General features: G+C 45.8%; 2 protein-coding genes across 8 annotated transcripts; both read right to left on the reverse strand.

The window, feature by feature from the left end:
* Positions 1 to 2,713: 2,713 nt before the first annotated feature.
* On the reverse strand, positions 2,714 to 17,250 carry LOC125520376 (cysteine-rich receptor-like protein kinase 26). 5 transcript variants are annotated; one of them, XM_048685298.1, is made up of 13 exons: positions 17,029 to 17,249; positions 16,810 to 16,885; positions 16,643 to 16,735; positions 16,144 to 16,402; positions 15,813 to 16,041; positions 15,583 to 15,733; positions 15,151 to 15,441; positions 14,802 to 15,060; positions 14,449 to 14,680; positions 14,221 to 14,371; positions 13,934 to 14,119; positions 3,411 to 3,531; positions 2,714 to 3,322 (listed from the first exon to the last, which is right to left on the reverse strand). In XM_048685298.1, exons 3-13 carry the CDS (start codon positions 16,703 to 16,705, stop codon positions 3,288 to 3,290), a joined length of 1,977 nt encoding a protein of 658 aa, XP_048541255.1. In that variant the 5' UTR covers positions 16,706 to 16,735; positions 16,810 to 16,885; positions 17,029 to 17,249; the 3' UTR covers positions 2,714 to 3,287. The 5 variants fall into 5 exon arrangements, with proteins under 5 accessions (XP_048541255.1, XP_048541252.1, XP_048541254.1 ...); XM_048685295.1 differs by having other exon boundaries at positions 15,813 to 16,402; positions 17,029 to 17,250; XM_048685297.1 differs by having other exon boundaries at positions 15,813 to 16,402; positions 16,559 to 16,735; positions 17,029 to 17,250.
* A 2,664-nt stretch (positions 17,251 to 19,914) lies between these two features.
* LOC125525298 (non-receptor tyrosine-protein kinase TYK2-like) lies at positions 19,915 to 29,929 on the reverse strand. 3 transcript variants are annotated; one of them, XM_048690296.1, is made up of 15 exons: positions 29,729 to 29,927; positions 29,542 to 29,620; positions 29,133 to 29,446; positions 27,387 to 27,645; positions 27,058 to 27,286; positions 26,835 to 26,985; positions 26,441 to 26,731; positions 25,783 to 26,047; positions 25,178 to 25,409; positions 24,948 to 25,098; positions 24,644 to 24,829; positions 24,378 to 24,539; positions 24,189 to 24,251; positions 22,548 to 22,722; positions 19,915 to 20,057 (listed from the first exon to the last, which is right to left on the reverse strand). In XM_048690296.1, exons 1-14 carry the CDS (start codon positions 29,732 to 29,734, stop codon positions 22,573 to 22,575), a joined length of 2,538 nt encoding a protein of 845 aa, XP_048546253.1. In that variant the 5' UTR covers positions 29,735 to 29,927; the 3' UTR covers positions 19,915 to 20,057; positions 22,548 to 22,572. The 3 variants fall into 3 exon arrangements, with proteins under 3 accessions (XP_048546253.1, XP_048546254.1, XP_048546252.1); XM_048690297.1 differs by lacking the exon at positions 19,915 to 20,057 and having other exon boundaries at positions 22,329 to 22,722; positions 24,378 to 24,533; positions 29,729 to 29,929; XM_048690295.1 differs by lacking the exon at positions 19,915 to 20,057 and having other exon boundaries at positions 22,332 to 22,722.
* Between the last annotated feature and the right edge of the window lie 42,160 nt (positions 29,930 to 72,089).

Genomic DNA, 72,089 nt, shown 5'->3' on the forward strand with positions numbered 1-72,089 from the left:
GTCACTCTCGTCAAACGCGCATTCATGGAATGTCGCGACAAGCAGCAACGTTAATCAACGGGCATGAGGAAGCTCCCAAACAGCCATAGTAGCATGGTGTGGTTCCCTCTTTCTCCTTAGAACATGAATACGATGATCAGAAGCTCCAGTAGGGTTGGAGACAAATAGTGGTGGAAAAAGGAAACTCAAACACACATAGGCAAAGATCACATATTCACATTCTGGAGGTGCCCAACACACCAAAACAAAAAGTGTCTTGTGGAACATACACAAATTACAAATTGAATGAAAGGTGGCTGGCACAAACAGTTACATTCAATTAAGGAGGGTGGAAACTATTAAGAACATCGGTCTCATTTGCAGCTAAATATGTACTGTAGCACACACACATCAGTTTGATTTTGTTTCATCTCTATATGAAGCCAAGCCTGGAGCCCCAGGATGAACGCAGGGGCCAACTTCACCGATGGGGGTGTTGTACCGAAGCGGGGCTCTGAATCTAAGAAATAACACACAAACGAAAAAATGTGGTCTGTCAAGAATTTGGAGACGGTGATGAGTGCGGCGAACGACATGTAGATGAACACGCGCCTACACCACTGGGCAGGCTCCGACGCCACCACCATGTTATGATCCTCGACGACGTCGGCCATGGATGCGTGCAGTGGCGATTCTATGTGTTGGCTGTGGGTCAGCTGACTTCACAACTTAAAAAAAACGAACTAAAGCACGGTACATTGTGAAGAGAAAAATTAAAACATTAGCAATTACCCCACACTGTAGATTCTTGGGGCAATCGTGTAAAAAGTACTAGCCAGTATGTACTTTCGTAGGATCTACAGCTGTAGAGATAAATTTAGGCGAAAAGTCATTTATTCCTTCAACTCGTGGTACGGTACCAAGCCAAATACTTCTTGTCGGGGATGGCTACGAAACCAACACGGACACAGGCACGCACGTCATGTTTGATTCCAACACCGACGAAATTGACTTAGGTATTGCCGTACGTATATTGGGATAAGTTGATCAGCCATCACAAGAGTCCCTAAGAATTAGCCACGCAGCCGTCGTCCAACTGTCAGATCCTAAAGGCTAGGACAAGGAGTAACGTGTACAAACAGTCAACATATACAGCATGCCTCAGCACCGACAGTCGAAATCACACGGGCCGGTCGGACACGACGAGACCGGAACATGGCCGACGTTCACCTGAATCTAGACGGCGGCGCCACGGCGGCACAGGCGGAGCCCGTCGAGTGCAGTAGGCGTGTGTTCATATGCTTGGTGGGTTGCCTCACCATCGCGCTCGGCATCATCCTAGCATGGATGTTCGTGTATGAGAAATCCCTTCGGCCATTGTCAACCGCGGCCAAGCTCTTCGTCGCGCTTCTGACCGGTGCCGTCTCCTTCTGCTTTGCCCGCTCTTTCGGCAAGTTTGCTCTTCTCCTCTTTGAGTGGTACCACGGCAATCCTGAGGGAGAGAGGCTTGTGGATAGCTTGATCCAATCCGATCGGCCCTTGATCCACATGTTGTAGACGCATAGTGTTTTGTTTTCTTTTTTGAGGTTTTGTAGATGCATAGCTTGATCATCTTTTCATCATTAATTTTCAAACACTGTGTTAATTAGCGTGTAGAATATATATACCCGTTATTAAAGTGTAATGATTTTTTATTTAATTCTTTGTATGTGTAATGAGACTGTTCCACATGTTGCACAAACGTATTTTTTGATGAACACCACGCTCATCTGCTCCACCTGTTGCCAACAATCACATCTCCTCCACCTGCTTCCTCGCCGCCTCCTACAATGCCTAGGGCGTCAGAATTTCACCATCACCTTTTTTTGCACCTACAAATCTGGATCTCGTACTAAATGGTAGTCCTCTCAGAGTCTCTCTCCATCACACGATATCTGGACGCAACAAGAGGACTCACTTCTCAGGTGGACACGACGGCAGGACAATTAAGCAAACACCTCTCAGGCAGCATAGCTAAGAACAGAACACACAAACACCAGTGATTTCCACCTCCCTTTTCAGTGGGGTTGCCGTCCTTGTTGCTATTTCCAGTAGCTAGCTACTCACCTTGTCAAGACAGTGGTGGGAGATCCACAAATGGGATCAGCCATTGCCGGCGCCAACCACCGTTTTCCCTCGACATCACCCATAAGCAATAGGGAAACGTTTATATACGGCGGGCCGGCTGAAACTTGCGCCGGTCGGCCCCCCACGTATACGCACTGTATATGGGACCCACGCACCGCTCAATCACCTCGAGCCTTATCCCTTCTCCTCGCATCGTCTTCCCACCACAAACATATCTCTCTCTCATCTTGCATGGCAATCCTCAATCGTCCCCTTGCCGCATCTCGATTCTTCCTCTCTACTCCTTCATCCAAACGCATCGCGCACCCCACTGGCTCGGCATGACGGCAAAACAATTAAGCAAACACCTCTCAGGCAGCATGCCTAAGAACAGAGCGCACATAAACACCAGCGATTTCCAGCTCCCCTTTCAGTGGGGTTGCCGTCCTATTTCCAGTAGCTAGCTACTCACCTCGTCAAGACACTGGTGGGAGTTCCACAAATGGGATCAGCCGCGCCATTGCCGGCGCCAACCGCTGTTTTCCCTCGACATCGCCCACAACCCCATGTCAGATCGCAGAACAGGTGAGCAAGTCGACCACAGGCACATTAGCCCTGGTCTATAACATCTGACCAGTGGCTCCGTTACACACTTTATTATAGATAAATGTTAGAGCAAAGAAATAAGCAGAGAGCAGGCTTAGATTAACTAACACTTCCTTCTTTCCCTATCTTTCTTCGATCCCAGAACAGCCCCAAAGTGCACCAAAATCCTCAGGGCTTAACAGTTAACAACGTTCCCCTGTAAACTAGATTGCTAGTTTAGGCTTTTGTTTTTCTTTCTCGGTCGTTTAAGCCTTGTCTTGGCGGTCCTTCCTGCAATAGTCAATGCATGTTTTTCGCACATGTGACACTTTGTTTCCTCCTAGACATTTACAAAAAACACTTCTCTACACTCAAAGTTCATGCCAACCATCAGACTATATGCATGGCACATGAACTTCTAAAAAAATACAGATACCCTAGGACTCTACTGGTTTTGAAGATGGCCATTTCCTTTGTTTGACAGCTGAAACTTGACATGAGAATCACCAACACCATTCGTGTAACAAATATATTCTCTCTGTTGACATGAGAATCACCAACACCATTCGTGCATATCTACATGAGCGAATTGACTATGTACTTCAAGGGATGTTGTTTTATGTTCTCCGCGTAATGCTTCGGCACCATGAATCTGCAGAATTTCAAGATTCACGCACATTAATTGAAGCCAACAGACTCACGCGTTCAAGCAATCCTGCCCGGCTACAGTGCGTCAATACCTGGACAGAATTGGAGCCATGCGAAAAATATGGCGATCCCTGCTGCGACTAAGAGGACCAGCCAGTGTTTGAAGTGAGTGGATAATAACAAGGACTTCAATGCAGTCAGCTTATTTGCCCACTGCATCCAGAAAGCAACTGTTAGATCATGTAGGGAGTCACACACACACACACACACACGCACGCACGCACGCACGCATGCACACACACACCATATGTTTCTTAGGTATGTAATTATTAAATGACACAGTCTATGATCTTCATTCCGAAAAATTGAACGGTGTTATTTTCAAAACAGACACTCAAAAAAGCCTATGACAAGGTGAATTGATCTGTTCTCCAACAGTCTCTCGGAAGGACGGTCTAATTGCTGGTATTTTATATTTAGTATGCGGTAATAATTGGTGTGCATTTAGCGCCCCCTAATAGCGTAGGAAAACAATCAAATGATAAGTGACAATAAGCTTTGGTTATGCAGAAAAAATATTGCATATGACAATAAAAAATTTCTAAGTCAATGCAGATATTTTACATGGCCTTGCTACAGAGGAAATTCTCACCAGTAGAAAATAGGGCTTTGGTTGATGCCTGGGTAAGGCCATTAATTCTGGTTCACTCACGAACCGGGACCGAACGGGGCATCAGTCCCGGTTCGTGAGGCCATGGCGCCGGCCGGGCCACAGGGGCCATTGGTCCCGGTTCGTCTGACCCCTTTGGTCTCGGTTCCAGACACGAACCGGGACCAATGGGCCTCGCTTCCCCACAACCTTTAGTCCCGGTTGGTGTCTGGAACCGGGACCAAATGTGGTCCTTTAGTCCCGGCTTTAGCCACCAACAGGGAATAAAGAGTGGCCTATATATACCCCCACCCCTGCCTGCGAGCAGAGCCACTGCTCTGTTTTTTGGCCGGCCGTGAGAGAGCTTTATGGTGCTCTAGCTCACCTTCTATGCAGATGAGGTGTTCGATGAAATGCCCAACCTAGACTTAAGCTTTCTCCTCTTGAAGCTCCTTGCCCAAACTCCATTTCTCTCAAGATTTGTCTAGGTTTGGCGGTATGTCATGTCCCGTCCCCGTCCTCGGCCGTCGTCGATCGTCCGCGCCAATCTCGTCGCTGGCACCACCGTGGTGAGCCTCTTGTTTTTATATTCTTTCTAAAAGAAAAAAGTTCTTACTTATATGATTTATATAGATAATTGTATAATTTTCTTACTTTTATTATTGTTTGTTATTATATAGTGCGATGGTTTTGATATCCGCCTCCGTCGGCCCTCGTCCTGTCTATGATTCATATGTGGTATATATATTATCTTTTATAACTATTTGGTTTATTTAGTGTTTATGACAATTATGCCGACCAACGTGACATAGATGTTTTATCTAGGAGGTATGTGAAACGGAAATTCCAACCGACCCTATTGTCGAGAGGTTAAATTTAGTTGAAGAAGAAAACAATTACTTGAAGAAAAATTTGAAAAGAATTGAGGAGGAGAAGATGAGATTGGAGTTGCATGTTGCGGATGTCGTCGATGATCACAAGATCAAGATGGATGCAATGCGCTTGAAGATTAGAAAGATTAGAAAATATGCCATTCATACCGAGGCTTTGTATCATTACGTCGTTGGATCAATTGTTACCTTAGTTGCGATTATGATCGCATTTATTGTTGCATTGAAATGTTTTACATAGTTTCAATGTATTGTTTAATTAGATGTGTTAGAATAAATCCGAGGCATACCATTGATCATCCGAGGACCAAACAATCACACGAGCACAACACCGAGATTTGTTAACGAGGTTCACCGATATGGCTACATCCCCGGGGCCTGACTATGGACGCTCCTCCCCATGACACCATCACAATACCGCACCCAGCCGCCCTGGACACCGGCACATGCCGCCGGCTCCCCCTGCGTTCCGGTGCTATTATGCTGGCATAGGTTACATCGTGTGTCTACCCCCACTATATATGAGAGGCCTAGAATACAAGTGTCCTACTTGGACACGACTCCATATCCTATCTAAACACAATACAACTACAAGTCCAACTGTAACCTACCTTGTACACTATATTCGACACACCTTCATCAAACTCCACCTTGGCGAATATACTCCACCACCCTGGATTTGTTCATGCGTCAAACTTTCATGTACATTGGACTTGAGCTTATCCCATGAGTACCGCTGCTACTCCAAAGACTCCATATGACTCCACCTGCAACTTGTAGTCCCTTCTTTTCTTGCCATGGTCAACACTTGAGCAAAATTAAGTTCTTTGTTACTCTAGTTTGTGCTCCAACTTCCAGAGTATTCATCCACGACATCACACACCGGTCACTGACCTGCGTGAAAGTGAACAACTCACATATTGGGTGTCACACATAAGAGTTACCTGAACTCAACATCACCGCTCTTTTCTTGACCGCCTGTCTGAAATTTGAAGGAATTTCACCATTGCTTGTAGTCATCCCGAGTCAAATTCGCAGTTGTCTCATCACATGTATGACCACCAGAGGCCTGGCCCGTCTCCATCCCCCGTGCATGCCGCACGCCTCGCCGCTATTACCGCGTTGAGCCTCCGCTGTCCCGGTCGAGTCTCAAGGGTCGCAAACCCACACCACTCAACACCCACTGCATAGTACCACCGATCATCGCCGACCGATGACGAGTTTCATGCTTCCATCAGACTACTAGGCTCCAGTCCAAACTGCATGTCACTCGCTTTTCCCAGCTGAATAGGCTTCGACTCTCTGTCGACTTACGCCGTAGCCCCTCAATCCAGCTCCACCTTCAACATGACTCCATGGTGGTTGTACGTGCCACCCCGCGCCCCGTTGACTCCAAGCTCCATGTGTACATCACCTTGAATCAACCCCGCGCCATAGTCCTGTCGAAGCCACACAAGCCTCGGGCCTACGCCACGTGTTTCCACGCCCAGAAGTCAGTCACCATCAGCATCACGCTCATATGTCATCGTCGCCGATCCCGCACCGTCTTCTGTACCAATCGACTCACGTCGATCCGTCAGACCGCCTAGTCCGACCCAGCCGAACTCATTCGACTGTACGACACACTCAAGGCTCTCAAACCGTCTTCCGTGAATTTTCATCCATCACATGACAATTCCACCTTAGCTGACACGACTTCCTGCAACTCCTTCAAGCATCTCTATCGCGCCAACTGAACTTTTCACGATGCAATAATACATGAAGCAAACCCGTTGTCACCTCCCAGTACTAATAGCAATTTAACCAAACAATTTTGGCCTTCACGTGGTGTAGCTCCAAGGCTCAATCTCCAATGCTGGTTGTTGCTTTCTCAATGTCCCTGCTAGCTTCAACGGATACGTATCCATGAATGTTTCTCCGCCGATTGGGTCTGCCATGTGTCATTTTTTTGTCAAACAAATCTCTTGACTCGATCGGATCTGCACTGCAGTCGTTCCATGCAGCGTGCCAATTGCCTAGCTAGCTTTTTCGTGCGTGGCCGCGTGTACCTGCCAGCCCCGCCTGGGCCAGCCCGTACTGTGTGCGCGCCTACTTCGCACGCGCTGCCTAGGGTTGTCGCTACGTCAGCTGCCAACCAACCGATCGCGATCCTTCCGCCGCGACGCTTCCAATATTCGCCGACGACCGCGGTACAAGATAACTTTCATAGAAAAACTTGCTTCTGATCCGAGCAGTAGCTTCGGCCGAAGACTGATTCTTCCGCACTCGACGAACTCAACGGCAATCTTCCTCTGAATCAATAATTCACAGCCTCCAAACAATCTAGCTCTGATACCACTTGTTAGAATAAATTTGAGGCATACCGTTGATCATCCGAGGACCAAACAATCACACGAGCACAACACCGAGATTTGTTAACGAGGTTCACCGATATGGCTACATCCCCGGGGCCTGACTATGGGCGCTCCTTCCCATGACACCGTCACAATACCGCACCCGGTCGCTCTGGACACCGGCACATGCCGCCAGCTTACCCTGCATTCCCGTGCTATTATGTTGGCATAGGTTACATCGTGTGTCTACCCCCGCTATATATGAGAGGCCTAGGATACAAGTGTCCTACTTGGACACGACTCCATATCCTATCTAAACACAATACAACTACAAGTCCAAATGTAACCTACCTAGTACACTATATTCGACACAACTCCAACAAGATGCTCTAAAGAGTTATTGTTGTTCAATGAGAACTATATATGTATGAACTTTATGTATTTATTTTTTCAGTAATAACATTTGATCACTACTGTACTTTGGTTTTAATGTGATGATAAACTTCTATTAATTTGGTCACTTCTCTATTCATGATATTCTGTAATGGTTTTTGACACACTTAATTATATATAATGCACGCAGATGAACCGGCAATGGATGTACGGTGACAGACGCACCTCCGAGTACATTAAGGGCATTCATAATTTTCTCGAAGTGGCTGAGGCAAACAAGTAGAATGGTTTTATGTATTGTCCAGCCCTAGATGTGGGAATACGAAGTCTTACTCTAACTGGAAAATCCTTCACACCCACCTGCTTGAGAAGGGTTTCATGCCACACCATAATGTTTGGACCAATCACGGAGAAAGATGAGTTATGATGGAAGACAATGAAAAAGAAGAGGCTGATGACAACTATGTGCCCCCTTAATACGGTGATGCTGCAACGGGGGAAGCTGAAGATTAAGAGGAACCAGACGATGTGCTCGATGATGATTTTTGCCGGGTCATTGTTGATGCAAAGTGACAATGCGAAAGTGAAAAGGAGAGTTGAAGTTCGATCACATGTTAGAGGATCACAAAAAAGGGTTGTACCCAAATTACGAAGATGGCAACACAAAGCTCGGTACCATCCTAGAATTGCTGCAGTAGAAGGCAGACAATGGTGTATCTGACAATGGATTTGAGAAGCTACTGAAAATCTGCCGCCGACGTCGTCAGGCTGCTCCACCTCACCGTCGCCGCCACCGCCGCCCTCGACGCAATCTGCCCCGACGCCGGTGACGCTTCCCCGCGCCCCTGCCCGCCCCGACGTGCCCTAGCTGACGCGCCCGTGCCCTCGCCCTCGCCACGCGCGTGCGTACCCCCCTGAGCCCGCCGTCCTCGTCGCCGCGCTCCCCCGCTCCACAGTGAGCCCCCCTTCCCAATGTCCCCTGCTCCCCGTCGCCGCTGCTCCATGTTCGCCGGCGGGCAGCACCATGCTCTGTTTTTTCATGCATATGTGTATATGTTCATGTATATATGTTTTTCATGTATATGTGTATACGTTCATGTATATGTTCATGTATGAGATGAGATAGATAGATAGATAAATTTTCATGTGTATATGTTCATGTATGAGATGTATATGTTCACTTTTGTATACAAACTTCGTTGTTTTTCATATGTACGAAAATGTAGAGTGAAAACGAAAACAAACGTATAAGAAAAAACAAAGGAAAAAAATGAAGAAGGAAAAGAAAACCGCCCGGCCCGGCCACCACCGCATTTTCCACCGAGTCCATGTCGCACCAAGCACCCGCGGCGAAGCAAGTATTTTTTGAAGGTAGTTTTTTTGTTAAATGAAAATTTGGGCATCGACTCTATCATCAAGTTGGCATCGGCTCTATCTATCAACAAGGCCAAGGGAGCACCCCGGCCCCCTATCATCGTGTTGGCATCGGCTCCCCGAGAGCTTTCCAACGGATCCAAAATCGTCTCAATCGGAGCTCTTGTGCTCAAGTAACTTCGACATGAGGGGGGACATCGATCAACCCCCTCTCACCCGGCCAACTCTCCGGACCGGGACTGAAAATGTATTATCAAGGCCACCCCAAACCCTAGAAGAGTTGTCGAGGCCACCCAATTTCACCAAGTTAAAAGAGCATTGTCGAGGCCACCCCAAACCCTAGAAGCATTGTCGAGGCCACCCCAAACCCTAGAAGCGTTATCAAGGCCACCCCAAACCCTAGAAGCGTCGTTGATCTATTGTTGCCGGCATAGGTCAATGGGGGAGAATGTATGGATAGTTTGATCTCATGCATAGCGTTTATTTTTTGCAAAGTGTCCTCTCCTATGAGAAAGAGTGTTGTCGATCTCCTACCCCCTCCCGCCCCTACCCGATAAACTCTCAAGACCACCCAAACCCTAGAAGAGAAAGAGCGTTGTTGGGGGATATAATCCGCGATGGAGGTGATGCCTTGTCGTTTCTCAACGACACCGATGGTCAGGAAGGAGATGATGAAGGCTCCGGTAATCCAACAATGGAGGAGGAAGGAGATCATGACGGCTCCGGTGACCGAATGGCGGAGGAAGAAGGAGATCATGATGACAGCTCCGGTGATCGAACGGAGGAGGGAGCTGTTGCAAAGTCCGGCGAGGTATATATATTAATTAAGCTTGTGTTGATTAATTGATGCATTAATTGTTTTGGTATGTACATATATTAACGCTTCTTTCTTCTTTTATAGCCCTCCGGATCGACCCAAACTTCCGTAAAGATACGAGGCCCGAAGAAAAGGTTGCGCCAGGATGAAAGGTTCACGATCACAGAAATCGCGGACGATGGCCAACCCAATTGAACCCAAGCGGACCAAATTAAGATGCATTTGTTGGTCAATGCGGAGCGATTGTTAGGGACAGCTTCCCGATCAGCGTCCAGCAATGGAATAAGAGTAAGGACGACCCTGAAGTTTCTTATGTCTAGGATAGACAGAAATATGATCTTTGGACCTCGCTGAAGGCAAATTTCACCCTACAGTCAAGGCGTGTGCTCTTAAAAAGATGGAAGGTCTATTCAGGAACTGGAAGAAAGAGTTGAGCACAAAGTTTGTCAATAAAGGGAATACTCCAGAATTCACCGGCCATTATGAGAAGATAAGAGATCACTGGCCCGCATTTGTGGCCTACAAGAATTCGAAGAAGGGTAAGAAATGGTCAGAGACAAACAAGAAAAATGCTGCAAAGAAGAAGAATCACCATCACACGGGTCAGGTGGCTACTACAAAGCCCGGCCGTTGTGGGACAAAGCTGAGCAAGACCTGCTTGCTAAAGGGGTCCAACCAGCAACATTGAACTGGCCAGACCATTCAAGGACTTGGTTCTTCGGGGTTGGGGGGACTTTGGACCTAGAAACAGGGGAGTGTCGTTGGACGGACGAGAAACTTGCAATACCCATCAAGAAGCTTCAGGATTATATCACCGCAGCGCAGGAAGGGACGTTCATTCAAGACAGAGAGAAGGACGAGCTGACCGAGGCCCTCATGAATCTTGAGCACCCTAGACAAACACGAGGCACACCAGGCTTCGTTCCGTGGGTGGTTGGGTTTCCCGACGCAGGCGGTTACAGAAGCTGAGAGAGAAAGAGGAAAGCGGAGCTGAGCAAAATGCAGAAGCTCAATGCAAGAATAGCGAAGCTAGAGGAACTTGCAGTTGCCGGCCAACCATCTCAGCGGCACAAACCTACTCCACCATCTCAGCGGAGAAGCAGCGTGGCTTCCACGGAGCTCGTTCAACCTGATTTCACGGCTCCTCGCTACCCCGTGGAAACTATCACGGAGGCCTAACATTGCGAGCTTATGATGAAATGGCAGAACCTGACTTTGAAGGCGGGTGTCGGCTCTGTTGCACCTCCTCAAGCTGACGGAACTTTTCACTGCCATCCGATTCCACATGGCTATACTGTTGTGACGGTGGATGAAATAATGGAGGGATTTGAGGAGCTAGAGTTTGACCACCCTACAGGTGAAGGGGAGAATCAGTTGGTTTATGCCTTGAGAAGTACATGTCTATGGAGGAAGGAGCACATCAAGCTTCCAAACTGGACGCCTCCTCCTCCTCCTCCTCCTCCTCCGGCAAGTGATCACGGCACTCCGCCTCCTTCGGCGTGTGAGGGCACTCCACCTCCTCCAACGTGTCGTAGCACTCCGCCTCCTCCGAAGTGTCAGCGGACTCCGCCGCGTCAGCAAAGGCGGAAGAGAGAAGCCGCCGCTCCGGCGGCTAGCAATACAAGCAGAGTCGGGAAGCAATTCAAATATGGTCCAAGTCTCAAGGCTCTCGAGAAGTTACCATATGAGAAGACCGAGAAGGAAAAAGAGGAAATCTGTGCTGCCCAAGTGAGGGACTTTCTGCAAAGAAACCTCCACCTCCGAAGGAGATGCTAGACCCGGTGAAATTGAAGCGCATTATTGATGCCGTGAAGTGACCACCACCGCCTTCACCGGATTCCAACTATGTCCGCTGTCTTAAAAAGACATATGAAGATGCGCGGCGGTCGAGAAGTACTTCCAGTGATGCAAGGTTAGCAGAACGAAGAAGTGGGAAAAATTCCCTAGCTCGGTGAACAGGCGAACCAATCGTGCCCCCTGCTCAAGGCGTCTAGCGATATCGTCGCTAATCATCTCAGGATACTGCCCGGTACCAATCCTGCTGATTACCTGAGCAATGATGTAGAGTTTCAAATAATGGAGGTGGACGAATTCAGATACCAGTATAGGAAGCCTCTCGTCAAACCTGGTCGTCCTCCTCTAACAACGATGACGCGGAGATTGCATGAATTGTACATGAAAACCTGCAGCGAGTCTGGGAAGGATAGTTTGATGTTGAGAATTAAAGAGGAGCACGACCTCGTTGGAACTGAGCTGTTGCCTGTTGAATTTGTGGAGTTATTCCAGTTATACAATCAATTGGCCCTCGACAAACAACTCGTGACTTGCTACTGTCTGTAAGTACTACTTCTGTAATTAAGTCTCTATATATAGCTCAGCTCTTTCATTGCATGTATACATAATTATCTTCACTATATTATGCAGATTATGACATCGGGTTCATTAACCCAAATACCATAAATGAATGGTCGGTTAAAAACAGAGTCACAAATACCGAGGACAACTTGCTACAATCGTTGCTTAAAAATTAAAACGAAGAGAAAATACTCTTTCCTTACAACTTCAAATGAGTGTTACTGTCTTGTGCATATTCGGTTTCCCTTACTCAAGGTTATAGTAATGTAATTGATGAGTTATATGCATGCATGAGAAGCTTCCACTTTATTCTGCTAGAGATTAAGCTTGACCCGGAAGTACTAACTGTCTTAGACTCGAGACGAAAAGACCCCCATGACTATGCGGACATGACTGAAATGCTCCAGAAGTAAGTTCAATCGATCATTATCGCACCATATCGGAAACTTTGGTCATTTCCTAATATCAAGTAATTATTTTCTTTGTCCGGCAGGGTTTGGAAAGAGTTCACCGGAATTGTTCCGGGACTACCGAGGGAGCTGTGATTTACACACCCGAAAGTAAGTACTACTAGCTAGTTCCGCGCATCTCTTATTGATTCTAGTTTCATCAATACCATTTATCATGCTTGATTATCAGTTTGATTGAACTCTATTTCTCATAAAGTGCTTGTGGCAGGAAGCCGGGAATGATTTTTGTGGATACTACGTTTGCGAGTTCATCTACAACGCGACCTCTCAGCGGGGCCACTCTGACAAACAATATCAAGTACGTAAACAATACTATTCACAATTTTATTTTATTAGCATCATTTATGTTGAGTTTCATTCATATATATGTATTGACCCCCTTCTTTAAATTATATCTGGCAGATGCAGGATGAACTCCTACCGCATGATCGCATACGAGCAATTCAAGAGGAATTGGCGGGATTCTTTCTTGACCACGTCATACATAAAGCCGGAGAATACCATGTGAAAATTGATATAGACTTTAGATGTTAGGGATTGTAAGAGATCTTATATTGTTGTTCGACCAATCTCTTGCAGAAAGAGAGGCCACTTCTCTCTGTATATGTTCATGACGATCTTGTGTACTTAATGGTTCCTTCACTTGCTTACTAGCTAGCGTGTTGAGTTCTCTCTATACGTATAGTAGCTAGTGTCGACCAAGCACAGAGATAAAGAGAGGTCACTTCTCTCTATTAGCTAGCTAACACAATATGATACCCCTAAATTAACCCTCCAAAACCCCTAACCCACCCCCTTTAAAAAAACCCAGCTCCTGCCAGCTACTGACGTGTGGATGCCTTTTGGTCACCAACCGGGACTAAAGGTCCTCCTGCCTGGGCGGCCCGAAGCGGCCACGTGGATCCCCTTCTGTCCCGGTTTGTAAGCGAACCGACACTAAAGGTTTTGGGCTTTAGTCCCGACTCTTTAGTCCCGGTTCTGGAACCGGGGCTAAAGGGCCTCTGGAACCGAGATAAATGGGCCGTTTTCTACTTTTGTCTACAGGGACCTGCTACGCGCTGGAAAATGTAGCTCGGGAGATCCTCAATAACACAGTCATGAAGAATATTGTATTTTGGCAAAACAAATACCAACAAAATCCTACATCTTTTTTTTCTAGAAAATTTGATATTATTAGGTTACTACTAGTTTCATTTAAAATTCCTACCAGCGCAAAGCGCATGTTTACTATTACATGTTATGGCAGGGAACATACGAATTAAAGTAGGATGATGAAAGTCATAAGGCCAGTCATGATGAAAAAGTGATGGTCCGTGGGTTTAGAGAATACGTACCTGACCTACTGGTGAACTTCTAGCAATACCAATGTTACTTAGTTCATTAACAATTGTCGCTATTGCAGGTCTTCGCTTTCGGTCGTCCTCCACACATTTTAACGCTATTTCGATGCATGTCCTCACTTCTTCAGTTACATGGGACGACATTGTTGCCTGAAGCCTCACTCTCCATTTTTCACGTACCTGCATAATTGAAACATAATACGAGAAGAGGCAACAGGGGTAAGGGGCAATAAAATATTTGTGGAATAATGTTTTCCATGATATCGTTTCCCTTTCCTTACATGTTTAATAAATTCTCTTGGAGGGGTGTGTGGGCAATTGAAGTAGCCCTCCTTTCCTGCCATTATTTGAATGATTATGACCCCGAGACTATATATGTCAAACTTCGGACTGATTTTTTGTTTGTCGATGTATTCCGGTGGCATGTATCCACTGCATTTCATCAAACAATTATTTTTCTAGAAGCTCGAGAAAGAAGTTCATTGATCATTTCTGGGTTATTAGTTTACCGTGTTCCTTTAATATCTCTGGATTCTGTCATATAGGTTTGTGTTGAATCAAAAAGTCTTGACAAACCAAAATCACCAATTTTTGCCTCCATGTCCTTATCCAACAAAATATTAGCAGGTTTTATGTCCAAATGGTAAATTGGATTATCAGCACTATGAAGGTAATGTAGACCCTCACAAATTCCTTTTATTATTTTATAACATTTGTTCCAATCAAGTATGCAAGGTTCAGCTGTGAATCATGTGTACGCATACAAGGGTGAGTAAATAAACCATGTCCCTCACCCTGTAGTACATTATGTACTAGAAATTTTAAATTCAATTTAATTAATGCAGGTGGAGCAGAATCATACCAGAAAGTTGATTGTCAAGGCTTCCACCCTGCTTGTGTTCAAAACAAATCGCTCTTTCTACTACACTAGCAGAAACATGTTTTCCTTCGTGCTCAACAAATATTTGTGATGTATGGTGGCAGTAGCCAACTAACCGTACAATATTTTTGTGTTGCACCCTCATTAGATTATTAACCTCATTCTTAAATTGCTCATCTTCAATCCATAACATTTGATGAAGTTTCTTAACAGCAATCTCTTCTCCATTGTCCAACAATCCCTGTTAAAAATCTCAATTTTTATGGCATGTCATTCTTGTAGTTAACGGCAAGGCTCATATGAAAGTTAGAGGATGAAGTAATAACCATACCTTGTAAACAATTCCATATCCACCATGACCAATTATATTCTTCTTGGAAAAACCATTTGTAATATGTTTTAAGAAATCAAATGCAAACTCCTCTGTCTTGTATAGCTCACCTATAGATGAGCACTCAACAATATCAATCTTATTCAGTCTTTGTATGATCTCATTTATAGTAGGCCTCTTCACTCGATTGAACTCCACACAGCTTAGAGCTATTTCGATGCATGTTCTAACTTCGTGTGAAGTATGCTTGGATATTGTGCCTTGCATCCTATCTACCCAGAATTCATAGACCTGCAGAATTGAAACACAATTCCTTGGCAATGCATGACTAGATGTATAGCATAACCTTTTTTTTTTGCGGGGAATGTATAGCACAACCTAATTAATATTAGTGAAAATGGTTATATTTCATTATATAGTTATTTTCCTTACAGGCTCAATAAACTCTTCAGGAGGAATATCTGCACATTTCGGATAGCTTTCCTTCCCTGCCATTATTTGCAAGATTATAACGCCCAGACTGAATACATCAAACTTTGGTGTGATTTGCCGTTTACTGATGTATTCTGGTGGCATGTATAAACTGCGTAGTACAACAAGAATTCATTTTCTCAAAAAGTTCATCAAAGAATTTAATTATTTCCCATATGTGTTAAACATACCTTGTTCGCATAACTTCTGATGTGTTGAAGGTTTCCGTTGTATCCAAGAATCCAGAGAAACCAAAACCTCCAATTTTGGGCATCATTTCGTTATCCAGCAAAATCTTTGTAGGTTTTAATTCCAGATGGTAAATAGGATACTCGAATCCTTTGTGAAGGTAATGTAAACCCTCGCAGATACCCTTAATTATTTTGTAACATGTGTGCCAAACAAGCGCACATGGTTCATCTATAGAAGTAAACAAAATGTGCATTACGAGGATGTAAAGTTTAGGGATCATTAATTGTTCATGCCTGCAAAAATGATAATGTAAGTAGAGCATAATCATACTAGAAAGATGCTTGTCAAGGGTTCCTCCCTCCAAGTATTCCGAGCATAAATATATTTCTTCTACTCTGGCAGAAACATGCTTTCCATTGTGCTCAAGAAGCACCTGTGCTGTATGATGGCAGTAACCAACCAACGGTATGGTATTTTGATGTTTGACCCTCAAAAGATTACTAAACTCGCTTTTGAATTCCTCGTCATCAAGAACCGGCATGGGATGAAGCTTCTTCACAGCAATGCATTCACCATTGTCCTGTACTCCCTGTTAAAAAATATCTATTAAGTCACTTTATGCTAACCAATAGTGTTGTTAATTTGTTAAGCATTTAATATTATGGATGATAGAAACTAATGGATCAAGACTGTTCTTCTCCTCTGCCACCTCTAGATCTCAGGTAAGCTAATTGTAAGAAATTACATGCATGCATCAGTACTGCTCTGGATTGCAACCAGTATGACGAGAAAATACTGGCAATTGGACAGAACTGTTGTTGCGAGTTACAGCTGAAATTTTAACAGGCGGCAAAGATGGGCTCATCTCCGCCGATGACCGTGATCCTTCCATCCTTCATGTCCGCACCGATCATTTCGATACCTGAGGCCCGTTGTTGTTCACGTCAGAAACGAATTCAGGAACAAAACTGGAAAGAAGAGAAGTAGTAATAGTACCATAGAGAACGGAGACTGCTTTTATCGCCTTCTGCTTCTGTCGGTCGTCCTTCATCTCGACCATCAACACGATCTTCTGCAATCGTCATACAACAAAAACGAGATGAGCAAAATCTGTAATCCTCAGAGAACAAACGAGGAAGCAACGGGGGCCTGCAAATCAGCATCTATCGGGCATGCAACATCTACAGATCAGCAAGAGTTCTCAGCTATAATCACCTTCATCGCGGGATTCGCGGCCATCAAACCAACGCCAATGGAGGTAGATAGATTTGAGAGAGAGGAAAGTGGAAGCCAAAACAGATCTGAGCCGACTGGAAGAGGACTACGAGGAGTCAATTATTGGCGTCGAAAATATCTTGCTGCCGGGCCTGCGAGGAGACTAGTGTTTCCGTGGCCTGTGCTGTGCTACGTGATCTTTTCCGAGGTGGACGCTAGGCGCCGGTCGACCTGCGTAGCGAGCCCACCAGTCATATATGGGGCTATTAGTAAGCGCCGCTATAGCTTTTTAAGCAGGGTACCGTTAAATGATAATATTCATGTATAATAGTTAGCTAATAGCCAAAAAATGCCAACGATGACCGATCACCATGGTGGACCGTTTCAAAATACAATTTTCCACAAAGCAAAAAAATTCGAATTTTTTTGGTGAACAAACATACGCATATTATGCTATTGGGCCTGGATTTTATTTTTTTGTACAGCCTACAAATCACAACATTTTCAAACGAATTTTGCACACGTTCATGCGGAACACATATATGTTTCCACAGATTTTTTTATTTTTTTTAAACTTTTAAATAGGCTTTTTGATTTTTTTTTAAAAATATCATCCAGCATGATGGCCGAGCACCAAAAGTCCGCACTCGCTAATAGCTGGCTATACAGACCCGGACCCACGTGTATAGTCAGTGGCGGAACTAGCCCACTAGGGCAGGGTGGGCCAACAGTGCATTTGTACATATAATTTTCATTTTCCTTTTAATTTTTAGTTTTTTCCCTATAGTATAAAGCCCATTTTCCAATGTTAGGGTGGGTCGTGGTCCACCCTGTCCACCCTCTACCTCCGCCACTATGTATAGTGGTGCACCAGCAACCCGGATGTGCGTGGGTTGCTTGATGTGCTGATCCAGTCTGACAAGTGGCCGTATCGTGATTCACAGGACATCGATCCGTTCTACTCCCTCCGTTCCTAAATATAAGTCTTTCAAGAGATTCCAATAAGTGACTATATACAAATCAAAATGAGTGAATCTACACTTTAAAATATGTCTACATACATCCGTATGTTGTAGTCCATTTGAAATGTCTAAAAAGACTTATATTTAGAAACGGAGGGACTACACTGCATTTTTTTATGAACACGACGCTCATCTCCTCCACCTGTTGCCAACAGCCATGTCTCACCACTTCGTCGCTTCCTCCGCCATCTCCTCTGACGTCAGCAAGTCCGCCGCCACTGGTTCCTCCACAAACGTATTTTTATGAACAATTTTGCTAAGTCGACTTCGTTATGTCCCAGTCGATGCTATGCGCCTTTGATGTTGCATGGAGATTTGTATAAAAAATTTATTTTCAGTTTTTTTCATTTTCTTCTTGTATAGTATATCATTTGACTAAGACTTGGTAGTTTTTTTTTTGCGAATAAGACGTGTATTAATCAAGGATCCAGCGAATTACAATTCACTTTACACAAGTCCACAACCTGTGAGGGACCAGAGCCCAACCAAACTACTGTTCTACCTTCAATTCTTGCAAATTTAGCTAAATAATCGCTAACCACATTTTGATTACGATTTATATGAAATAAACTAGTTGCATGAAGGGACATCAAGTGTTTAATCCCATTCACCAAGGAGGCAAATATAGACCTGTCCGTGTCTTTGTCCTTAACCATATTCACCGCCACTACGGAATCCATTTCCACACAAATTGGCAGCTCCAATCGCTGGATAGCAAGAGAAATACCCTCCATGCAAGCACATAGTTCGGCCTCAAGTGTATCTCGGCAGGAGAAGAGCACCCTGCGAGAAGAGAAAATATTTTTTCCAAGACAATCACGCAGAACCATGCTAAGTCTTAGTCGACTAAGACTTAGCCACAACCTTTTATGAACACAACGCTCTTCTCCTCCACCCATTGCAGCGACTTAGTCGAGTCGCGTGGGGACATGCAGAACACGGAAGAAGAGCCCGTGGACGACGCAGTGGTCGACCATGACCCACTCGGGATCGCGACGGCGAGGAGCGGTTGGGGCGACGAGGTGGTCGCCAATGCCAAACATGCCGACGATGGTGAAGAAGAAGCGCCGCCACTGGCCGTAGTTGCCGGCGTGCAGGTCCAGGGTGATGGGGACGTGATGACGAATATCGATCGTCTGCAGCACCGAGGATGGAAATGCGCCAGGGGCCAGCGAAGGCGGGGCAACGACCGGAGCCGCGGCCGCAGCGTCAGCGAGGGCAGTGTGGAGAACGCCGGCGGTGTGCGGCGCATCATCGTCAGAGGAGTGGGGAGAGGTGAGGGGATTGGTGTCCATGGCAGCGGAAGAGGGAGGGTGGTTGGGCGCGAAGGGATTGGCTTCTTCGGCGTCTGATACCATGTTGACGAGAGAGAGAAGGAAGAGGATCGAACACAGCGATCGCATTGCATCAGTAGGACACTTATACAGAGGGGAACAGCGGGCGTGGGCGCACGATGGTGATCGTGGCCAGGCCGCGTTCGAGAGGAGGCGATCGTGTGCGCTTTGACTAACAAAACTGCACCCACGTCTGCTACTACTACCCTACGGTACAAGTGCGTATAATACATGAGGTTCAACATTTTCCACCTGCTTCCTCGCCCCTGAGCGTCACCAAGTCCACCATCACCTTTTCCTGCACCTCCAAATCCAGATCTGGTACTAAATGATAGTCCTCTGGGAGTCTCTCTTGATCTTACGATATCTGGACACAACAAGAGGACTCAATTCTCAAGTGGACACGACAGCAAGACAATTAAGCAAACACCTCTCAGGCAGCATGGCTAAGAACAGAGCATACAAACACCAGTGATTTCGAGCTCCCCTTTCAGTGGGGTTTGCCATGTCCAGTAGCTACTCACCTCGTCAAGACTCTGGGTATCCAAAGAAGGGATTAGCCATTGCCGGCGCAGCACCGTCATTTTCCCACGATATCGCCCATAACCCGCTGTCTAGAACACAGATCGCAGAACATTGTGCGCACATCGACCACAGGCACATTGGCCCTGCTCTATAAAATCAGATCAGCAGCCCCGTTACACACTTTATATTACAGATAAGCATTACAGGAAAGAAATAAGCAGACAACGGGAATCATTCCTCCATCACAAAAAATCCCCAAAGTGTGCCAAATTCCCATGAATCTCTTCCCCTAATCCACAGGGCTTAACAGTTAACAATGTTCCCCTGTATAGATTACTAGCTTAGGATTTTATTTTTCTTTGTCGGTCATTTAAGCCTTTGGTTTGACGGTCCTTCCTGCAATAGTCTTTTTTTTTGCAGGCAGCTTCCTGCAATAGTCAATCCACATTTTTTGCACAGGTGGTACTTTGTTTTCTCCTATAACTTTGCAGAAAAATACTTCTCTACACTCAAAGTTAGAGCATCTCCAACAGCTGCGCTAAACAAGCGTCGCGCCGTAAATTTGGCCATTTTAGCGCACGCGCAACTGGTAGAGTGGCTTCAGCGGGCGCCCAATAACCGCGCACGCGGCATATGGAGTTGGGCGCGCGGTCCGAATCGCCAACTCGCACTGTGTATTTGGGACGCCCGCTTCCGCGCGCGGCACACACGAGCGCTCACGCCGCACTCTCTCCTCCTCGCCACCTTCGCCCCGCGCGCGCCGGCGCCGGCGAACTGGACCCGATGGACGCACGCGCCGGCACCCCGCTCACCCCATCCTACAGCCGCGCCCCCTCCACCGGCGCCGCCGCCGCCGCAAACCCTAGCGCAGGGAGCGTTGGCCTCGCCTCCGCCAGAGCTCCTCCGAGCATCGGCCTCACGCGGGGAGCGTTGGCCCCGCCTCCGCCGAAGCTCCGCCGAAAAGAAGAAGAGGAAAGTGGATGATGAGCTCAAAAATGCTATGGAAGCTATTGTGAAGGCAAGAAAAGAAGCCAACGAGGTGAGGAAAATGGCCAGGAACCAAGATGCCGCGGCCGAGGAGAGGAGGTTGGCGGCCGAGGAGAGGAGGGTGGCGGCCGAGGAGAGGAAGGTGAGCAATGAGGAGTGAACTAGATTGTTGGAATGGGAGAAGCACTTGTTCTTCTTGGACACATCTATCCCTAATGAGGCGCAAAAGGAGTATGTCAATCTTGCCCGTGAAGAAGTCTTGATCCAAAAAAGAGCCATGATTCGAGCAATGGGTGGCGGTGGCCTTGGCGCAATGGGTGGCGGTGGCCTTGGTGCCATGGGAGGCATGGGTGGCTTCGGAGGTACCGTGGGCGGCTTAGGTGCCATGGGTGGCTTTGGAGCTACCATGGAAACCATGGGAGGCATGGGTGGCTTTGGAGCACCCCCCGGCGCCATGGCCGCCATGGGAGGCATGAGTTTTGCTTCTCTCATGGGAGGCATGGGTGCACCTCCGGCCACCATGGGTGGAATCTCTTCCGGTGTGCCTCACACACCTTCCCATGAAGATGCCGTTGAAGATCTTGCCAACACCGTCCAAGCTTCACGTGATGCGGTGCGCGACAATGATGATGAGGAGGAGGAAGAATCATCTTCGGAGGAGGAAGAATCGTCTTCCGAAGATGAGGACGAGGACGAGGACGAGGCTTGATGTGTCTTTCGTTTGTGTCATGAACTTGGTTTGCATTTTGAACTTGGTTGGATGAACTTGTGGGCATGATTTTGAACTTGTGGGCATGAACTTTTATTCATCAACTTGTTTCTGTGAAATTTATATGCCATGTTCATTGCATTTTGATTGTTTGGAATCCATTTTGTGTCCAAAATGCAATATATGGCAATGCCCCAGCGAGTCACGTGCGCTGCTGGAGCGGCGCGCGCGCCTGCATTTTAGCGCGGCTATTGGAGCCAGCGCTGCCGGCCGCGCAAAACCAGGTGAAGGACGCGCGGCAAAGTAGTTTTTAGCGCGCGGCGCGTTGGGTGGCTGTTGGAGATGCTCTTAATGCCAACCAGCATACTATGTATGGCACATGAACTTGTCAAAACATATGGATTGCCCTAGCACTCTACTGGTTCTTAAGATGGCCATGTCCTTGCTTTGACAGCTGAAACTAACATGAGAATCACCAACACCGCTTGTGCAGAAAAATATTATCTCTGCTGTCCCCTTTTGGGAGTGCCTTAGATGAAGGCATTGAGTACGTACTTCAAGGGCTGATGTGCATGTTCTCCTTGTAATACCTAGGCACCATGAATCTACAGAATTTGAATATTTGTGCACATTAATTGAAGCCAACAAACTCGTGTGTTGATGCAAGCAATCCCGTTTGGCTACGATGCGTCGATACGTGGGCAATATTGAGGCCGTGTGAAAAATATGGCGGTCACCGCGGCTAAGAGGAACAACCAGTGTTTGGAGTGAGTGGACAATGAAAATGTCCTCAAAGCAACCTGTTACGATCCTACAAGCCTGATGAGCCGAACACCACAAATACTCAGCAATACTAGCTTTGATTCAAACGATCCACCCGGATGCCTATACAGAAGAGGGAAAAGCTATACATAGTTGCATACCGGACATGAACACACTTACAGTTGTGTTGAGTATTTGTGCCAATTCAGCTTTCGTTCCTCTTCAGCTTCAGTTTTACTTTCCTCTTCAGATTCAGTTTTACGTTCCACTTCCACAAATTAAGCTTTCTGCACGCTTGGCCAGGGCCTGATCTTGACGTTTCTCCCAATGGCGTTCTAGTCAGCTTGTTTGCCTCCTACATCCAGAATGGAACTGTTAAATCAGGTACACACACACACATACACACCTTATGTTTCTTAGGTATGTTTACTAAATGAGACAGTCCACGAGCTTCATTCTAAAACATTGAACGGTGTTATTTTTAAAACAGACACTCAAAAGTTTATGACAAGGTGAATTGGTCTTGGTCGGAAAAAAAAGTCTATGACAAGGTGAATTGGTCTTTTCTCCAACAGTCCCTCAGAATGAAGGTTCAATTCCTGGTGTTTGTTATTTAGTATGTGAAAAATAATCGGTGTGCATTTAGCGGTCCCTACTAGTATTGATGATATGATCGGCAACTGGCTTTTATGGTAGGAAAGCAATCGCGGGATAAATTCTTAGTGGGTGCAACTCCAATATACGGTCTCTATTATCATTCAGAAATTATATTATACTAGCAAAAGGGCCCGTGCGTTGCAACGGGAGAAAAAATAAGTCATAATCTTCAATAACTATGACAACATTTTGTTCACATCTCATCGCATGATTTTGAAAATTTATTCACAAATGCAAGAAAATGTACCATTTTTAAACTTATTTACAGATTGAAGCAATGTTCACATTTTTGAAAAAAAAATTATGGTTGTAAAAAAACTTGGTAATTCAAAGAATTATTCTAAATTTGAAGAATTTTTTTAAATCATACTATAATATTCCGATCTATCCCGGCAGTTAATTATTGAAAATTCACACAGGTATATAGTCATAAAGACTCAGAAACATTACTGTTTAACTACGTACCTTCGATCATTGGTGAACATTTTTACAAATTTGGGAACATTTCCTTTTGAATTGGAGAACAATTTTAGAATAGACGAACTTTCTTTTCTAAATTGGTGGATATTTTTTAAAATTCACAAACATTTTTTGAAATGCATGAACATTTTATGAATCAAGAAACTCTTTAGCAATTCATGAACTGTTTTTAATTTTTAGGACATTTTTAAAATTCATGCACATTTTTGAATTAGCAAACATTTTGCTCAATTTTATTAAAAAACTTTAATACACAGACTTTTCAAAATCATTGGTTTTTTTATTTTCCGAACATTTTTTTTCAAAATTGCGATTTTTTTAATATGCTAACATTTTTAAAAAAATTCTGAGCATTTTTTTAATTCACTAATATTTCATGCTTTCTTGAAAATTTTATTTCAAAGTTCTCAGTTTTTAAAAATTTCAGAAGTTTTGAAGTCCAAAATTATTTAAATTAGAAAAAAATCGGAAAAGAAAACAAAATTTAAAAAACAGGCCACCTGCACACAAGTCGTATTTGCAACTTACGGGTGGCATTGGTGGGTAATTCTTATCAACTTCGAGGGTAATTTGATGACGGACGACCAGAAGCAATGCGTGCTTTATATTGCAAAATTAATTATATAGGTAGAGAGGTAGAGATTTGCTAATAAAAATGTTTCTAATTCAGTGCAAGTAATTTACATGGCTTCCTCCTTGTTCCGGCTGTGCCACCTGCTGTGGGCTGGAAAATGTAGCTTGGGAAATCTGGGAGAGAACGTGTTTAGAATTTCAGGTTAGGGCAGGGAACATATGAATTAAAGTAGGACGATGAAAGGCATTAGGCCAGTCATGAGGAAAAAGAGATGATCCACGGGAGCAGAGAATATGTACCTGGCTGATGGGTGAACCTTTAGCAATACCAATCTTACTTAGTTCATTAACAATCTGTGCTATTGTAGGCCTTCGCATTCTGTCATCCTCCACACATTTTAACACTATTTCGATGCATGTCCTCACTTCTTCAGATACATGGGGCGATATTGTTGTCTGCACCTTCATTCACCAGTTTTCACATACCCGGTTAATTGAAACATAATGCCAAAAAAGGCTAGTTATGATGAAAACCAGATTGATCCACAGGAGAAAAGGATATATACCTGACCTACTGGTGAACTCTTAGCAATACCAATGTTACTTAATTCATTAACAATCTGGGCTATCTTAGGCCTTTGATTTCTGTCATGCTCCACACATTTTAATGCTATTTCAATGCATGTCCTCACTTCTTCAGATACATGGGACGACATTGTTGCCTGCTGCCTCACTCGCCATTTTTCAAGCACCTACATAATTGAAACATAATGCCAAAAAAGCATGCAGGAACAACGGGGGGAGGGGGTTAAGGCACAATAAAATACTTGTGAAAAAATGTTTTCTGTAATACTGGATCCTTGTCCTTACATGATCAATAAAATCTTTCGGATGGGTGTCTTGACAATTGAAGTAGCCCTCCTTTCCTGCCATTACTTGTATGATTATGACCCCGAGACTAAATACATCAAACTTCGGACTGATTATTTGTCCGTTGATGTATTCTGGCGGCATGTATCCACTGCATTTCATCGAATACAATTATTTTTCTGAAAGTTTGAGAAAAGATGTCAATTAATTATTCTGGATTATTAACTTACAATGTTCCTTTAAGATCTCGGGATGCTGTGATATAGGTTTGCGCTGAATCAAAGAGTCTTGACAAGCCAAAATCACCAATTTTTGCCACCATATCCTTATCCAACAAAATATTTGCTGGTTTTAAGTCCAGATGGTAAATGGGATTAACGGAATTATGAAGGTAATGTAAACCCTCACATATTCCTTTTATTATTTTGTAACATTTGTCCCAATCAAGTTTGCAGGATTCAGCTGTATAAGTAAATAAAAAAGTATGTTAGTATTTATAAAGTATATTTTCTCTACACAATAGTCGACCGTACCGCCCGATTTCCCTCCTAGATGCTGCAAAAAGAAAAGTTCCATTATCTCCCCCAACCCTAACATCTATCTCCTTTCTTGGTTTTTTTTCGCGGGAACTATCTCCTTTCTTGTTGGTTGCTATTCAACACCTAGCCGAAGCATGAATCATGTGTATGGATCCAAGGGTGAGTAAATAGACCATGTTTCCCCCCTTATGTAGTTGATCATGCTGTAGGAAATTCAAATATTCCCTCTGTAAACAAATGTAAGAGAGGCTTCCACCTTGCATGTATAATTTAGTGCAAGTAGAGCAGAATCATACCTGAAAGTTGATCGTCAAGGCTTCCACCTTGCATGTATTCGAAACAAATTGCTCTTTCTAGCACACTAGCAGATGCATGTTTTCCTTCGTACTCAACAAATATTTGTGATGTATGGTGGCAGTAGCCAACTAACCGTACGATATTTTCATGTTCGACCCTCATTAGATTAATAACCTCATTCTTAAATTGCTTGTCAGTAATGAACAACATTTGACGATGATGAAGTTTCTTAACAGCAATCTCTTCTCCATTGTCTAGCACCCCCTGTTGAAATTTTCTGTTTTTATCACACATTGTTCTTGTAGTTAACAGTAGTTTCATGTGAAATTCAGAAGATGAAGTACTTACTCCATTTTTATATACAAGGCCACAAACTCATATTACAGGTACCAAGGTAAAAGTTAATGCCTTGCTTTGTAAACCAACTTTTCTTTTCATTTATTGGGATCATTAATACATCGCATGCATGCAAGGACGGGATAGCAAGCAGAGTGGAATGTCATTATGACTGCAAGCATGCAATTATTAAACAGGTTACTAGTACAAGGAGATATCATGAACTATTGTCTCGATTATTGTTGGTGGCCTTATATAGATGCAAAGTGTATTTTCCATAGTGGCCTTGTATAAGTAAAAATGGAGGGAGTAATACCATACCTTATAAATATCTCCATATCCACCACTGCCAACTTTGTTCTGGTCAGAAAAGTCATTTGTAATACGTTCTAAGAACTCAAATGCAAACTCCCTTGTCCTATATAGTTCACCTATAGATGAGCACTCAACAATATCAATCTTGTTCAGTCTTTGTATGATCTGCTTTATAGTAGGCCTCTTCACTTGACTGGACTCCACACATTTTAGAGCTATTTCGATGCATGTTCTAACTTCACATGAAGTATCCTTCGATATTGTGCCCTGCATCCTATTTACCCATAATCCATATACCTGCAGAATTGAAACAATTCCTTAGCATGCATGCCTAGATGTAATGCACAACCTAATATTTGTAAAAGAATGTTACGTTTCATAAAATAGAGTATTTTCATACATGTTCAATAAATTCTTTGGGAGGAATATCTGCATATTTGGTGTAGCTCTCCTTTCCTGCCATTATTTGCAAGATTATAATGCCCAGACTGAATACATCAAATTTTGGTGTGATTTGCCGTTTGCTGATGTATTCTGGTGGCATGTATACACTGAATAGTACAAAAAGATTTTATTTTAGCTTCATACAAGAATCCGATTACTTCTCATGTTTATTAACGTACCTTGTTCGCGCAACTTCTGATGTATTGAAGGTTTCCGTTGTATCAAAGAGTCTAGAGAAGCCAAAACCTCCAATTTTGGGCATCATGTAGTTATCCAGAAAAATCTTTGTAGGTTTTAATTCCAGATGGTAAATAGGATACTCAACTCCTTTGTGAAGGTAATGTAAACCCTCACATATCCCTCTAATTATTTTGTAACATGTGTGCCAAGCAAGTGCACATGGTTCATCTATAGAAGTAAAAAACATTTATTACCAAAAAGTAAAGTTTAGGGATCATTGTTCTTCCATGCAAAAATAATAGTGCAAGTAAGTAGAACATAATCATACTAGAAAGATGGTTGTCAAGGCTTCCTCCTTGCAAGTATTCAGAGCATAAAGATCTTTCTTCCACTATAGCTGAAACATGTTTTCCATTGTGCTCAACAAGAACTTGTGCTGTATGATGGCAGTAACCAAGTAATAGTATGGTATTTTGATGTCGGGCCCTCACAACATTATGAAACTCATTTATGAATTCCTCGTTGTCAATTCCCGGCATGAGATGAAGCTTCTTCACAGCAATGCATACCCCATTGTCCTGCACTCCCTGTTAAAATATACTATGTATTAAGTCACCATTGCTAACTGTTCCGGAGCTGTTGCAGCCTTTATAAGCTTTTCTATGTGTGGGACACAGTAGTAGTAAGTGGCGAAGCCAGCCAGAAGAATCTGTGGGGTCAGTGTTACTTTTAAGGATTATTTTCTTCATAGTGTACAGTAATCGTGGAGTAAATTTATAGAAATGTTAACGCCCACAAGTGTGGGCGTTGACCATCTCGATCACACGCATCCATCACCGTCCAGTACTATATGCACGAATTTTGACACAATCTGGCTGATTTTCTGTGCCACGTAGGACAAGGCGTGTGTGTGATGTGTGACATAGTTCGCCCGCACATCCGTTTTACCACACGAAGGGGCCGGTGTGTGGGCGTTTAGCAGTTCACCCACATACCAGTTTTCAGTCACGCACAAGGGCTGGTGTGTGGGCATTTGCCATCTCGTCCACACGCCCGTCTCCTCTCCCACACGTAAGCTGCTAGTTGCCATGTGTTTTTGCAGCGCACATGGCAACTGCCTCTAGTGTGCTTTATAAGCAGGTGACAACTCTCTTTTTTTACCCGAGTTGCCATGTGTTTTTGCAGGGTACACGGCAATTGCCTAGTGTGCACGTAAGCAGATGGCAACTGTCTTTTACCGAGTTGCCATGTGTTTTTGCATGGTACATGGCAACTGCCCCAACGTGCACGTACATGGCAACTGCCCTAATGTGCACGTAAGCAGATGGCAACTCTTCCTTTTACGTGGCAACTGCCCTAGCATGCTTGTGAGCACATGGCAACTCTCTCAACTGCCTAGTGTTAGTATGTGGCAACTCCTAAAGTTATGAAATCATGGCAACTACATTAGATCAGACCATACATGGCAACTGCAGTTGAGCAACCATGGCAACTGCAGTTGTCCGACATGGCAACCGTAGTTCAGCGACATGGCAACTGCAGATAAACGAACATGGACGAGGGTCTGGACCATGGCAACTGCGGGCGCGCGGTAGGCGTCACGCGTCACGTGCGGGACCAGAAGGGTACGAGGCCTGACATACGAGCGTGTGGGCGTTATCAACTTCGCCCACACGCACGCGTGTGAGAGGGTTCAAGAGGGGAAAAAATATGTGTGGGCATTAGTTGTTTTGCCCACACGTAGGTGTGTGGGCTGGTTGCTGTCCATGCCACACGAGGCGTGTGGCACAACTACCCGATACACCACACATGTGGCAGTTATCGGGACCCTAAATTTAGGCTGTTTTGACCAAAAGCTGTGGGGTCAGTTGACCACACAGCTTGTACATGGAATCCCCACCAACAGAGCATATGGGTGTCTCTGCTGAGAACTTTAATCACAAAGATGGTATTGCAGAAATTGGATCTTGTGTTATCAGCTACTCCCACTGGTCATTTATTTTGGAATGAAGGGAGTACATACTAATGAAATTTGGAGCGATTATGCACTTCCGGGATAAATCATACTTGGTACCTTGTAGACTACTCCATGCCGACCACGGCGAATGATGCGCTCCTCGGAGAAATTGTCTGTGATGCTGTTCAAGAACCCGACTGGCCACTCATACCGAGGAGCCTCCACCTCCTTCTTCTTCTTCTCCTCCGCCTCCTTCTTCTTCTTCTCGTCCTCATCCTTCTTCTTCTTCTCCTCATACTCGGCGGGCCCGACCAAGATGATCTCAGCAATCCCAAACAACCTTCGCAGCTCACCCACGACGTGCACGGGGTCGACGACGCCGATGACGGTGATCGTCCCGAGCCGCAAGTCCACAGTAATCGCGTCGATACCTGAGGCTCATCGTCGACGTTCGCGTCACAAACGAACTCGCGAGCAAGACTCGAAATTGAGAGAGAAAACTGAAGGGAAGTGGTAGTACTAGTACCATAGAGAGTGGAAACGGCTTTGATCACCTTCCGCTGCTGCCTGAGGTCGGTCAGCACCGTCTTGATCACCATCCTCCGCTGCGATCCACATAGAAAGAACAAAACGAGATGAGCAACAAATTAACCGATCGATAGTCTGCAAACCAGTGTTGCTACGGATCAGCAAGATTGCTCAGCTAAACTCACCCTCATGGCGGCAAATCAAGCTAAGCCCACGGCCAATCAAGCTACTGAAAAATCGACGTTGGCCGAATCGACGGACACCCAAATCCAAATGGTGCTCGAGTGGACAGAGTAGAGTACTGCAAGTAGTCGATTATTGGGGACGGAAATATGTTGCCGTCCCCTCACCAGGAAGAATAATGGTGCAGCAATGGGGAGCAGGGAGGAGAGATGCCATGTTTGTCTTCGCTCCCACCTACCGCACTCCCACACCGCGACCACCACCGTAATTGTTAAAATAAACTTAGCCGCAGCTCATAGCTAATTGGTTAGTTAGCTAGTATTTTTCAGTTTGCTCGACCTGCTCTCAACAGTAGCTGCACTCCACATGGACTGTGCTGGCGTCTTGTTCCGTGCCCCCACCACGCAGCCCACTTCCTGGCCGCTAGCCAAGGGCGGGTGGATCCACATGTCTCGTTCTTCGCATGCTACCCCAACCCCAAAGGAAACTTCCATTTAATTTTGTTGTATTTTCCAATCTTTTTTTTGCGGGAAAGGAAAATTCATTCATCAAGTAATGTAGTTACAATCAGCGGCAATGATGCTCGCAATCTCATCAGGGGGGTTTCGCATCCAACAAGCAGTTCGCTGTTAATATTCATCCCATTTGCGCGAGAGTGTGGCTAGTAGCAGAGTTCATGTTACGCTTGATCTTAACTAGTTGAATCCTCCTTTCTTGAGACAGCAACAATCTAATCTCCATTATTCTGTGGCTATGCGCTGAGCGATCATGTTCTGTAGAAGAAATCAAATGCATAGCCTCTGCACAGTCGGTCTCCACTATGAGGTCTACCTCAGTCCAGCTAAGGGCCAATATAATACCTTCATGAATTGCCGCCACTTTTGCTTCCAGCGCATCAGCGCAGTTCACAAGTCCTCTAATAGCAGCGAGCATCACAGCCCCATTATGATCCCGAAGAAGCATGCCTGCCCCTGCTGTACCGTCAGTGGCCATGAACGACCCATCCACATTGAGCTTTGCCCAGCCGACTACCGGTGCCTGCCACCGTTCCACAGGCAACGTAGGCTTCATCTTGCAGGCAGGTTCACCAAGATAATCGACAACAAATTTTTACCTTTGATGTCATCAGCCTCGGGGTGCTGTTGCAGCATCAGAAGCGAGGTTAAATCGCTTGCAACAAACCTATGTGAGACCTCAATCGGGATTGCCTGCTTGTGGTGAGTTATTTCATCATGCACATGCCACGCCCTCCACATGGTCATCAGAACCATTGTACGTTGAATTTCAGTTAACTTCTTCAAGAGGCGAAAAATCCACTGCGGCTCCCTGTCCTAAAGGTCATCACTGTTTGGGATGTCCCAAACCTCCCTCATGGCGTTCCATAGGCCTGCAGCATGTGAGCAGCTAATTAGCTCATGATGAGCATCCTCCACATCACTCCCACATATAGTACAGGCCTTGAGCATCCTCCACATCACTCCCACATATAGTACAGGCCTGAACCTTCTGCATGTGCTTGGACTTCATTGTTGCTTCAGTGGCCAGAGCTTTGTATGCAGCTTTCCACGCAAAGATGCGCACTTTGGGTGGCACTGGGCTCTTCCATATGAGATCCCAGGCTGGTCGTCGGCCATCCGGACGAGAGCTAGTCGCTCCTGGATCATTAGGCTGGTTGTAATGGGGAGTATCATATACTAGTATCATGCATATGATACTAGTGTATGATACTACCTCCCTAATGCATAATATCATATATTAGTATTATGTAGTACTCTATTTATTGCCATGCATGACACAAAGTAGCATAGCATTTAATATGATACAGTATCATGATATGATACTACACCCTCTCTTTCTTCATTTAATGCTATGACACCTCATCAAAATTGCCTAGTTGGCATGCATGATACTAGCTATGATACTACCATTACGACCAGCCTTAGCAGTCATTTTTTCCTGTAAACTAAGAAAGTAAGCAGTTTTGACCGAGAACAGCCCCCGTTTATCTGGAAACCAAGCCATGACGTCAGATTCCAGCCGCCGAGAAGGCTTAATTTTCAATACTCATCAATGTCGGCTTGATAAAAATGTTGTTGTAACAACCCCATATTCCAAGAGCCATCTGTGTTCAGTAGATCTGTAACCCACTTGAGGCGGCACCGACGTTTAGGGGTAATGGGTCGGCACGAGGGGCCTCGAGGGATCCAGGGGTCTCTCCAGATCCGAACCGTTGCGCCATCACCTATGCGCCAAATGATCCCCTTCTTCAGCAGTTCAAGGCCAAACTCAATTGCCTTCCAACTTGAGGACGCATTTCCAGTAAAGACCGTGTCCACCAGCAGACCATTTGGAAAATATTTTGCTCTGAGGACTTGGGCTCATAAACTTTCAGGATTCTCTATTAACCTCCATGCTTGCTTTGATAACAGAGCTTGATTAAAAAGTTGTAAATCTCGAAAACCCATACCACCACAAGCTTTTGGCCGGATCATACAGTCCCATGAGATCCAGTGTTTACGCCTCTGATTTTTGCTAGCACTCCACCAGAATTCTCTGATCATTTTCATGAGTTCTTCACATAGCCCTGCAGGGAGTTTAAATACTCCCATCACATAGGTCGGTAGTGCTTGAGCGACCGCCTTGATGAGTATTTCTTTTCCACCATTGGAAAATTCTCCCCACTGCACCATTATTTTTAGGAGCTTAGCCTGGATGGTTTGGAACTTCCCTCGTGACATTCGGCCCTCGGGGGTTGGGAGACCCAAATATTTAGTCTCAAACTCTACTTGTGTAACCTGCAGCACAGCTTTGACCTCCTCTTGGATAGCACTAGGGTAGGTCTTCCCAAACATCAACAAACATTTATCAACATTTACCAATTGGCCTGTACCTTGAGCATAGGTATTGATCACATGCTGAATCCGCAAAGCTTGCTCAGACTCGGCCTTGAAGAAGAGTAACATATCATCGGCGAATAACATGTGAGAGATACCCGGGGCTCGACGACAAATTTTCAAGGGCACAATCTGGCTACCATTAATATCTTTTCTGTAGGAAAGCTGAGAAGCCATCTGCGACAAACAAGAATAGGAATGGCGACAAAGGGTCGCCCTGGCGGAGACCACGGGAAGGGGTAAACGAATCCAGCAAAGTTCCATTGAATTTTACAGACTAGCTCACCGTGGTCACACATGACATGATCCAACCGATCCATCAGTGAGAGAAACCTAAGCCTTTCATCGCCTTCTCAAGGAACCCCCAGTCCACTCGATCATATGCCTTTGACAGATCAATTTTTTAAGCGCAAAAAACCTTCCCCGGGTTTGTGTTTTGCTCAACGAAATGAAAGCACTCAAAGGCCACACGTGCATTATCGGTGATAAGCCTTCAGGGGACAAACGCACTCTGGTTCACTGAGATAATATCACCGAGTATAGGCCTCAATCTGTTAGCTAGACATTTTGCAATAACCTTGTACAGCACCATACACAGACTAATAGGCCGGAACTCCCTCAAATTCGATGGATGATCCACCTTTGGAATAAGAACAATAGCAGTATGGTTTATGTTAGCGGGCATGTTACCCGTTTCAAAGAACATTTTGACCGCTGCAATAGTTTCGTACTTTAGGATCCCCCAGTTTCTTTGGTAAAATCTGGCCGGGAACCCATCAGTACCAGGGACCTTTAGGGGGCCAATCTCAAAGAGAGTGTCTAATATTTCCTTGTCAGAAAACTCCTTACACAATGCAACATTCATGTCCTTGGAAACCTTCTTTTCAAACAAATTCACAATGTCGTCCGAATTTAGGTTTGGATCCTGAGAAAACAACACCTGAAAAAACTGGGTGGCCATATCCTCCATCTCGGCTTGTGAAGATGCCCAGCTTCCATCGGACCTTACCAACTTCACAATCTTATTCTTCTTCGCGCGCCACACTGCTTTCCTGTGAAAGAATCGTATTTCGGTCCCCTTCTTTTAGCCAGTTAACTCTAGAATGCTGCAACCATAGCATCTCCTCTTTATATAGGAGTTCATTCATTTTATCTAAAGCTTTGTGTTGGAATAAGCCACGGCGTGTGTGGTCGGGCTCGTCAGGCGTGTCGGGTGCGCGCGGGATGGGCGGGACACACTGGTGCCGTCGGGCTCGTCGGGTTCGTCGGATGTGTCAGTGACGCGTGGGACGGACAGGGCGTGTGGGACGCAGCAGCGTGGCGTGCATGTGTAGTGTGTGTGCGTGCTCATGGCAGTAGCATGAGTGTGTACTGGTGGTAGTAGTCAGTCTGTTAGGTGTGGCCGATGGAGTGGAGCTGTCCGCGTCGTGCGTCAGTGCATGCGTCGGATGGATAAGCTAGCTACTTGCATGGGCCGGTCAAGTCAGTTTGGTAGTGCAGGGATTAGTGGCCACGGCCGGGTCATGTGCGTTGTGGGCATGCAGATTATGTCCGTGCATGCAGCGCGACGGATGCGTGGGCACTGCGTTTGTTGCCAAGGCTACAAAGCCGTCTTTGTAATCCATTGAGTCGTGGCTATGGGAAAAGTAAGGGTGCTGTGAAGCCGGGTGAAAACTCCAGTGTACTGTGTCTTAGAGAAAAAGTTTCAGAATCTAAAGTCTCATGACTGCCACGTGATTATGACGCAACTGCTTCCGGTTCCATTGAGGGGGCTTCTACCGGAAAACGTCCGATTAGCCATTGTGAAGCTATGTGCATTCCTCAATGTAATCTCTCAGAAGATGATCGATCCAGAAATCGTATCAAGGCTAAGGAGTGATGTGGCGCAATGTCTTTTCAGTTTGGAGCTGGTGTTCCCACCATCCTTCTTCAATATCATGACGCACGTCCTAGTTCATCTAGTCGACGAGACTGTCATTCTGGGGCCCGTATTTCTAGACAATATGTTCCGCTTTGAGAGGTTCATGGGAGTCCTAAAGAAATATGTCCGTAACCGTGCTAGGCCAGAAGGAAGCATCTCCATGGGCCATCAAACAGAGGATGTCATCGGGTTTTGTGTTGACTTCATTCCTGGCCTTAAGAAGATAGGTCTTCCTAAATCGCGGTATGAGGGGAGACTGACTGGAAAAGGCACTTTTGGAAGTGACTCAATAATATGCGGGGATGGATATTCTTGGTCTCAAGCACACTGCACAGTTCTACAGAACTCTACCTTGGTGACCCCGTATGTCGATGAACACAAGAACAGTCTGCGCTCTAAACACCCGGAGCAGTGCGACGACTGGATTACATGTGAACACATCAGGACTTTCAGCAGTTGGTTGGAACCACGTCTAAGAGGTGACAACACTGTTTGTGATGAGTTGTACTTGTTGCCCAGGGGACCATCTTTGACTGTATTGATTTACAAAGGATACGAGATAAATGAGAATACATTTTACACGATTGACCAAGATCAAAAGAGCACCAACCAAAACAGCGGTGTCCGCTTTGATGCAACAACCGAGAAGAGAAAGGACACATATTATGATTACATAGTGGACATATGGGAACTTGACTACGGACAAGATTTTAAGGTCCCTTTGTTTAAGTGCAAATAGGTCAATGTGTCAGGAGGCGGGGTACAGGTAGACCCACAGTACGGAATGACAACAGTGGATCTGAAAAATCTTGGCTACACTGACGAACCGTTCGTCCTAGCCAATGATGTGGCACAGGTTATCTATGTGAAGGACATGTCTACCAGACCGAGAAAAAGAAAAGATAAGGAAGCGAATACATCATACGATGAGCCAAAGCGCCACGTAGTTCTTTCAGGAAAAAGGGACATCCTGGGAGTGGAGGGCAAGACAGACATGTCTGAAGATTATGAAAAGTTTCATGAAATTCCTCCCTTCAATGTCAAGGCTGACGCAAGCATCCTGATAAACGATGAAGATTATCCATGGTTACGGCGCAATAAGCAAATGCACAAGCGAAGAAAAAGTGAAGACTTTCTCCCGCAACTATTTTGATGATACCATGCCAACTTTGTAACAGACGAGTATGCTATGCCAACCTTTTCAGAGTTCATTTGAAAACTGTGAATTTAGGTCGAATTTTCGCTATAGGTGCATCTATGTTCATTTTTTTAGTTATAATAAATAATACAGAAAAATAAATAATACAGAAAACAAAACAAAAAACTAGGAAAAAAATAAAAATAACAACAATAAGTATTTTGTTGTAAGTAGAAACAAAATAAAATAAATAAAGCAACAAAGAAAACAAAAAAAACTAAAAAAAGTGTTTTCAAATTTGAAAACTAATGGCACTAACAGAAAGTTTATAATATTTCTCAAACTAAAAGCAAAAAGAAATAAAAAAATAAAGCAAAAAACAAAAGAAAATAAATAATGCAGAAAACAAAGCAAAAAAACTGGAAAAAAAATAGGGCTCGCCCCTGGCCCATGACCATTAGTCCCGGTTTGTGCCACAAACCGGGACTAAAGGGTTGGTCCTCTTTGCACCCAGAGTTTAGTCCCACCTCGCCAACCGAAGGGCGCCCACACCGGTTTATAAGCCCGTCCCTCTCTGCCTTGTTGAGCTCTTCTCAAAGTGAAAATAGATGCCCCTATACAGGGAATTTAACCTAAATTCATAATGAATTTCTCTGAAATTCATAGAAATTGATTATGAATTTAGGTTGAATTTTCTCTATAGGTGCATCTATGTTCATTTTTTTAGTAAAGTTAATCACAAACTTGTGATTCACACAAATTTTAAAAAATTCAAATTTAAATTATTCAAATTTTAAAACTAATGGCACTAACAGAAAGTTTATAATTTTTCTAAAACTAATGGCACTAACAGAAAGTTTATAATTTTGCTGACCTAAAAGCAAAAAGAATTAAAAAATAAAGCAAAAAACAAAAGAAAATAAATAATGCAGAAAACAAAACAAAAAAACTGAAGAAAAAAACAAAAATAGCAACAATAAGTATTTTGTTGTAAGTAGAAACAAAATAAAATAAATAAAGCAACAAAGAAAACAAAAAACGAAAAAAGTGTTTTCAAATTTAAAAACTAATGGCACTAACAGAAAGTTTATAATTTTTCTAAAACTAAAAACAAAAAGAATTAAAAAATAAAGCAAAAAAACAAAAGAAAATAAATAATGCAGAAAACAAAACAAAAAACTGAAAAAAAAAACTAAAAATAGCAACAATAAGAATTTTGTTGTAAGTAGAAACAAAATAAAATAAATAAAGCAACAAAGAAAAGAAAAAAAGAAAAAAGTGCCGCCTACTCGGCCCACACGGCCTGAATACGACTAGAAACTCTACCATGGGCCAGGATTCAGGCCCGCAGGATGCCCAGTAGGCCCACAGGCATATAGTGAAAGATTAGGCCCGAAAGCCTGCAGTTGAGAGGAGCTCGCGAGGGTGGGCGCAGCAGCGCTTATAAACCACCCTCGAGCCCTCTCAACTAGCGAGGTGGGACTAAACTTTTAGGCGCGGGGCAGCACAAGGCCTTTGGTCCCGATCGGTGGGACGAACCGGGACCAAAGAGGGGCATTGGTCCCGGTTCGTGGCACCAACCGGGACCAATGCCCCCTTTAGTCCCGGTTGGTGCCACCAACCGGGACCAAAGGCCGTCGCTTCCCGCCCTTTGGGCTGCTAAAAAGAGGCCTTTGGTCCCGGTTGGTGGCACAAACCGGGACTAAAGGGGCATTGGTCCCGGTTCGTGCCATGAGCCGAGACCAATGCTCTGTCTATATATGCAAGACTTGTGAAAATTTCCATTCAGTTCTTCGATCCAGCCCCGACGACGCCGTTAGGCTGCCCCTCTGCGCCTCGCCGTCGCCGTCGTCGCCCCTGCCTCCGACGCCGTCCCGCGCCGCCCAGACGCCATCGCCACCCCGTGCCGCCCCGACGCCGTCGCTGCACGCCACCCCGCGCCGTCGCGGTCACCTCCCCGCGCCGCCCCGACGCCGTCGCCGCCCCGCCTCTGCCTCGCCGTCGCCGCCCCGCGCCGCCGTCGCCTCTGCCTCGCTTTGGTCAGGGCCGGGACTGCCCCCCTCTTCCCCCTGTTTTTTTGCAAATATATATATATGTATGTTTTTTCCTGATTATATGTATATGTATGAGTATATGTATGTGTTTATATGTATGCAAAAGATAGATTTTTAGAAAAAATAGTATTTTTTCTGTTCATAGATTTTTTTTTGGTGATATTGATTATTGTAAATATGCAAATGTTTGTATATTCATATGAACAATGAATTAGGCAAAACCTTTACTTTTTTCTAAAATTTCTATTTGAACATTATTTAAAAAAACAAGCAATAATACTTCATGTATTTTTAAGAAGGAAGAAGAAGAAAAAGAATGAGAGGAAAAGGAAATATGAAGAGGAAGAAAGGAGAAGAAGAGGGGAGAGGAAGACGAGGAGAAATAAATAAGAAGAAGACAATTCTATTTTTTTCTTCTTCTCCTCTATTCCTTTCTTCTTCTCCTCTTTTTTTCTTCTTTTTTTCTTCGACACGTGGGGGGGGGGGGTCGATATCCCCCCTCCCCGATAATATTATTTTCCCATGTACGTATGTCGTGTCGATATAAACTCCCGATAACTTCAACACATGGGGGGGGGGCGATATACCCCCTCCCGATAACTTCAACACGAGGGGGGGTCGATATACCCCCTCCCCGATAATATTATTTTTCCCATGTACGTATGTCGTGTCGATATAAACTCCCGATAACTTCAACACGTGGGGGGGGGGGTCGATATACCCCCTCCCGATAACTTCAACACGAGGGGGCGGGTCATTATACCCCCTCCCCGATAATATTATTTTCCCATGTACGTATGTCGTGTCGATATAAACTCCCGATAACTTCAACACGTGGGGGGGTCGATATACCCCCTCCCGATAACTTCAACACGAGGGGGGGTCGATATACCCCCTCCCCGATAATATTATTTTCCCATGTATGTATGTCGTGTCGATATAAACTCCCGATAACTTCAACACGTGGGGGGGGGTCGATATACCCCCTCCCGATAACTTCAACACGAGGGGGGGTCGATATACCCCCTCCCGATAACTTCAACACGAGGGTGGGTCGATATACCCCCTCCCGATAACTTCAACACGTGGGGGGGTCGATATACCCCCTCCCCGATAATATTGTTTTCCCATGTACGTCGTCGTTGTCGATATACCCCAAACCCTTGAAGCGTTGTCGAGGCCACCCCAAACCCTAGACAAGCAGCGTCGAGGCCACTAATTAATATGATTCCTTACTGTGATTAGCTAGCTAGTTCTACGTTTGCCACTAATATATCCATCTGTCATGTTTGAATAATAATTGCCATGTTGTACATATTTGTAGAAACTATGGACACCGCCCGAGACGAAGCAAAAGAAGCATTGTTGAGGGGCATAATCGCACAAGGAAGTGATGTCGTCTGCTCGTTGTTTCTCAACGACACCGATGGTCTGGAAGGAGAGGGTGAAGAAGCAACTGGCTATGATTATGATGGCTTCGGTGACCCAATGCAGGTGCAAGAAGGAGACCGTGAGGATGGCTCCGGTGACCCAATGTCGGTGCAAGAAGGAGACCGTGATGACGGCTCTGGTGACCGAACCGAGTCCGGCCAGGTATATATATTAGTTAAGCGTGTGCTGACTAGCTAATTGATGCATTCATTGTTTTGGTATGTACACATATTAATTAAGTCTTTGTTCTTTTTTCTAGCCCTCCGGATTGAGCACAACTTCGGTAAAGAGACGAGGCCCGAAGAAATAGTTGAGCTCGGATGAAAGGTTTGAGATCATAGCAAGCGCGCCCGACGGCCAACCGATTGAACCCATCCGGACAAAGAACACATTTGTTGCTCAGTGCGGGGTTCTGGTTAGGGACAAGATCCCGATCAGCATCCAGCAATGGTTAAACCGGCTACAGAAGGCCCTGAGGTGTCTTATGTCAATGATATGCAGAAAAATGATCTTTGGACTGAGCTGAAGTCAAATTTCACCCTACCACCAGAGGATGATCCGGAGAAGCCAGTTAAAGAGGAATTAATCAAGTCTTTTGCTCTTAAGAGGATGGCAGACCTATCCAAGAGGTGGAAGAAAGAGCTGAATAGGTTTGTCGATAAAAAAGAGACACCAGAATTCAAGGGCAGATATGAGAAGATCAGAGATCACTGGCCCGCATTTGTGGCCCACAAGACATCGGAAAAGAGTAAGAAGATGTCGGTGACAAACAAGAAAAATGCTGCGAAGAAGAAGCTTCACCATCGCACGGGGTTAGGTGGCTACCTCGCAACCCGGCCTAAGTGGGCCAAGGCTGAGAATGATCTGGTTGATAAAGGGATCGAACCAGAGACAATGAACTGGCCAGACCGTTGCCGGACTTGGTTCTTCAGGGCTGGCGGAACCTTGGACCCTGTAACAGGGAAGTGCATTTGGACGGATGAGCAATTGAAAATACCAGTCACGAGGCTTCAGCACTATATCGAAGCAGCGCAGTGCTACATCTCGAGCTAGCGTTGGTTTTCCCCGAAGAGGAGGGGGTGATGCAGCACAGTAGCGTAAGTATTTCCCTCAGTTTTTGAGAACCAAGGTATCAATCCAGTAGGAGGTCACGCCAAGTCCCTCGTACCTGCACAAAACGGAAGCAACTCGCAACCAACGCTTAGGGGTTGTCAATCCCTTCACGGTCACTTACGAGAGTGAGATCTGAAGAGATAGAGATAATATTTTTGGTATAAAGATGCAAAGTGAAAAGTAAAAGCAAAACAAGTAAAATAAAGCAATGGAGATTGATATGATGAGAATAGACCCGGGGGCCATAGGTTTCACTAGTGGCTTCTCTCAAGAGCATAGATATTCTACGGTGGGTGAACAAATTACTGTTGAGCCAATTGATAGAATTGAGCATAGTTATGAGGTTATCTAGGTATGATCATGTATATAGGCATCACGTCCGTGACAAGTAGACCGACTCCTGCCTGCATCTACTACTATTACTCCACTCATCGACCGCTATCCAGCATGCATCTAGAGTATTAAGTTAAAAACAGAGTAACGCCTTAAGCAAGATGACATGATGTAGAGGAATAAATTCATGCAATATGATAAAATACCCCATCTTGTTATCCTCGATGGCAACAATACAATACGTGCCTTGCAACTCTTTCTGTCACTGAGTAAGGACACCGCAAGATTGAACCCAAAGCTAAGCACTTCTCCCATTGCAAGAACTACCAATCTAGTTGGCCAAACCAAACGGATAATTCGAAGAGACTTGCAAAGATAACTCAATCATACATAAAAGAATTCAGAGAAGATTCAAATATTATTCATAGATAAGTTGGATCATAAACCCACAATTCATCGGTCTCAACAAACACACCGCAAAAAGAAGATTACATCGAATAGATCTCCACGAGAGAGGGGGAGAACATTGTATTGAGATCCAAAAAGAGAGAAGAAGCCATCTAGCTACTAGCTATGGACCCGAAGGTCTGAAGTAAACTACTCACACTTCATCAGAAGGGCTATGGTGTTGATGTAGAAGCCCTCCGTGATGGATGCCCTCTCCGGAGGAGCTCCGGAACAGGCCCCAAGATGGGATCTCGTGGATACAGGAAGTTGCAGCGGTGGAATTAGGTTTTTGGCTCCGTCTTTGGTCTAATGGGGGTACGTAGGTATATATAGGAGGAAGGAGCACGTCGGTGGAGCTCCGAGGGGCCCACGAGGCAGGGGGCGCGCCCTCCACCCTCGTGACCTCCCCGGAAACTTCTTGGAGTAGGGTCCAAGTCTCCTGGATCACGTTCAGTGCGAAGATCACGTTCCCGAAGGTTTCATTCCGTTTGGACTCCGTTTGATATTTTGTTTCCTCGAAATACTGAAATAGGCAAAAAACAGCAATTCTGGGCTGGGCCTCCGGTTAATAGGTTAGTCCCAAAAATAATATAAAAGTGGAAAATAAAGCCCAATATAGTCCAAAACAGTAGATAAAGTAGCATGGAGCAATCAAAAATTATAGATACGTTGGAGACGTATCAGGCATCCCCAAGCTTAATTCCTGCTCGTCCTCGAGTAGGTAAATGATAAAAAGAGAATTTTTGATGCGGAGTGATACTTTGGCATAATTTCAATGTAAATCTTCTTAATCATGGTATGAATATTCAGATCCGAAAGGTTCAAGACAAAAGTTCATATTGACATAAAAATGATAATACTTCAAGCATACTAATTAAACAATTATGTCATCTCAAAATAACATGGCCAAAGGAAGTTCATCCCTACAAAATCATATAGTTAGGCTATGCTTCATTTTCGTCACACAAAGATGTTCCCAACTTCTATACCCCCGATGACAAGCCAAGCAATTGTTTCATACTCAAATAATCTCAAAAAAATTCAACCTTCACGCAATACATGAGCGCGAGCCATGGACATAGCACTATTGGTGGTATAGAATATGATGATGGGGATTGTGTGGAGAAGACAAAAAAGGAGAAAGTCTCACATCAACGAGGCTAATCAATGAGCTATGGAGATGCCCATCAATTGATGTTAATGCAAGGAGTAGGGATTGCCATGCAACGGATGCACTAGAGCTAAGAATGCTCAACAAAAGAAAACTAGTGGGTGTGCATCCAACTTGCTTGCTCATGAAGACCTAGGGCATTTTGAGGAAGCCCATCGTTGGAATATACAAGCCAAGTTCTATAATGAAAAATTCCCACTAGTATGAACAAGACAACTTATGAGACTCACTATATGAAAATCATGGTGCTACTTTGAAGCACAATATATGAGACTCACTACATGAAGAACAAGGTGCTACTTTGAAGCACAAGTGTGGAAAAAGAGATAGTAGCATTGCCCTTTTTATTTTCTCTTTTTTTTGGGCCTTTCTTTTTTTTCTTTCTGGCCTTTCTCTTCTTTTTTTTGATTGGGCAATGCTCTAATAATGATGATCATCACACTTCTATTGATTACAACATAATGATTACAACTCGATACTAGAACAAGATATGACTCTATATGAATGCCTCCGGTGGTGTACCGGGATGGTGCAATGAATCAAGAGTGACATGTATGAAAAATAATGCATGGTGGCTTTGCCACAAATACGATGTCAACTACAAGATCATGCAATGGCAATATAACAAAAGTAAAGCATGTCATGATGATGATGATGATGATGGTGGAAGTTGCATGGCAATATATCTCGGAATGGCTATGGAAATGCCATGATAGGTAGGTATGGTGGCTGTTTTGAGGAAGATATAGAGAGGTTTATGTGTGAAAGAGCGTATCATATCACGGGGTTTGGATGCACCGGCGAAGTTTGCACCAACTCTCAATGTGAGAAAGGGCAATGCACGGTACCGAAGAGGCTAGCAAATGGCGGAAAGGTAAAAGTGCGTATAATCCATGGACTCAACATTAGTCAAAAGAACTCATATACTTATTGCAAAAATTTAGAAGTCATCAAAAATCAAGTACTACGCGCATGCTCCTAGGGGGATAGATTGGTAGGAAAAGACCATCGCTTGTCCCCGACCGCCACTCATAAGGATGCACAAGCCAGGTACACTTCATGCTTCAAATTTGTTACACAACTTTAACCATACGTGCATGCTACGGGACTTGCTAACTTCAACACAAGTATTTCTCAAATTCACAACTACTCAACTAGCATGACTATGATATTATCACCTCCATATCTCAAAACAATTATCAAGCATCAAACTTATCTTAGTATTCAACCCACTAAAAAGAAAGTTTCACATATCTTGAATACCAAGTATATTAACATTAAGCAAATTACCATGCTATTAACGACTCTCAAAATAATCTAAGTGAAGCATGAGAGATCAAGTTTCTTTAAAACAAACCACCACCGTGCTCTAAAAGATCTAAGTGAGTCACTAGAGCAAAAATCATCACGCTCAAAAAGATATAAGTGAAGCACATAGAGTAAACTATCAAGCTCAAAAGATATAAGTGAAGCACATAGAGTATTCTAACAAATTTCAATTCATACATGGCTCTCTCAAAAGGTGTGTACAGCAAGGATGATTGTGGTAGACTAACAAGCAAAGACACAAATAATACAAGACTCTCCAAGAAAAACACATATCATGTGGTGAATAAAAATATAGCTCCAAGTAAATTACCGATGGAAGTGGACGAAAGAGGGGATGCCTTCCGGGGCATCCCCAAGCTTTGACTTTTTGGTGTCCTTGGATTATCTTGGGGGTGCCATGGGAATCCCCAAGCTTAGGCTCTTGCCACTCCTTGTTCCATAATCCATCAAAAGAATTCACCCAAAACTTGAAAACTTCACAACACAAAACTCAATAGAAATCTCGTGAGCTCCGTTAGAGAAAGAAAACAAAAGACTACTTTAAGGTACTGTAGTGAAATTGTTATTTATTTGTATTGGTGTTAAACCTACTGTATTCCAACTTCTCTATGGTTTATAAACTATTTTACTAGCCATAGATTCATCAAAATAAGCAAACAACACACGCAAAACAGAATCTGTCAAAAACAGAACAGTCTGTAGTAATCTGTTACTAACGCAAACTTCTGGAACCCAAAAAATTCTACCAAAATTAGACGACCTGGGCAATTTGTTTATTGATCAGCAGCAATTGGAATCACTATTTTATCACGTTCTGGAGATTTTTGACAATTCGGGCACTGAGCGCAAAGATTCTGGAAATTATAGCAAGATCAAATAACTATCTTCCAAGAAGATCTAATAGGTTTAACTTGGCACAAACACTAATTAAAAGATAAAACCACATCTAAACAGAATCTAGATGGATTATTTATTCCTAAACAGAACCAAAAACAAAAAACATAAAATAAAATTGGGTTACCTCCCAACAAGCGCTATCGTTTAACGCCCCTAGCTAGGCATAAAAGCAAGGATAAATCTAGGTATTGCCATCTTTGGTAGGCAATCCATAAGTGGCTCTCATGATAGATTCATATGGTAATTTTATATTCTTTCTAGGAAAGTGTTCCATGCCCTTCTTTAAGGGAAATTGGAATTTAATATTCCCTTCCTTCATATCAATAATTGCACCAATCGTTCTAAGGAAAGGTCTACCAAGAATAATAGGACATGAAGGATTGCAATCTATATCAAGAACGATAAAATCTACGGGCACATAATTCCTATTTGCAACAATAAGAACAGCATTAATTCTTCCCATAGGCTTTTTAATAGTGGAATCCGCAAGATGCAAGTTTAGAGAGCAATCATCAAAGTCATGGAAATCTAGCAAATCACACAAAGCTTTGGGGATAGTAGAGACACTAGCACCCAAATCACACAAGGCATGAAACTCGTAATTTTTAATTTTAATCTTAATTGTAGGTTCCCACTCATCATGGAGTTTTCTAGGGATAGAAACTTTCAACTCAAGCTTTTCTTCATAAGATTGCATTAAGGCGTCAACAATGTGTTCGGTAAAGGCCTTATTTCGACTATAAGCATGAGGAGAATTTAACACGGATTGCAACAAGGAAATACAATCAATTAAAGAGCAATTTTCATAGTTAAATTCCTTGAGATCCAAAATAGTGGGTTTAGCAATATCTAGATTTTTATTTCTTTCAATCCCTTTTTTATCAATTTCATCATCAGGATCTAAAAACTCAGAATTCTTAGAACGCCTTCTAGGTAAGGGAAGATCATAATTAGATTCATCAAGATTCATATTGCAAAACAAAGATTTAATAGGGGACACATCAATAACTTTTAGATCTTCATCTTGATTTTCATAGTTATTCGGTTTAGCGGCCATCTTATTGACTAAGGTGGCTTGCATGTCCGAAATTTCAGCGGTCATTTTTTCAAGATGAGCAATTTGGGCTCTTACACCATCAAATTCTTTGGACATATCATCGAGCTCTTTATTCATATAACTCATAAAACTCTTTTGTTCCTTAAGCTCGTTTCTAAAGAAATTATTATGCTCAAATTGCAAGACCATAAACTTCCTGACATCGTTTTCGATATCTTCTAGCCTTTTAAGGTGAAGATCAACAAAATTAGGTAAGGCCATCGTGACGAACAAGCAAGCAAACTAACACACGAGCAAACAAAAAGGCAAAGGGAAAGAGAGGGCGAATAAAACGGCAAGGGTGAAGTGGGGGAGAGGAAAACGAGAGGCAAATGGCAAATAATGTAATGCGAGAGATAGAGATTGTGATGGGTACTTGGTATGTTGACTTTTACGTAGGCCTCCCCGGCAACGGCGCCAGAAATGGCTCGCTGACGGGAGAGTAAATCTTGACTTGACTTGGCGTAGGCCTCCCCGGCAACGGCGCCAGAAATGGCTCGTTGACGGGAGACTAAATCTTGACTTGACTTGGCGTAGGCCTCCCCGGCAATGGCGCCATAAATCCTTCTTGCTACGTCTCGAGCTAGCGTTGGTTTTCCCCGAAGAGGAGGGGGTGATGCAGCACAGTAGCGTAAGTATTTCCCTCAGTTTTTGAGAACCAAGGTATCAATCCAGTAGGAGGTCACGCGCAAGTCCCTCGTACCTGCACAAAACGGTAGCAACTCACAACCAACGCTTAGGGGTTGTCAATCCCTTCACGGTCACTTACAAGAGTGAGATCTGATAGAGATAATATTTTTGGTATTTTTGGTATAAAGATGCAAAGTGAAAAGTAAAAGCAAAACAAGTAAAATAAAGTAATGGAGATTGATATGATGAGAATAGACCCGGGGGCCATAGGTTTCACTAGTGGCTTCTCTCAAGAGCATAGATATTCTACGGTGGGTGAACAAATTACTGTTGAGCAATTGATAGAATTGAGCATAGTTATGAGGTTATCTAGGTATGATCATGTATATAGGCATCACGTCCGTGACAAGTAGACCGACTCCTGCCTGCATCTACTACTATTACTCCACTCATCGACCGCTATCCAGCATGCATCTAGAGTATTAAGTTAAAAACAGAGTAACTCCTTAAGCAAGATGACATGATGTAGAGGAATAAATTCATGCAATATGATAAATACCCCATCTTGTTATCCTCGATGGCAACAATACAATACGTGCCTTGCAACTCTTTCTGTCACTGAGAAAGGACACCGCAAGATTGAACCCAAAGCTAAGCACTTCTCCCATTGCAAGAACTACCAATCTAGTTGGCCAAACCAAACGGATAATTCGAAGAGACTTGCAAAGATAACTCAATCATACATAAAAGAATTCAGAGAAGATTCAAATATTATTCATAGATAAGTTGGATCATAAACCCACAATTCATCGATCTCAACAAACACACCGCAAAAAGAAGATTACATCGAATAGATCTCCACGAGAGAGGGGGAGAACATTGTATTGAGATCCAAAAGAGAGAAGAAGCCATCTAGCTACTAGCTATGGACCCGAAGGTCTGAAGTAAACTACTCACACTTCATCGGAAGGGCTATGGTGTTGATGTAGAAGCCCTCCGTGATGGATGCCCTCTCCGTCGGAGCTCCGGAACAGGCCCCAAGATGGGATCTCGTGGATACAGGAAGTTGCGGCGGTGGAATTAGGTTTTTGGCTCCGTCTCTGGTCTAATGGGGGTACGTAGGTATATATAGGAGGAAGGAGCACGTCGGTGGAGCTCCGAGGGGCCCACGAGGCAGGGGGCGCGCCCTCCACCCTCGTGACCTCCCCGGAAACTTCTTGGAGTAGGGTCCAAGTCTCCTGGATCACGTTCGGTGAGAAGATCACGTTCCCGAAGGTTTCATTCCGTTTGGACTCCGTTTGATATTCTGTTTCCTCGAAATACTGAAATAGGCAAAAAAGCAATTCTGGGCTAGGCCTCCGGTTAATAGGTTAGTCCCAAAAATAATATAAAAGTGGAAAATAAAGCTCAATATAGTCCAAAACAGTAGATAAAGTAGCATGGAGCAATCAAAAATTATAGATACGTTGGAGACGTATCACGCAGCAAGGGACGTTCGTTCCAGACAGAGAGAACGACGAGCTCACAATGGCCCTCGGGAATCCTAAGCACCCTGGACGGACACGAGGCACGCCAGGCTCCATTCCGTGGAAGGCTGGGTTTCCGGACGCAGGCGGTTACAAATGCCATGAGAGGAGGAAGAAAGTGGAGCAGACCCAACTGCAGGCGCTGCATGCTAGGGTACAAGCGATAGAGAAACGAGAAGCAAATCGCAGCAAACGAACTGCCGAAGCTTCCCCCGAAGCTACCCCGCCATCTCAGCGGAGAAGCAGCGTGGCTTCCACCGAGCTGCTTCAGCCGGAGCATGTCTTGACGGCTCCTGCCAGCTATCCCGTGGATGCTATCACGGAGTCTCAAAATTGCCACCTTATGACGCAATGGATTAATATGAAGGTCAAGGCGGCTGTTGGCTCTGTTTTTTCTACTGAACCCGGCGCAACTTTTCACTGCCGGCCGATTCCAGAAGGATATGGTAGGGTGATGGTGGATGAAATAACAGAGGGATTTGAGGACCTCCAGCTTGACCATCCTACCGGTGAAGGGGAGACTCGGCTGGGTTCTGCTCTGAAGACTCCATGCCTATGGCGGAAGGAGCTCATCAACCTTCCGAACTGAACGCCTCCACCTCCTCCTCCTCCTCCTCCGGTGAGTCAGGGCACTCCGCCTCCTCCACCGCCTACTCCTCCAGCGAGTGACGATTAGGGCACTCAGCCGGCTCCTTCTCCGGCGTGTGGCGGCACTCTGCCTCCTTCTCCGCCTGCGCCGGCGCGCCCGAGCAGCCAGCCTCCTCCTTCTCTGCCTCGTCAGCAAGGGCGGAAGAGACCCGCCGCTGCTCCGGCTGCTCCGGCGCGTCGTAGTCCTTCTCCTCCGCCTCGTAAGCAAGTAAAGAAGACAGCCGCTCCGTCTACTCTGCCGGCATCTAGCAGTACAGCCAGAGGCGGGAGGACATACAGATTCGGTCCTTCTCTAAAGACTCCAGAGAAGTTACCATATGAGATGACCCCGAAGGAGAACGCGAAGATCGCGCGAACCGAAGTGAAGGACTGGTTTCAAGGGTTGAAAGCACAGAGACATCCACCTTCGGAGGTGAAGGTAGATCCGGTGAAAACGAAGCGCACTCTGGCTGCCCTGGCAAAACCACCGAAGTCTCCACCGAAAGGCAACTATGAGCGCATTATTGGAAAGGCATTTGTCGAAGCGGAGCGGTCGGGAAGTACAGTCAGTGATCAAAGGATGAAAGAACGACGAGCTGGGAAACAAATTGCCCAGCTCGGCAAACAAGGGAATCAATCGTGCCCCCCGCTCAAGGTGCCTAGCGACATCGTCGATCCGAGGATGGTGCCCGGTTATAGCAATCTTGGAGATTACCTGCCCGACGATGTACATTATGATTTCATGGAGGTGCAGATACACAGATACGAGTACGGGAAGCCTCTCGTCAAAGATGAAAGATCTCTATCAACGATGATGCGAAGATTGCATGATTGGTACTTGAAAATCTGCAGAGAGTCTGGGGGGAGGAATACTTTGTATGTGAAAGTTAAAAAGGAGCATGACCTCGTTGGAATTGAACTGTTGCCTATTCCATTTGAGGAGTTCTATCAGTTTTTCAATCAATTGGCCCTCGATAAAGCAACGGTCACCTGCTACTGTCTGTAAGTAGTACTACTTCTGTCATTAAGTCTCTCTATATAGCTCAGCTCTTTCATTGCATGTATTTACAATTATCCTCACTATATTATGCAGATTGAAGATCGTCGAATTGAAGAAAAGACAAGTCGGTGATATTGGGTTCATTAACACATATCTCATAGATGCAACTGAGGTTAAATTTCATGCCGCAGATACCGAGGCCAACTTGCTATGATCGTTGGTAATAAATGAAAACAAAGATATAATACTCTTTCCTTACAACTTCAAGTGAGTGTTACTGTCTTGTGCATATTCGGTTTCCCTTATATATTAGTCAAGGTTATAGTAATGTAATTGATGAGTTATGCATGCGTGCGCAGGTACCACTATGTTCTCCTAGAGATTAAGCTTGAGCAGGGAGTAGTAATTGTCTGGACTCTAAACGAAAAGATCCCCAGGAGTATGCAGACATGACTCAAATGCTCAAGAAGTAAGTTAAATCGATCATTATCCACCATATCAGCAACTTTGTTCATTTATGATATCAAGTAATTGTTTTCTTTGTCTGGCAGGGTTTGGAGAAAATTCACCAGAAAAGCTCCGGGACTGCCGAAGAAGCTGGAATTTAGACACCCGAAAGTAAGTACTATAGTAGCATGTTCCGCGCATCTCCTAGTGATTCAAGCGCTAGTTTCATCAATACCATTTGGCATTCTTGCTTATCAGTTTGATTGACCTCTATTTCTTGTAAAGTGGTTGTGGCAGGAACAAGGGAATGATTTCTATGGATACTACGTTTGCGAGTCCATCCGCCACATGACCTGTGAGCGGGGCTACTCTGACGAACAATATGAAGAGCGTAAATAACAATATTCACAATTTTATTTTATTACCATCATTTGTGTTAAGTTTCATTCATTCATATATATATGTATTAACCCCCTTCTTCAAATTAGATGTTTCGGATGCGGGATGAACTCCTAGCACCAGATCGCATGCGAGCAATTCAAGAGGAATTGGCAGCATTCTTTCTTGACCACGTGATTGCTGAAGACGGAGAATACTATGTGGACCATGCGTCCGTAGTTTAGAAGATTATATTTGTAAGAGATAATTATTGTATATATGTAGCCGGTAGTGTCGGATAGATATACGAGAACTTGTTGTTCGACCAATCTCTCGGATAAGGAGAGGTGGTCGATATCACTTCTCTCTGTATGCATATATGTTCATGACGATCTTCTGTTTCCTTCGTTAGCTTACTAGCTAGCTAGCGTGTCTAGTCCTCTCTATACGTATGTATAGTACGTAGCGTCAACCAAGCACGGACATAAGAGAGGACACTTCTCTTTATTAATTAGCTATCTAACACAACATATGAAATACCTAAATTAACCCCCCAAACCCCCCACCCCCCCCCTTTCAAAAAAACAAAAACTCCAGCCATAAAAATGCTGACGCGTGGATGCCTATTGGTCCCGGTTGGTGCCACCAACCGGGACCAAAGGCCCTCCTGCCTGGGCTCGGCGCACAGGCCACGTGGAGGCCCATCTGTCCCGGTTCTGGTTTGAACCGGGACTAAAGGGTCAGGACATTAATAACGACCCTTTAGTCCCGGTTCAAGAATCGGGACAAAAGGCCTTTACAAACCGGGACAATAGACCTGTTTTCTACTAGTGGACGTTGCCCGTGGATGCATGCACGTACGATCGATCTGTAGTACGGTCAACTTCTCCCCGACTCTCCCGACCCTACGTACGTGTACATGTTTCCTTCTCTATTCTCGAGTCCGATCCCAACTCTGCAACCTAGGACACCATAAATCAAGCACATATATACTCACCTGGACACGGTAGTCATCAACACGCACCGCACGAGGTGATCGATTACGTCGAGAGCTAGCTACAGATCGAGACGTACGTGGCACCGCAGCAGCCATAGGCCCATAGCTCGGCCGATGGCGGACCTCGTTCCGCTGAATAATAATCCGTATAACGGCGACGAGGCCGAGGAAGCCGTGGCGGCCGAGCCCGAGGAGCGGAGCAGGCTTATGGTCATCTGCGCAGTGTGTCTCTACTACGTCGCCTTCCGCGCCTTCTCCGACCTGCTGCGCACCGGCGGTTTCCACCGTAATGGCATAATGTCTAATGACCTCACGCTATGGGCCGCGCTGCTAGACCTCGCCGGCAGCCTGCTGTACCTCGCCGCCAGCCTGCTAGCGCTTGTGTCCCTCGTCCCTGCGCTCTGGCTCGCCCTTGTCTTGGTGGCTCTCGTGGCTCCACGGCAACCCGGAGGGGCGCAGGCTGGTGGACGACCTGCTCCAGTCGGACCGCTGGCTGTTCCACGAGCCCTTCTATCGACTCCTGTGGCGTCTTTTCCGATACTAGCTTAGTACTGTTAAGCTGTTGTCATCTTCCTTCGATCCATATTACTTCTCTTAGATGATGGGTCTAGATATAGAAGAAATACATTGTTGTGTATGTACGTCGAAATTTTATTTCTATATTAATAATTGGACGCGACTAGCCGGCAACCGTTGGCTGGCTAGCGGTCCAGGGCACACACCCCAAATTAGGTAGTGGGCCTCTCCCCTGATCCAATTGGCAAACGAAAAAGGAAAGAAACGGTCCCCTCGTGCACATGGCCCGCAGGGAAGAATCTGTCATGATCGTAAGTGCTGCTCCCCCTACCGACATTAGCGTGAGGCTCCCGCCGACGCACCAAACCCACCTCGCCTCCTTCTCCTAATCGCAGCCCCCAAAACCTGCCCTTCTTCATTTGTCCTCTCCATTGCCACAACTGCTGCCGGTTTTTTGGTGGTCATGGATCTGATTCAGGGATTCTTGAATTCCCCAACCCACAAACCCCCACCCCCACGCCCCCTACTCGCCCTCCTGCAACGAATCTAACACCTAAAAAGTGAGTTTCCATCTTGATGTGCCCTCTGAGACGCCTCCTCTTTTACAAAACCCTGTGGGAACCAACGGTGTATCAGTGAGGGAATATACAACAACATGGCAGTTAATGTTTCTGGAACTACAAAAAAGAAGTGAGATGTTATGCATGCAAAAAATGTGTTTGCCCGGGCAAGTTGGTATGATGTGCAGGCAAGTCTGAAATGATTTCGAGGCAACTCGTGCTGAAAACACAGGGATAGCGCCCTCTTGAAAGTACTGTACTAGTTTATGCTTGGATTTTTTGCAAATGTCTGTAGAGTGTTGTGGGTTGCGCGAGGCTCCTGTTTTTTGGTTGATCTTCAAGCTTGTCAAAGCTTTTGGGCACGTTGTGTATATGTGCAGGCAATCATGGGGAAAAAAATGCAGTCAACTAATGTTTCTTGTGTGGTAGAAAAATAAATTAAGGAAAAAAGAGGTCTTGAAAGTTATAGGTTTGGCTGTTACTAGGGAATTTTTGGGGCAAATATCTCCTTGAACCACAGGTTGCGCAATTGTAGCAGTAGTTGTTGTATTTCGTTTTTAATTATGCTACTGGATTTTGCGCAATGTATCTTTCTGGGGCTTTGCTGTAACTGTAGTTGTTGTGTTGGTTGTACTTCTAGCTATTCACATATCTAGGCAAGTTTCTATAATGTTTGGGCAAGTAGGGAATGGTTTCGAGGCAAGTCATGTACTCATGTTTATTTGGTTGAGTGAAAAAAAGAAACATAGCCCTCTTGAAGTTCTTGTTTTAGCATTTGCTTTGGATTTTGGACAAATATCTCCTGGGGCTTATGTTTTGTATGCGGGTGAAAAAAGAGACTGATTTATTGGCCACCCATGCTCAAAACTCCGAGATGCAAAAAACAGATAAAGTTTGGTTGCACCTTTATATGGGTTTTTTCTAAGTAAAAACTTGCATATAAAAATTCAGGAAAAATTGACCCATATTTTTTCTCGCGCTACATTTAACTAACCCCGAGAAGGTTTGATTTTTCCTCACCTTGTTCATCCTGATTGCAACTCTTTTTTCAAGTGTTCTCCCCTTGTTTCTTTCAGCATGAGCAGGTAAGTATTGATTTGTACTGCACCTGTTGCAAGAAAACGACAAAAAGGAATTAGGGAGCAACTATAGCGGGTTTTTAAGCAAATCAAGTACTGACAAAAAGCTAGCCCTGATAGTACATGAAAACTGTTTCGTTTTCCTTTCTCCAACTACTGGTTGTTGTAGATCCGTTGAAACACCCTGATGCTTTTCTTAGGCTGCTTTTTGTACTAGGAATTGAGAAAACAAAAAAGAGCAGACAAGTTCTAGGGTTTGTTTAAGCAAAATCAGTGTTGGCAGTAAACAATATTCGTGCATGCTAGAACTTGATGCGTAGGAGAAAAAGGTGTGAACAACTATAGTGGTTTTTTTAAGCAAATCAGATATTGACAATAGGCAAGTCATGTCAGTACATGAAAACTTTTTCAGATTTCTTTGTCCAACTACCGGTTGTTGTACATCCAGAGAAACCCCTTGATGTTTTTCTTAGGTTGCTTTCTGTACTGCAAGTGTGTTGAAAAACAAAAAAGAGCAATAATTTTCAAGGTTTGTTTAAGCAAAATCAGTGTTGCCAGTAAGCAATTCCTGTGTGCTCGTGCGTGCTAGAACTTGATGTGTATCGGTCTTCGGCCATTTTTCCTTATTAACTAGTCAATTCTCTTCTTAATGAGAGGCAGAGCTCCTGCTGGTTCCTAAAAAAGAGACTTAATGTGTGAAAATAAAAGGTTGTGAGCAACTTGTAGCAAAATGTAGGCTTTGTTTGAGCAAAAACAATGTTACTAGTGAGCAACTCCTCTGTTCTCCAGGGTGCTAGAGACTTAGACCCTGTTTGGTACCGCTCCGCTCCACAACTCCGGGAGCAGAGTTGGCGGAGCTGCAGCTTAAAACAGAGGAGTAGCTGTTTCCCCGCTCCGTGGACTCCGGGAGTGGGTGATTACCGAACAGGGCCTTAATGTGCAAAAAAAGGTGTGAACAACTACTTGAGCACTTGCAAGCAAAAAAAGTGGATTGAAGTGAGCAAATCATGTATCCCCTGAAATACTATAGGAATGTCATGAGATTGTTTAAGCAAATTCAGGCTACCAATAAGCAAAATTTTGTTGATTTCTTGTCATGTTTTGACCTGACCACTCTTTTTTTCCTTAGATTTGTTGTGGAACCAGAAGTGTGTTAGAAAATGCAGCAACTTATAGGGATTGTTTAGGCAAAACAAGTGTTACCAACGAGCAACTCCTTGTGTGCTCATGGGTGCTAGATTATCTAGATAGTAAAACGATTAAGTCTCTGGAGCAGGGAGTGAGAAATTACATGGAGAGTAGCTGGTGGTAGCTGGTAGAGGTTTCCGGTGGTAGCTGGTAGAGGTTTCCTTACTTGGGCATTAGTTTGATAGCTAGAAAAGGTTTTTTTGTGGTCTGCGAAAAATACAAAACGAAAATGAAAACACAAAACTTAGTTGTTACGCTACACCCAAATGGAAGAATAAGTGCAGTTATTATGGTTCTGTTGATCACAATCCTACACTATGCAAGACAAGGTTTGTGTGGGAGTGGGTGGATAACCAAGTCCACAAGAGATGAGATTTTAAAAGAAAAGAAAGATGTTCTTTTATGAATGATCCATCCTGTGGAGTTTCATTTGTCTTGCATGTTTTCAGATTGTGTGTGACGATTTCTATTGGATCAATCCCATTAAACTAAGGTGTCATGGTTTTAATATCTAGATAATCACTAGTAGATACATGGATGTTGTGGTTAGTAAGGTGTCGGAAAGAAGCAAAAAAATATGGTTTAACTAAGTGGGCGTATATATGGGATGCAGAAGCAACTTGTCGGTGTCTTTTAGGCAACTTACTACACTTGTGTAAGCAAATTTGGTCCTTTTTAAATGGATGTGTTACGTGGGTTACTACTCAGGTTGATAGGTATCTTTTAGGCAACTTATTGCAACTGTGTAAACAAAAAAGTTCTGTGAATTTTTGTGGTGCAGACAAAGAAATTAAAAAGATAAAGTTCTGGAAAAGCAACTTGAATATGGATGACAAAGAGAAATTTGATGGGTATCTTTTAGGCAACTTACCGTCACCGTGTAAGCAAGTTGTGTCCTTTTTGTGACGTGGGAGAAATAAAAACTAAGGAACCTTGCATATGCATCTAAAACAACTTGTTTGGAATCTTTTAGGCAAGTTACTGCCACTATGTAAGCAAGTCGTGTCATTTTGTGATGTGGGAAAAAATTAAACTAAGGAACCTTGTATATGGATCTGAAACAATTTGATGGTTATCTTTTAAGCAACTTACTGCCATTGTGTAAGCAAGTTATGTCCTTTTTGTGATGTGAGAGAAATAAAAACTAAGGAACCTTGGATATGGATCAAAAAACTTGTTTGAATCTTTTAGGCAACTTACTAGCACTGTGTAAGCAAGTCGTGTCATTTTGTGACGTGGGAAAAAATGAAACTAAGGAACCTTGTATATGGATCTAAAACAACTTGATGGGTATCTTTTAGGCAACTTACTGCCAATGTGTAAGCAAGTTGTGTCCTTTTTGTGATGTGGAAGAGATAAAAACTAAGGAACCTTGCATATGGATCTAAAACAACTTGTTTGGAATCTTTTAGGAAAGTTACTAGCACTGTATAAGCAAGTGAAACCCTAGCAATAAATTCCCAAATTAACTGCTCTCCGTATAACTGAAATCCATTTCTACTAGCACTAGATTGTGTTGAATTCTGAACCTTACACAACTTTACCGAGAAATCTAAAGAAGCATGACCACCTTGTTTGAGTCTAATGGCAATTTTTGCATTATATACCCAATGCCAACTTCGACAACATGGGATAGGAGAAAACCATTCTTTTCATTACGGTAACATAGTAGCCGCAAAAGTCAATTACATGACAAAAAGAATCTATCAAAAGAATGGCTGACCTTTTTGTCATATGAGTCTGGGAATCTTTCTGCCACAAATTTCATGGCATGGTCCATGCTGCCGAACAAACTATCATCCGTACACCGGCAATACTCCGTCTTGAGCTGTTATTTGTTGGAAAACACAAAAAAAAACATTTATTACTGAGAAAATGACTACAATGAAAAGATAGTTTCGATTTGATCCTGCTCTAAGTACCAAAAATCAGGATTTGCTTGAAACCCTGTGTGGACTTGCTTCAGTTTTATGTGTGAGTTGCCTATTATTTTGTGGACAACAATTTTTTTGAAAAATACACTGTTTCCACATTCTGAACATCCCAAAAAACTTTTGTACCCCCTTAAAAAAGGTGTGCATAGGAGAAAAGCAGGACTTGCTTGGCAATTATATGGGCCTTGCAAAGTATTTTGTGTGTGACTTGCGACAAATCCAAAAATCAGGATTTGCTGGACAACTGCATGGGACTTGGTATAGTTTAATGTGTGACTTGCCTATTTTTGTGGACAAACATATTTTTGCAAAGTCTATTTCCGTAATCCTGATCATCCCAAAAAATTTCCCTACCACCTACAAATGTGTGCCTAAGATGTCACTTCCCTGACTTTTACTACTCTAAAAAATGGTAGATATCCGACACAACCGAAAGCAAGAACTAGGGATCATGGTGAGCAGATTTTGCAGAAAAAATTGGTAGTTTCAGTAATCAATTAGAGCGCAATGTACAACACCCAATTCAACCCCTCACCACCTCCGTGAGTGATCCAGACCAAATCCAAACGCGCGTAAGGCAAAGTCATCGCTGGAACTACTGAATCTTGCAACTAACCTACTCTGAATCCCTTGCTTCGATTTTGTAGGCACCCACAGTACGCCTGGATCATTGTTTTGTCTCTGGGCAATAACCAAATGTGTGACGAAGGTGTGAGAAGCACGTATTGGGGGAAATATTACCTCTGTTTTGTTCGTATACGAGAACTGGAGTCGTTGCCGGCGAATGTCAACAGTTCGCCCGTTCGTCCGTCAGCCGTCCTCCCTTCCGCCCACCCCAACCAAGCTCGGCGACGGACATGTGACCGAGTGAAGGGTCCCGCGGCTGGTTCCGTTGGTCGGAGCACTTGGGATCACGCGGCGGCGTTGACCCGGATCTGGGCGTCCCCCACTCCTGCACGCGAGGAGGTCGTGTTGCATGGATGCGCGGGTCCCTGGCTCGTGCACGAACGCGGCGCACGGAGGAGGGGCGCCGCCCAGATCCCCCTCTCTCCGCCTGGTGGTCACCGCGCGCGGATGGCACTCTGGCTCCTCTCTCTCCGCAGAGTGGTATTTCTCCTCCCTCTTCTCCCCACGCCTCCCAAAATCTGCTAGTAATCTCCAGAAGCTCCGCCACGGAATACATGGAGGTGGATTAGGGAGAAGAAGCTGCAGACAAGATGGGTGTGCTTCACGCGGTGCGTCTCGTTGGGAGTTGCCTGGAGAAGCGAGGCGGCGGAGCGCGTAGCCGGGAGGATGAGCGCGGCGGACGGGCGCGTGCCAGAAGGAGGAGCGATGCGGCGGCCGCGTATGGAGAAGGCGTGGGGCTTGAGTGAGTGGATAAGGTGCGGGATACTAGTCGGTAGCACGTCCGTAATCCTGTGGAGTGTGGACGTTTCGCTCTACAACCCGACAGTGCGGCACCTGACGATCGGGATCCAGATCCGACGGCGCTGAAGGGTGTGTGCTCACAACCTTAAAAAAGTGCGGCTGCACTTTTTAGAATTTAGGTTAATAATTATTTGGTTGTTTGTATAACGATATCATTTGTTATACCTTTCCTTAGTTTTATTTTCTTGTTGTTTTCGGCAAAACAACCATACTTAAGAACGCCCAATCTCTGCAACATCTTTTTTTCTGCGGGTGAAAATTAAACTTGTGTATGCAATGGAAATTTAAACTTGTATTGACATTTGGCTGTTTGTAGATTTGGTACTGTTTATCATTTTATTCTCTTTATTTATTCCTTTTTGTTCTCGACAAAAGAAGTTTGAGCATCGACAACCGGGCGTCTTAACCCCCTCCAGCTTTATACGCCTGAGTGGACGGCACTGCCACTAACAGGTCAAGAAAATTTGAACTAGCCGGACGCCCCATACCCAGCCCAAATGCCCGGGTTGACACGTCAGATTCGGCCCATGCTTGCCCATCCGATCACACATATATTCGTCTTTTCCGATACTAGCTTAGTACTGTTATGTCGTCGTCATCTCCCTTTAATTCATATTACTTGTCTTAGACGATTGGTCTAGATATAGAAGGAATACATTGTTGTATATGTACGTCGAAATTTTATTCCTATATTAATAATTATTTGGTTGTAGCGTGTATCGATATCATTTGTTATACCTAATCTTTGTTTTTTATTTCCTTGTTGTTTTCGGCAAAACAAGCATACATAAGAACGTACGCCTCATCTCTGCAACATTTTATTTTTGCGGGTGAAAATTAAACTTGTATATTTTAACTTGTGTATAGAATGGAAATTTAAACTTGTATTGGCATTTGGCAGTTTCTAGATTTGGTAATATTTATTATTTTCTTGTCTTTATTTCTTCCTTGTTGTTCTCGACAAAAGAACTTTGAGCATCGACAACCAGGCGTCTCAACCTCCCTTATACGCCCGGGCGGATGGCGTGTCACTGACCTGTCAAGAAAATCCGAACTAGACGGGCGCCCCATACCAAACGTAAATGTCCGGACTGACCGACACCCCTCATATACAGCCAAAAATTAGGGTGGATATGGGGACGCCCGTGCACGTCCGCCATGTAAGATCCGGCCAACGCTGACCCACCAGACCCCACATATATTCGTCTCCATCCACTCCCGGACCAAACTCTAGCCACTCCACTCTGCCACTAAGCTTCGTTCCGGCGATCTCCAACCTTCTCCAGCATGGTGGGCAGAATATCTAAGTCCTTCATTACCTGATCTGTGGACTGGGATCTCATCCCGGTCGGGCCTGAGGTGCAAATGGCCATCCACATTGCGCGGAGAATGACCCACAACGGCCGGACTCGATCCAGCGGGAATCCATAGCGTCCGCCCAAATGGCGCTTAGCTCCGGGGCGATGCGTGACACCGCTGCCTCGCCGGAGGCGGTGCGCTCCGTCTGGCATCCGAAAACCGTGGCGGAGGCGCAACCCCTTCGTTGACGCGCCGACTCGAAGGCTTTTCGTGGCACGTCTACTGATGAGGCTATGGCATGCCATGCGCGTCGTGCAAGGCAAAGGGTGCGGGAGGCCGTGGCAGACGTCGGCGAGGCGGAGTCAGACCATCTGGCATTGATACGGATGGTCGGCAACCTCGGGCACTGCAACCGCGTTGTGGTGAACGTGCCGGCCTCCGACCATGATGGATTCATCGTCGACCTTACATCGACTGGTGACGTGCAAGCGACAGACTCCAATGAGGAAGAGTTGGGCATGGGAGATGAACAAAGATTCTGGTCCTTGTTTGCGAAAGAGGACTTTAACCGTATGCGACGGACTTAATTACACTAGTCATCGGAAACTTAACCAAGTCTTGGTTGGGTGATATAAAATGTAAAAAGAAAAAAAAACTGAAAAGAAAATGTTGCATGGATAAGATCTCACGAATATAAGTATCGACTGAGACATAATAAAATCTTAGTCAACTGAGATTTAGCAAAACTTGTTATTAGAAGCTACTCCTATACTTTACTAGGGTTCACCAGACAACAAGTAAATAACGAGTGCGTACATAAATTTTTTTAATTCCCCGGTCTCAATAAGGTGTCCAAACTGGTGGAGGCATTCCCGGAAGAAAGTCCGATCAGACTGAAGAAAGTTGTCTACCATCCTGTGCACCTCCGGATTGCCATTGCTCCACTCGTCCTGGAAGGCCGCGAAGAAGAAGCAGACCCAGCAACCGAGGAAGAAGGCCTGTAGCCCCATGATGAAGGCAGGGACCCACATTGCCGATGGGTAATCATGCCTGAGGTCCATCAAGAGCACGGAGACAAGGATGAGCGCGAAGGATATGAAACCCACGAAGCATATGAACACGTTCCTGAACCACTCGGCGGGCTCTGCCGCCGCCACCATCACCTCAGGATCATCAACGGCGTCGGCCATGGATGCATGCACGTACACTCCACCCCCATGGCAATTGGGGGACGGCCCTGTCACTAAGCGGTCAAGAAAATTTAAACTAGACGTATGCCTTATACCGGTCCCAAACGTCCGGGCTGACCAGCACCCCTTATATCGAGCCCTAAACTGAGGCGGGTATGGGATGCCCGGGCGCTCCCGGGTGCATCCACCACATCGGATCTAGCCACATTCGCGGTGATTTTATGGGTGTAGGAGTCCTAACAAGACGTCTCATTGTCCCACTCTAACACATAGAAAATACCTATCATTTAGAAGAAGAAAAACACAATTATAAAGATAGCAACATTTATAAGCAATAAAAATGGATAGCATTTCTGTATATACGTTTGACACTTCCTCACTGTTAGCTTATTCTTTCGTTCTGGTAGACACGTGCTCACTCTTAAGTGGTTGTATATATGATGGACACTCCTTCACTTGTATTTGTACCGTCAGTGGTGAGCGTTCCTTCTCTTCCTTCCTTGTTACCAAGGACGGCAGATGAAGGAAAAGAAAGGAACAACCCCCTACAACAACAGTCGGCATCCTCCTCTCACAATGTCTCCCACCTCTCAACTGGTTGTACATATGGTGTACACTCACTCACTATTACTTTGAGCATCGGTGGTGGTCATCCTTCACCTTCTCCTCCTACTTTACCAAGCTCTCAGAGGAGGAGAAGAGGAAGGACGACCCCCTATGACAACAGTTGGTATCCTCCTTTAAAACATATGTCCTCTCTCAGGTGGTTGTATATATGATGTAAAACAATCACTCAGTATTATTTGAGTAAATTGCACAGAAGTACCACAATTGGGGCATTAGAAGCAGATTGGTACCAAAATTGGTAATTTTTACGTGTCAGTACCAAGATTGGGGCGAGCCGTTGCAAAAAAGACTAAAAGTGCGTTTTATACGTATTGACGGTGTATCTGACCGGCAGGGCCCGCCCGTCAGGTGCCGACGTGGCATGTTTTTTGCAGAAAACCCCCTTACGTTGTATGTAATCACAAAAATGCCCAATTTTTTTGCGGGGAAAAAGGCTCCATGAGAGGCATTCTTTTATGTTCGCAATTTTCCACCACCGAATCTGGACTGGTTTGAAATTTTCCATCGGTGGTGGTCATCCTTCACCTTCTCCTCCTACTTTACCAAGCTCTCAGAGGAGGAGAAGAGGAAGGACGACCCCCTATGACAACAGTTGGTATCCTCCTTTAAAACATATGTCCTCTCTCAGGTGGTTGTATATATGATGTAAAACAATCACTCAGTGTTATTTGAGTAAATTGCACAGAAGTATCACAATTGGGGCATTAGAAGCAGATTGGTACCAAGATTGGTAATTTTTACGTGCCAGTACCAAGATTGGGGCGAGCCGTTGCAAAAAAGACTAAAAGTGCGTTTTATACGTATTGACGGTGTATCTGACCGGCAGGGCCCACCCGTCAGGTGCCGACGTGGCATGTTTTTTGCAGAAAACCCCCTTACGTTGTATGTAATCACAAAAATGCCCAATTTTTTTGCGGGGAAAAAGGCTCCATGAGAGGCATTCTTTTATGTTCGCAATTTTCCACCACCGAATCTGGACTGGTTTGAAATTTTCCATCGGTGGTGGTCATCCTTCACCTTCTCCTCCTACTTTACCAAGCTCTCAGAGGAGGAGAAGAGGAAGGACGACCCCCTATGACAACAGTTGGTATCCTCCTTTAAAACATATGTCCTCTCTCAGGTGGTTGTATATATGATGTAAAACAATCACTCAGTGTTATTTGAGTAAATTGCACAGAAGTATCACAATTGGGGCATTAGAAGCAGATTGGTACCAAGATTGGTAATTTTTACGTGCCAGTACCAAGATTGGGGCGAGCCGTTGCAAAAAAGACTAAAAGTGCGTTTTATACGTATTGACGGTGTATCTGACCGGCAGGGCCCGCCCGTCAGGTGCCGACGTGGCATGTTTTTTGCAGAAAACCCCCTTACGTTGTATGTAATCACAAAAATGCCCAATTTTTTTGCGGGGAAAAAGGCTCCATGAGAGGCATTCTTTTATGTTCGCAATTTTCCACCACCGAATCTGGACTGGTTTGAAATTTTCCATCGGTGGTGGTCATCCTTCACCTTCTCCTCCTACTTTACCAAGCTCTCAGAGGAGGAGAAGAGGAAGGACGACCCCCTATGACAACAGTTGGTATCCTCCTTTAAAACATATGTCCTCTCTCAGGTGGTTGTATATATGATGTAAAACAATCACTCAGTGTTATTTGAGTAAATTGCACAGAAGTATCACAATTGGGGCATTAGAAGCAGATTGGTACCAAGATTGGTAATTTTTACGTGCCAGTACCAAGATTGGGGCGAGCCGTTGCAAAAAAGACTAAAAGTGCGTTTTATACGTATTGACGGTGTATCTGACCGGCAGGGCCCGCCCGTCAGGTGCCGACGTGGCATGTTTTTTGCAGAAAACCCCCTTACGTTGTATGTAATCACAAAAATGCCCAATTTTTTTGCGGGGAAAAAGGCTCCATGAGAGGCATTCTTTTATGTTCGCAATTTTCCACCACCGAATCTGGACTGGTTTGAAATTTTCCATCGGTGGTGGTCATCCTTCACCTTCTCCTCCTACTTTACCAAGCTCTCAGAGGAGGAGAAGAGGAAGGACGACCCCCTATGACAACAGTTGGTATCCTCCTTTAAAACATATGTCCTCTCTCAGGTGGTTGTATATATGATGTAAAACAATCACTCAGTGTTATTTGAGTAAATTGCACAGAAGTATCACAATTGGGGCATTAGAAGCAGATTGGTACCAAGATTGGTAATTTTTACGTGCCAGTACCAAGATTGGGGCGAGCCGTTGCAAAAAAGACTAAAAGTGCGTTTTATACGTATTGACGGTGTATCTGACCGGCAGGGCCCGCCCGTCAGGTGCCGACGTGGCATGTTTTTTGCAGAAAACCCCCTTACGTTGTATGTAATCACAAAAATGCCCAATTTTTTTGCGGGGAAAAAGGCTCCATGAGAGGCATTCTTTTATGTTCGCAATTTTCCACCACCGAATCTGGACTGGTTTGAAATTTTCCATCGGTGGTGGTCATCCTTCACCTTCTCCTCCTACTTTACCAAGCTCTCAGAGGAGGAGAAGAGGAAGGACGACCCCCTATGACAACAGTTGGTATCCTCCTTTAAAACATATGTCCTCTCTCAGGTGGTTGTATATATGATGTAAAACAATCACTCAGTGTTATTTGAGTAAATTGCACAGAAGTATCACAATTGGGGCATTAGAAGCAGATTGGTACCAAGATTGGTAATTTTTACGTGCCAGTACCAAGATTGGGGCGAGCCGTTGCAAAAAAGACTAAAAGTGCGTTTTATACGTATTGACGGTGTATCTGACCGGCAGGGCCCACCCGTCAGGTGCCGACGTGGCATGTTTTTTGCAGAAAACCCCCTTATGTTGTATGTAATCATAAAAATGCCCAATTTTTTTGCGGGGAAAAAGGCTCCATGAGAGGCATTCTTTTATGTTCGCAATTTTCCACCACCGAATCTGGACTGGTTTGAAATTTTCCACCACTTGAACAAATAAATAAAAGAAACATAAAATCAGGCGAGGCTGGAATCGAACCTGCGACCTGCAGTGCACGTGCGCCACGCGCTAACCACCATGCCACAGCGCAATTCGCGTTTGAAAACAGGCGTTCCCTTTCTTAGACCATGCCTGAAGCGCTGGGCCGGCCCACCGTGGCCTGCAATTTTTTTTTCGATTCGCACTTAACTGCCGCTTGTGTTGGGCTCGTTCGTTGCCCCAGTTACTATTCGTTTCAAGTAATTCTGGAAATGCAAATTGACTTTACACAATAAGTTTTAATACATACTGAACATTTTGTGAAATACAAAAATTTCACCATGTATTAAGAAAATATTCGCGATAACAATCTTGAAACTCACCGTGTATTAATAAAATTTCACCATAAGTTACAAAAAAAGTTACCACGAATTAAGTAAAATGTTCCTTATCGTAAGAAAATTGAACAACCTATAGTACAAAAATGTTCAATTTGCATTTCAAATATGTTCAACGGATATTACCAAAGTTTATTATATTAAGAAAATGTTCACCGTTTGTAAAGAAAGGTTCATCGTGCATTGAAAAATGTTCACTATAAGCAGAAAAAGTGTTCAGCGTATATTAAAAAAATGTTCACCGCGCATTCTAAAAGCATAAGAGAAATGAAACGAAAATGCAGTTAAGTGCGAATCGAAAAAAAAAATGCAGGCTCGGTGGGCCGGCCCAGCGCTTCAGACATGTTATAAGAATGGGAACGCCTGTGTTCAAACGTGAGCTGCGCTGTGGCGTGGTGGTTAGCGCGTGGGGCCTGTGCAATGCAGGTCGCAGGTTTGATTCCCGCCGTGCCTGATTTTCTGTTTCTTTTATTTATTTGTTCAAGTGGCGGAAAATTTCAAACCAGTCCAGATTCGGTGGTGGAAAATTGCGAACAAAAAAGAATGCCTCTCATGGAGCCTTTTTCCCGCAAAAAATTGGGCATTTTTGTGATTACATACAACGTAAGGGGGTTTTCTGCAAAAAACATGCCACATCGGCACCTGATGGGCGGGCCCTGCCGGTCAGATACACCGTCAATACGTATAAAACGCATTTTTAGTCTTTTTTGCAACGGCTCGCCTCAATCTTGGTACTGACACATAAAAATTACCAACCTTGGTACCAATCTGCTTCCAATGCCGCAATTGTGGTACTTCTGTGCAATTTACTCGTATTATTTCGACCGTCGGTGATGGTCGCCATTCGCCTTCTTCTCCTGCTTTACCAAGGTCTTAGAGGAGGAGGGCAAAGATGATTCTTTACGACAAGAGTCGGTATCCTCCTCTCATAACATCTCTCATCTCCGTGTGTCAACAAAGGGAGGGCTATCGGATTTATTAAGAATGAGGGATTATCCACTCAAAGGAAAGATTAAGCTAATAGTAGCAACAACCTAATATGTAGCTCATCTACAAAACGACATATATATAGCACTCCATATGAACATCCATAATTTCGACTGTACTACGATCATAGTTTAAATATCTCTACCGTAAAGTGATGAAAATAGCTATGCGGTGAAGAGAAACACCTCGTCAAAATGAAAGTCATAGCCAGAGTCATCTAGGTCAGAATTCTTCTTCTACCCGGCCTCATCCACGTCGGAGCAATGGCTGAGGAGTTTGTCCGAGAAGTCGTCGTCGCCACTGTCCTCCTCGTCCTGGCGCTACTCGTTCTTCTTCTTGGTAGTGGCATTTAGCAATGATTCGTTCAAGGCATAGAGTTGTGGATCCTCACTCATCCAACACACCCACGATCGATCTCGAATACGATCCTCTTCTCCCCGACTCTCCCGGCCCTACGTACGATCTCCTATATATGTGTTTCCTTGTCTATGCCTATTCTCGAGACCGAGACCGATCCCAACGCGATCTGCAACGTACGACCACGAACCAAGCACATATATACTCTACTCACCTGGACACGGTAGTCATCAATCAAACACGCACGGCACCAAGTGTTGAGCGTAAGTTGTACACTACATATGTATAGGACTAGGGTCTATATTTATACCGTTGTATCTCTCTCCCCCGTATATTTGTACATCTTGGGAGATAAGTAGAGGCCGGTCCACCCTGTACCTATATATGTGCACCTTGCACACGATCAATGATTATCGATTTGTGCAATCTCATTCTTCCTAACTAACATGGTATCAGTTTAGCACACCGATTCTTTTCCCACCTTCCGCACTAGCGCCGCCGCCGCGCCCTACAGCCGCCGCCGCCGCCTTCCTCGCGTCGCCGCCGCGCTGTCCACCGCCGCCGCCGCGCTGTCCACCGCCGCCGCCGCGCCCTTCCCTTCCCTCGCAGCCGCCGCCTTCCTCACTGCCGCCGCTGCCTTCCTCCCCAAGTCGCCGCTGCGCCCCCTAAAACCCTAACCCTACCCCGCGCCGCCGCCACCCTACTCCCCCCACCCGAGCCGCCGCACCCCTCCCTTGCCGCTGCTCCCATGGCGTCCCCTCAATCCAGCAACTCCAACCTGTTCGCCGGACTCGTCCCCGACGCCACCGCCGTCCGTGATCTTAACATCCACACCCGTGTTCCCATCAAGCTTGATCAATCCACCTCCTCGTACTACGCGTGGAAGACTTACTTCAACCTCGTCTTTCGCGAGTACCACCTCCTCGAGCACATCGACGGGACCGTGGATGGCGATCTCATGGTGGATGATCCGGACTGGGCGGCCATTGAGGCCTCTCTCATCCGGTGGTTCTACCTCACCGTCTCCCCGGATATCTTCCACACGGTCGTCTCGGAGGATGATGACGCGTGTGCCGTATGGACCAAGATCAACAACCTCTTCACCGATAACAAGCTTCAACGTCTTGTGTTTTTGCAGCAGGAATTTTTCGGGTGCCACCAAGACGATTCCTCCATCAATGACTACTGCATGCGTCTCAAGCGCCTTGCCGATGAGCTCCGTGACATCGGCGCCAAGGTGTCGGACGAGCTCATGCTTAGCACCCTCACCGCCGGCCTCAATGAGGACTTCGGCAATGTGGCTTCGAACCTCTCCTTGCTGCCGAACCTGACTTTCCAGTTCGTCACCGCGTATTTACGCTTGGAGGAACGGAGGATGAAGAAGGTCAAGGCCCGCGTCCACCACACCGCCCTCGCCGCGGGGACATCTCGCGGGCAGCCGCAGCCCGCCCCGCCCCAACCACGCCCGCCGGCGCCACCGGGGTACTACCCCCTCCCGCCTGCTCCGCTCGCACCTCCCGCTCCTCAGCAGCAGCAGCAGGGCGGGGGCGGCGGTCGCCGCAACAGGCGCCATGGGGGAGGAGGCGGCGGTCGCTCCCAGCAGCAGCACCAGCCGCCCGGGTATGGGGGGCCCAGCGCCAACATCAGCCCTCCCCGCCCTGGGCCGTCGGCCCCAACCCGTGGACCGGCGTGGTCCACGCTTACCACATGCCGGTCCCACGGGCCCCGGGCATCCTCGGGCCACACCCGACCGGGCCGCAGGCACACCTCGCCGCCACACCCTACTAGGCAGGTGGGGGCGGTCACGCCCCTGGCGGCTACACGCCGGGCTGCTATGCGCCAGGCTTCGCGCCGGGCGGCTACGCTCCTAGTGGCTACGCGCCTCCGCCGGCGTCCTTCGGCTACGCGCCGCCGTCTGCACCACCTCAGCCTGGTGGCTACCAGCTCCCTCCGGCTCCATGGGATCCCACTCTGCTCGCTGCACTTCACTCGGCACCGTCTCCCTCCAATTACGGAGGTGGCGGCGATTGGTACATGGACACGGGGGCTACCGCCCACATGACGTCGCACCCCGGTAACCTTGCCTCTTCCTTTCTGGTCACCACTACGAACCGCATCACTTTTGGTGATGGTTCCTCCGTACCCATTACTCATATCGGTCATAGTTTCTTTTCGTCTAATTCTATGCCTATTAACATGTCTAATGTTCTTGTCTCACCTAACCTAGTTAGAAATCTTGTCTCTGTTCGTCGTCTTGCACGTGACAATCCTCTCACTGTTGAATTTGATGGCCTTGGTTTCTCTGTGAAGGACGCCCGTACACGTATGGTGCTCCACCGATGTGATAGCCCCGACGACTTATACCCGGTGCACTCCGCCTCCACCGCCACCGCCTCACCAGTCGCCCTCGCCGCCGGTGTCGACCTCTGGCACGCACGCCTGGGTCATCCCAACTCCACCGTCCTTCGCCAGATTCTCAAGAGTTTTTCATTTTCGTGTAATAAATTCGATGAGCACACTTGTCATGCTTGCCGTCTCGGCAAGCACGTTCGTCGACCGTTTAGCGAGTCAAACACTATTTCTTCTTTTCCGTTTTAGTTAATCCATAGTGATGTTTGGACATCTCCCATTGAGAGCAACACCGGTTTCATCTATTATCTTGTTCTACTTGATGATTTCTCTCACTTTGCATGGACGTTTCCGCTCCGTCGCAAGTCCGATGTTCTTGCCACTCTCACGGCCTTTTACTCCTACGTCACTACCCAGTTCGGGCGCCCTATCATCGCCCTTCAGACTGACAACGGCAAAGAATTTGACAACGCTGCCACTCGCCATCTCCTCGCCTCTCACGGCATCACCTTTCGTCTCACATGCCCCTACACATCCCAGCAGAACGGCCGCACCGAGCGGATTCTCCGCACTCTTAACGACTGCGTCCGCACGTTGTTGTTTCACTCCAACGTGCCCCCTTGGTTCTGGCCTGATGCTCTCGCCACCGCCACTCTCCTAGTTAACATTAGGCCTTGTCGTCCACGCTGGAACTACACACCCCACCACCTTCTTTTTGGTTCCCCTCCCTCCTATGATGGTCTTCGCATCTTCAGATGCTTGTGTTATCCCAGCACCGCCTCCACCTCACCACACAAACTCGCTCCTCGCTCCGTAGCATGTATCTTTCTAGGTTACCCTCTAACACCAAAGGTTACCGGTGCTACGACCCCGTTTCCCACCGTGTGTACACCTCTCGACACGTGTACTTTGACGAGCGGGTTTTTCCCTTTCATCAGGTGCCTGCAGCAGACTCGGCGCTTCCTGATGGTGCCCCGGATGCGGACTCAATGATGCCCCCGGCGAGGCCTCTCCTGGCTCCGGTGCGGCTCCTGCCGACTCCTCCTGGTGCAGCCTCGGCGCCCCCCCTCGTGGGCCCCTCTGCGGCGCAACCCGCCGCGGCCCCGGCTGCACGCCCCCGGCGCGGCCCTGCATGGCCCCGGGTGGCCCTTCGGCTTCCAGCCCGCCAGGCGCCGTGGCTGGCCCCGTCCCGGCCGGCCCCACCTCGGCTGGCCCCGCCACCGCAGCCGGCTTCGGTCCCGCTGTGACGCCGGGCGTGACGGACTCTTCATCACCCCCGTCCCCCCCCCCCCGCCGCAGCCGACCCGCCTTCCACCGGCATGGTGACGCGGTCCCGCGCCGGCATCCACCGCCCCAGCACACGCTATGCTGCTGACGAGTACGCGTGCGCGGTGTCGACATCATCCTCTCCACCGTCGCCCATACCCTCGTCCGCACGCGCCGCTCTCCGCGATCCACATTGGCTCGCCGCGATGCGCGAGGAGTTTGACGCGTTGCAGCGCAACCGCACCTGGCATCTTGTGCCGCGACCCCCTCACGCCAACGTCATCAGTGGCAAATGGGTGTTTCGCCACAAGACCAACCCTGACGGTTCTCTTGAGCGCTACAAGGCTCGTTGGGTGGTGCGCGGTTTCCGCCAGCGCGCTGGTGTGGACTTCACCGACACCTTCGCTCCGGTTGTTAAACCGGGCACGATCCGTACAGTGCTTCAGCTAGCGGTCTTCCGGGCATGGCCAGTGCATCAGTTGGATGTCTCCAACGCGTTTCTGCACGGCCATCTCACGGAGCGGGTCTTCTGCGAGCAGCCGACTGGTTTCGTTGACGCCGAGCATCCCGACCATGTCTGCCTGCTCTCTCGGTCCCTCTATGGACTGAAGCAGGCCCCCAGGGCGTGGTACCAGCGTATGGCCGGGTTTCTACAACAGCTTGGGTTTCATACAACCCGCTCCGACGCGTCATTGTTCGTCTATCATCAGGGCACTGCCACTGCATATCTACTGCTCTATGTGGACGACATTATCCTGACGGCATCCTCGCCTGGGCTTCTTCAGCAGCTCACGGCTCGTCTACGTGATGAGTTTGCCCTCAAGGATCTTGGAGCGCTGCACTACTTCCTTGGCATTGAGGTCGTTCGTCGTGCCGACGGGTTCTTTCTGCATCAGCAGAAGTACGCTCATGAGCTTCTCGAGCGCGCAGGCATGCTTAATTGCAAGACCGCGTCCACGCCTGTTGACACCAAGGCGAAGGTTTCTGCTTTGGAGGGTTCCCCTGCGCCAGATGCGGCGTTCTACCGCTCCATTGTCGGCGCCCTGCAGTATCTCACCCTCACTCGGCCTGACCTGCAATATGCAGTTCAGCAGGTGTGCCTCCACATGCACTCCCCGCGTGATTCCCATTGGACTCTGGTGAAGCGTATCCTTCGGTATATACGCGGCACTATGACCATGGGGCTCACCCTGACGGCTTCCTCATCCATCGACATGGTCGCCTACTCCGATGCTGACTGGGCTGGCTGCCCGGACACGCGTCGTTCCACGTCAGGCTACTGTGTCTACCTCGGACCTTCGCTGATATCATGGTCGTCCAAGCGGCAGCCCACGGTCTCTCGCTCGAGCGCCGAGGCGGAGTATCGGGCAGTGGCTAACGCCGTTGCTGAGTGCTCTTGGCTCCGTCAGCTTCTTCAGGAGTTGCTCTGTGTGGTTCCCAAGGCCACGATCGTCTACTGTGACAACGTCTCCGCCGTCTACCTCTCCGCCAACCCCGTACACCATCGCCGTACGAAGCATATTGAGCTTGACATTCACTTCGTTCGCGAGCAGGTGGCTCTTGGGAAGGTTCGTCTTCTACACGTTCCTACCACTCAGCAGTTCGCCGATGTCATGACTAAGGGATTACCGACCCCAGTCTTTGAGGAGTTTCGGTCCAGTCTCTGTGTCTCCGGCGACGCTTCGACTGCGGGGGGTGTTGAGCGTACATTGTACACTGCATATGTATAGGACTAGGGTCTGTATTTATACCGTTGTATCTCTCTCTCTCCCCCCGTATATTTGTACATCTTGGGAGACAAGTAGAGGCCGGTCCACCCTGTATCTATATATGTGCACCTTGCACACGATCAATGATTATCGATTCGTGCAATCTCATTCTTCCTAACTAACACCAAGCCATCGATTACGTCGAGAAGAACTAGCTATAGAGAATACAGATCGAGACGTGGCAGCCTCATGAAACGGCGACGAGGCCGAGGCCGAGGCCGACGACATCCTCCAGCTCGACGCATATCGGCCGGGGACATCCTCCAGCTGAATTACAACCCCGACGAGGACGACATCTGGCCGAGGCCGTCACCGCCATGGCACCGAATCGCAGCGCGCTTATCGCCCTCTGCGCGCTGGGTGTCCACCACGTCGCCGCCCGCGTCTCCTCCGAGCTGCTGCTCACCGGCGATTTCCGCCGCCATGTCTTCATCATGTCTATTAGTAGTGAGCTCGAGCTGTGGGCCGCGCTGCTGGCCCTCGTCACCAGCCTGCTAGCGCTCCTGTCCCTCGTCCACTTCTTCGGCAGGCTCCTCCTTGTTGGCCCTCGTCGTCCACGGCAACCCGGAGGGGCGCACGCTGCTCCAGTCCGATCGCTGGCTCTTCCACGACCCCTTCTAGAGATAATCTTGACAACATTAGTGTTTTTCCATATAAAGGAGTAGTACTAGTTTGAGTGAGGTGCAGTACGTGTCCAGGGTCAGAGTCTAGTCCGGCTAGCATTACTATACTTGGCCCTATTGATTAGCATTTGAGTCTAGGCCCTGTTTGTTTCATAAGTCTTAGAACTTTTTTAAGTCCCAACTTATAAGTTCCGAGTCCCTACCTGTTTGTTTACAGGGACTTATAAGTTCCGAGTCCCTACCTGTTTGTTTACACGGACTTATAAGTCCATGTTGCACCGCTGCAACGAGGCTCAGGAGAGGGCCTGTCCGGCGATTGGAGGCACCGCTGCAACGAACTGAGGCAGAAAGAACCGAGGCGGGGGCGGCAAACCGAGGCGGGGCGACGATGGGGCGAGAGGCGGG

This window comes from Triticum urartu, chromosome 7 (genome assembly GCF_003073215.2).
Source record: "Triticum urartu cultivar G1812 chromosome 7, Tu2.1, whole genome shotgun sequence".
Classification (NCBI taxonomy): Eukaryota; Viridiplantae; Streptophyta; class Magnoliopsida; order Poales; family Poaceae; genus Triticum; species Triticum urartu.

Excerpts from the sequence above, each read along its gene's own strand:
- LOC125525298 (XM_048690296.1), bottom strand. Across the intron at positions 26,986-27,057 it reads TCAGAAGTTGCGCGAACAAG|TGTATACATGCCACCAGAAT; the intron begins GTACGTTAATAA and ends TGTACTATTCAG. Across the intron at positions 26,732-26,834 it reads CCAAAGAATTTATTGAACAT|GTATATGGATTATGGGTAAA; the intron begins GTATGAAAATAC and ends TCAATTCTGCAG.
- LOC125520376 (XM_048685295.1), bottom strand. The coding sequence starts at position 16,705 with ATGGAAGGATCACGGTCATCGGCGGAGATGAGCCCATCTTTGCCGCCT. Across the intron at positions 14,681-14,801 it reads CCTTGACAATCAACTTTCTG|CTGAACCTTGCATACTTGAT; the intron begins GTATGATTCTGC and ends CATGATTCACAG. Across the intron at positions 3,532-13,933 it reads GAAGTTCACCAGTAGGTCAG|TGGGCAAATAAGCTGACTGC; the intron begins GTACGTATTCTC and ends TTCTGGATGCAG.